Consider the following 53,459-nt stretch of genomic DNA (forward strand, 5'->3'; position numbering starts at 1 on the left):
GGTCATATCTGGAGCTGTAGATCTTGAATTTAGGTCTACTTTATATGGATGGAAAGCTAAGACATAGGCCTACAACTTTCATGTGGAGCCCAAGATTTAAAAAGGCCATTTTCAAGTCCAAATTGTAGCAACAACAAAGAAGTCCGAATCTATTCTACAGCCTGCGCATTGTTCAGTGTTAGGCACATATCTAGAGTTTTAGAAGTCCAAATGACCTCTACTTTTTTCTTAGAAAGATAAGACAATTTCCTATAACTTTCATGTTTTCAAATGGTTCCAGTTCTGATGTTATCAATGACGTTTTGGGCACACAAGAGAAGATAAGGATTGTCACCAAGTCAAGAATTGGTCACCCATTCATCAATTAGTCATCAAATCAATAGTTTTCAATTTTAGCCTATAAAAGGAGGCATTTTTCATGCATTTAGGCATCTTGGTCTCCACATCAAGATCATGCTTTTGCTTTCTCTCTTTGTATTTTTATAATTCTTAAGTTTTATTTTCATTGATATCATGTTCATGCCTTTCATTTTCTTTCATTTACTTAGTTAACTTTTATCTTATTTATGTTCTTATTTTGTTTATTTATTTTTCTTTCTTTCATTATGTTTAGTTAAGTTTATTATGTCAAGTTGAAAAGGTTACACTAATGGTGTAAGAATAAGTATAATGTAAACTCAACATGGACCTTAATATTTGATACTAACATGGACCTTACTGTTTGATACTAACATGTTTTGTATTTGTTATCTTGTTCACTCTTTAATATTTTACTTGTTAAATGACTAATCTAGATTTATGTTGTATAACACTTGGTACAACAAATGTTTGGCACTTTTATAGCCCATACTGTATGGTATAACCGACACTTGTGCTATGAAAAGAACTTGATTTGTTGTTAATGACACAATCAAAAAGTTGATGTGTTATCCCAAGTGCAGGAGTATTAAAGTAATAAATAACTCTGCAACATCAGGGTCGAACTATAGAGAAGTTAACTATATAAATTATAAATAATAATAATAATAATAAGAAGAAGAAGAACAACAACAACAACAATAACAACAACAACAACGATGATGATGGTGGTGAGGATGAGTTAAAGAGGACTTTGAGATGTAAAATTAATGTGAAGATTATACAATGATAAAAACAAATATCAAGGTTAGAGGATACATTAATAGTATTAGAGATAAGTAAGATATAAACTCTTTATTAATTATCAACATGATCATATTAATCATCTTATTTATATAACACCATACTTATAAATTTTATCAAGTATTCATGATGCTAACTTATGTTGACAACCAATCAAGTTCCTCTCATAATAACGATGTCAGCGGAAGACTATAAAGGATTAAGTATTTGATGTACCAAGTGTTATACAACACAAATCTAGATTAAGCATTTAACAAGTAAGGTATTAAGAATTAACCATTTAACAAGTAAGGTATTAAGAATTAATAAGATAAAAATGATAAGATATGTTAATAGCAAGTTGTTTAGGATATAAGTATTGAAGTCCATATTGAGTTTATATTATACTTATCCCAACACCATTAGTGAAACCTTTTCACCTTGAAATAATTAACTTAGCTAGATATTATAAAGAAGAAAAACTTAAAGAAACAATACAAGAACATAAACATGATATAAGTTAATTAAGTATAATTAAGGAAATGAAAAGGATGAACAAGAGATTAATGAAAGCAAACATTACTCAAGCACTTTGGCTGGCTGAATTGACATTGATACAATCAGAATTTGGCAAAGTATTCTTCATAAAAGTTGTTGGAAATTATCTTTTCCTTCCACTCACTAAATTTTAAATCATTTGGAGTACTACAACTCAAGATATGTCTAAAATAATGAGCAGTGCTGCTGATGGACATGATGGATAGTCCTCATGCTCTTGTCTGGATGAAATCTCATTTCTACCATCCGAATTTGAGCTGGTCCTCGATGAAAGTTGTTGAAAATTATCTTTTCCTTCCACCCATAAAAGTTCAGATCATTTGGACTTCTAGAACTCCAATTATGGGTAAAACTCTGAGTAGTGTTTGAGATGAATTGCAAGCCAGATTCAGACTTCTCTTTTGTGGCCAAACTTTGAATTTGAAAATGAAAAATTTGGGTCTTTCCATATCCATGAAAGTTGTAGGCCTATTTCTTATCTTTCCAGCCATATAAATTAATATGAAAGCTAAGAACTATAGCTCTAGATATGATCCGATGATTGAACAATATTCAAATTTGAAGTGAATCGACATCTCCTACGTAAGCTTAGCCTTTTCTCTGTCCTTTTACTCCCAATATTTAATCACAACAATCAATTTTTTTAATTGTGAGAATACCTGCATTTAAAATGAGCATTTACCATAAATTAAAGGTATATTATATTATCAAACTTGTCTTTATAAAACATGCTCTAGTTAAGGAGTTATTGATACTTTAAGTGCAAAATGATGATATAAACCTTGATAAAAATACACTTTTAAGTATCAATCACACCCCCCAACTAGCTTATTACTAGTCCCTAGTAATCAAAGCATTAAAATAGAAAAACAATTTGCAAGTTCCCCAAAGCAAGGCATTCATCATTTAACTTCCATTACTCTATCCAAGTAAACAAACTCTTATTAAATTTGTATATACCTGCTTCATATTGTTGAGACAAGATATTGATAAACTTTATTTTTTTATGTGCTCAATGCATGAAAACATAGATGATGGGGCTTTTATTAGAAGAAAACAATATTATGTTCAAATGTTTAAGGTTAACTTTCTTGGGTTGGGATTATTTTTTTTCTTTTTTTCTTTTTTTTATACATATAACGTAAAACACTATGCATCTTGAACCCATATAATGAGTTTTCGGCTAATGACTCCCAGACTAGTTTGTCTTAGGGTATTAGGTGTTGAGACACCCCTTTGAGCTTAATAACTCAAGTTGTAGATACTGATACGTAGATAGTGCAATGTTTGATTCCTTAAGCTTTTCTCTTCAACTCATGTAACAAGCGTTGAGCCAATAGCTCCCAAGTCAGTTGACTTTAGAGTATTAGGTGTTAAAACACTCCTTCGACCTTAATTGTTTAAGTTAGGGAGACAATGAAACCAAACTTATCTACGTTTTTATTTCCTTTTTTTATTTTGTATTTTTTTCTTCTTTTTTTTGCAAAATATAGAATATCCCTTTCCTTTAGTTGTTACCTTTAACAAAAGAACATAAATAATGTAATAATCCAATATGCAACCCATAATCATATGTTAAAGTGTGTGTGTGAAAATGAAGGTTTAAAAATAGTTGTTTTAATGAGTGTATAAGTAGAAGCAATAAATAATAATGCGAGAGTTTGCAAACCTTAATATTTCAAGAAGTATTATAATAGACCTTGTTAAAAATGTTTACTAGGATACGTCTCAAGAGTCACTTTAACAAAAGAACTCCTTGACTTTGCCATCATAGTAACAATAGTTTTGCAAATAGAAAACACAACTAGTAATGTTTTTTTTTTGTAAGTATTAACTACTACCCCTTCCCCCCAACCATAATAAAACATTGTCCTCAATGTTCTAAGGTAGAAAGATAGAGTATAGAAGATATCACCTGAAACAACGAACACTGACAAACTTGAAACACACTTAAACAAATATAAGAAATAACAAAACAAAATAATAAAACACAAGGTTTCACAAACGAAGGCTCAAATCCAATCTAAGCTTTTTACGACTGTCCTTAGTTGACCAAGTTATGCGACTCATAGAGGGATCAATTATAGAAGTGAAAGATTGTAGTTGGTCAATCAATTGTTCAGCAGTAGTAGCAAAAATTATAATTTGTCATGCTGAAGATGTTAGGAATTCCTGTTCCACAGCATGATCAAGAAAAGACAATAACTTATCATAATAACCATTAACATTTAACAAACCTATGGGTTTATGGTGAATGTGAAGTTGGGCCTAAAAGGAAATATAAAAAATCTCTTCCAATGTGCCCAAACCACCTGGTAAGGCAATGAAGACATCAATATGTTTAAACATTGTATTCATTCGATCAGACATTGTGGAGACTCGTAGTTCCTCTCCAATTGTGTTTCCAATAATGTTCCTTTATGCTAAAGCTTTGGGGACAACCTCCAAAACTTGACTACCTCCTAAAAATACAACTATTGACACACCCCCTATTAACCCAAGGCTACCTCCTTCATACACCAAATGAATATTTCTTGCAGCTAATACCTAACCAAGATGATTTGTTGATTCTAAAAACTCCTTTTCTTTTCTAGGACTAAATCCACCAAAAACATAAATATTTTGTATTTGATGACTTGAGGAACTTGCCATTTCTACAAACTTTGATATCTACAAAATATATGGGTTGAGTAGATATGAAGGGAAGGAAGAGAAGAGTTTATAGATGAGAAAGTGAAAATGTAATCCCCTTTATGGGTCGAGGATAGGCTTCCCATCCAATTTTCTTAAAAACTAGCAAACAGGGTCCTTTTTAGTCAGATTCCCAAGACTATATTGAGCATGTTCTTTATGGAATTGTAGCTATAAATCATAAATTGCACGATGCACATCTCCACCAGGGTGCATCTCAAGAATCAATAGAAGATTATCTAAAGACTCCTTACTCAGGCCATCCTTAATGAACTGTATTTTATCTTCACAATTTACAGATACCATTCCTAAAGAATGACATTTTGTAATATAAGTCCATCTGGCACATTTATGTCAGACTTGCAGTCGTTTTGAACGACGTTTCTTTGCAAAAGTGCTTTTACCTATTCTAGGCATGTATGAAATGAAAGAATTTGAGGACCCACCTGATAATTGGACCTTTGATTCAATTAGCCAGTGAATATCTTTAGGAATTCCATGATTCATTAACAATCTCAATCTTGCACATCTAGCATGGTAAATTTTTATAATCGCATTCTAAGGCAGAGCAGGAAAATACTTTTTTAATTTTTCAAAAGTGGTGTCCATTTTCAAATGAGAAGAGATGTAAAGAAGGGAGAAAGAGCAAAGAATTGAACAAATATATACACAGATATCAGTTATGATGGAAAATTGAAAGAACCAACTAAAGTTACGAAGTACCGTTATCCACCATTTGACCAGGGTGGAAAAAAAACTAACAAAACAAAAGTCACACCATAAGAAAACATAAAATCAATGTGAGAGAAAAAATATCAATTTTTATATAAAGGATCACCCAATTCAATAGAGTCATTTTCAATTAAAAAATTGTCAAAGTAAGCTTTCAAACGATGTCCATTTACCTTGAAAACATTACCATTCTTTGGATTCTCGATATCACATGCCCCATATGGATACACATGTTTCACAATAAAAGGACCACTCCATCTTGATCTTAGTTTTCTAGGAAATAAATGGAGTTAAGAATTACAAAGCAAGACTTTTTGACCAACATCGAATGTTTTTCTCAATATTTTCTTGTCATGAAACTCTTTGATTCTTGCTTTATGAATTCTTGAATTTTTATATGCATCATTTCTTATTTCCTTAAACTCATTTATTTGTAATTTCCACAACTGACTAACATCATCAAGATTTGAATTGAAAGCTTTAATAGCCCAATAAGCTTTATGTTCAATTTCTACAGGTAGGTGACAAGGTTTTCCATAGACTAGTCTATAAGGTGACATACCTAATGATGTTTTATAAGTAGTTTGATATGCCCTAAGTGCATCATTAAGTCTTAAAGACCAGTCTTTCCTATTAGGGTTCACCGTTTTCTCCAAGATCTTTTGATCTTCTTATTAGCAAGTTCTACTTGTCCACTTGTTTGGGGGTAATAAGGGGTGGCAACTTTATGTGTGATTTCATATTTCTTCATTAAAGACTCAAATGACTTATTGTAGAAATGTGTTCCACTATCACTTATCATGGCTCGAGGGATTCCAAATCGATTCCACCATCACTTATTTGAAACACAATCTACTGTGACTAATATGTACAAGAAACCAAATGATGGAGGAAATGGACCCATGAAATCTATACCCCAACAGTCAAAGATCTCGATGACAAGAATAGGATTTAAAGGCATCATATGACGTTTTGAAATAGATCCTAACTTTTGACAATTTTCACAAGTCTTGCAGAATACGTGTGAGTCCTTGAACATGGTGGGCTAGTAAAATTCACTTTATAAGCTTTTACAGTTGTCTTTCTTGATGAGAAATGACCCCCACATGCCTCAGAATGATAAAATTTAATGACATTAGTTACCTCATTGTCGGGAATGCATCTTTGAAATATTTGATTAGGACAATATTTGAATAAATAAGGGTCATCCCAATAAAAGTTCTTCATTTTGTTCAAGAACTTTCTTTTGTCTTGAGTACTCCAATAAGTTGGCAAATGTCCTGAAACAAAAAAATTAACAATATTAGCAAACCAAGGTATTATAGAGACAGAAAATAAGGATTCATCAAGAGAGTAATCATCGATTGGTGTAATGTTAGATCTTGAATCTGTTGTCAGTCTTGACAAATGATCCGCGACAATATCTTTGGTGCCTTTCTTATCTTTGATTGTGATATGAAATTCTTAAAGTAACAAAATCTATCGTACCAGTCTAGCCTTAGAATCCTTTTTTGAAAGAAGATATTTCAAAGCTGCATGATCACTAAAAACAACAATAGGTGAGCTGACAAGATAAGACCTAATTTTTTCACATGCAAATACTACTACAAGTAATTTTTTTTCAGTGGTGGTGTAATTCAGTTGAGTACTATTTAAAGTTTTACTTGTATAGTAAATGACACGACGAAAAGATTGATGTCTTCTTCCAAGTGCAGGAGTGTCGAAGTAATAAATAACCCGGCAAGACCGGGGTCGAACCACAGGGAGGTTAATTGTACAAATTATAAATAACAATAATACAACAACAATAATAACAACACCAACAACAATAATAATAGTAATAACAATAATAACAATAACAATAACAATAGCAATAATAATAATAATAATAGTAATACTAATAATAATAATAGTAGTAGTAATAATAATAATAATAATAATAATAATAATAATAATAATAATAATAATAAAGAAAAAGAAGGAGAAGAAGAAGATGACGATGAGAACTTTGAGATGCAATATTAATGTAACGATTAAATAATGATAATAACAAATGTCAAGGTTAGAGGATCCACTAATGGTATGTCAAACAAGTATAGTATAAACTCTTATTATTCAATTAGAAACCACACACAAAGGAGGTTCCAATCAGATTATAGATTGTTAACATGATTACATTAGTCATCTTATTCGATTAATGTTAATACTTGTAAATCTCGTCAAGCATTCATGATTATAACTTATGTTAACAACAAATCAAGTTCCTTTCATAGCTCAGGTGTCAGTTATATCATACAGTATGGGCTATGAAAGTGCTAAGCATTTGTTATACCAAGTGTTATACAACATAAATCAAGATTAGTTATTTAACAAGCAAAGTATTAAAGAGTGAACAAGATAACAAATACAAAACATGTTAGTATCAAACATTAAAGTCCATATTAAGTTTACACTATACTTATTCTTACACCATTAGTGTAACCTTTTCACCTTGACATAATAAACTTAACTAAACATAATAAAAAAAAGAGAAATAAATAAACAAAATAAGAACATAAATAACATAAAAGTTAACTAACTAAAGAAAAGGAAATGAAAGGTATGAACAAGATATTAATGAAAGCAAAACTTAAACATTAAAAATACAAAGAGAGAAAGCAAGAGCATGATCTTGATCTGGAAACCAAGATGCCTAAATGCATGGCAAATGCCTCCTTTTATAGGCCAAAACTGGGAACTATTGATTTGATGACTAATTGATGAGTGGGTGGCTAACTCTTGACTTGGTGATAATCTTTATCTTCTCTTGTCTGCCCAAAACGTCATTGATAACGTCAAAATTGGAGCCACTCAAAAACATGAAAGTTGTAGGAAATTATCTCAGATATGGCCAAAATACTGAACAGTGCTCGGGCTGGAGAACAGATTCGGGCTTCTTTGTTGTTGCTACAATTTGGACTTGAAAATGGCATTTTTAGATCTTGGGCTCCATATAAAAGTTATAGGCCTATGTCTTACCTTTCCATCCATATAAAATAGACCCAAATCTGAGATCTATAGCTCCAGATATGACCCAATTACCGAACAGTGTTTCGGTTTGGATTGCACCGACATCTCTTTTCTGATTTTGGTCATCTCTTTGCCCTTGCAATTTAAGTTCTTAAAGTCATCAATCAATCCTTTCATTTATGTGATAAGTCTGCATTTAAAATGAACATTTACCATAAATTAAAGGTATTTTATATTATTAGATATATTATTATAAACATGTTTTAGTTAAGTAGTTATTGATACTTCAAGTGCAAAATGATGATATAAAACCATGATAAAAATGCACTTTTAAGTACTAATCACACCCCCCAACCAGCTTATTACTAGTCCCTAGTAATCAGAGCGTTAAAATAGAAAAACAATTTACAAATTCCACAAAGCAAGGTATTCATCATTTAACTTCCATTAATCTATCCAGATAAACAAACTCTCATTTATATATATATCTGCTCAATACCTCTTAACAAGATATTAATAAACCTTTCTTTTGTGCTCAATGTATCAACACATAATTATGGGGCTTTTCTTGGACGAAAACAAAATTTTTGTTCTAATGTTTAAGGTTAACTTCCTTGGGTTGGGATTATTATTTTTGTCTTCTTTTTTTTTTCTTTTTTCTTTTTTAAATATATATACATATAATTTAAAAACATCATGCATCTTTAACCCATGTAACGAGCTTTCAGCTAATGACTCCCAGACCAGTTGGTCTTAGGGCATTAGGTGTTAAGACACCCCTACGAGCTTAGTAACTCGGGTTGCAGATACTGATATGTAGATAGTGCAATGTTTGATTCCCTTAAGTTTTTCTCCTCAACCCATGTAACAAGCGTTGGGCTAATAGCTCCCAAGTTAGTTGACTTTAGGGTATCAGGTGTTAAAACACCCCTTCGGGCTTAATTGCTTAGGTTAGGGAGGCTACGAAACCAAACTTATCTACATTTTTATTATTATCATTTTTTTCTTTTTTCTTTTATTTTTTTTTAATTATATACAATCCCTTTCCCTTAGTTGTTACCTTTAACAAAAGAACATAAATAATGTAATAATCCAATGTGCAACCCACAATCATATGTTAAAGTGTGTGTGTGTAAATTAAGGTTTAAGAATACATGTTAAATAAGTATATGAGCAGAATTAAGTGATAATAATGTGAGAGTTTGTAAATCTGAATATTTCAAGAAGTATTATAATAGACCTTGTTAAGAATGGTTACTAAGATACGTCTCAAGAGTCACTTTAACAAAATAACTCATTTACTCTGCCATCTTAGTAACAACAATTATGCACATGCTTTATGAAATGGAAAACTATTTTTTTTTTATCAACTACTACCCTCTCCCCCCAACCAAAACAAGACATTATCCTCAATGTTCTAAGGTAGAAAGATAGAGTATAGAAGATATCACCTGAAATAATGAATATTGACAAACCTGAAACACACTAAAACAAATATAAGAAACAACAAAGCATAATAATAAAACAAAACAGCACAAAAATTACAAATGAAGACTCAAATCTGATTTAAGCTTTTTACGACTTTCCTTAGATGACCAATTTATGCGATTCATGGAGGGATCAATTACAGGAATGAAAGATTGTAGTTAGTCAATCAATTGTTCAGCAGTAGTAGTAGAGATTATGATTTGTCGTGCAGAAGATGTTAGAAATTCCTGTTCCACAGCATGATCAAGAAAAGACAACAACTTATCATAATAAACATTAACATTTAACAAACCTATAGGTTTATAGTGAATGTGCAGTTGGGCCTAAGAGGAAATATGAAAGATCTCTTCCAATGTGCCTAGACCACCTGGTAAAGCAATGAAGGCATCAACATGGTTAAACATTGCATTCATTCGAGCTGACATTGTGGAGACCTGAAGTTCCTCTCCAATTGTTTTTCCAATGATGTCCCCTTGTGCTAAAGCTTCGGGGACGACCCCCAAAACTTGACTACCTCCTAAAAATGCAGCTATTGACACACCTCCCATTAACCCAAAACTGCCTCCCCTATACACTAAATGAATCTTTCTCTCAGCTAGCACTTGACCAAGATGATTTGCTGATTCTAAAAACTCCTTTTCTTTCCCAGGACTAGATCCACCAAAAACACAAATATTTCTTATATGATGACTTGAGGAACTTGCCATTTCTACACACTTCTGTATTTGTTGAATGTATGGGTTGAGTAGAAATGAAAAGAAGGAAGAGAGGATTTTATAGATGAGAAATTAAAAAGGCAATCATACCACCTATGTATAGGCCAGCTGGAGTCTCACACACACACTCTCTTTATTTATTTATTTATTTACTTTTAAAAAAGCATGTCTATGTACAGGTAGTTGTGATTGTGGCTCACATCTTCCCTTGGTTTTACGTCCAAGAATGACTTAAACGCCCTCTATGGGTCGGGGATAGGCTTTCCATCCAGTTTTCTTAAAAACTGGCAAACATGGTCTTTTTTAGTCAGATTCCTAAGACTAAGTCGATCATGTTCTTTATGAAATAGTGGCAATAAATCATGAATTGCATGATGCACATCTCCACTAGGATGCGTCTCAAGAGTCAATAGAAGATTATCTAAAGACTCCTTACTCAGGCCATCCTTAATGAATTGTATTTTATCTTCACGGTTTATAGATACCATTCCTAAAAAACGATATTGTGTATTACAAGTCCATCTAGCACATCGATGATAGACTTTCAGTCGTTTTGCACGACGTTTCTTTGCAAAAGTGCTTTTACCTGTTCCAGGCATGTGTGAAATGAAGGAGTTAGAGGACTCACCTGATAATCGGACCTTTGCTTCAATCAACCAGTGAATATCTTCAGGAATTCTATGATTCATTAACAATCTCAATCTTGCACATTTAGCACGGTAAATTTTTGTAATCGCATTCTGAGGCAAAGCGGGAAAATACTTTTTCAATTTTTCAAGATTAATGTCCATTTTCAAATGAGAATTGGAAGAGAGATTCAAAGAATTGCACAAATATATACACAGATATTAGTTATTGTGGGAAACTGAAAGAACCGACTTAAGTCACGGAGTACCGTTATCCGCCATTTGACCGGGTGAGAGAAACTAGCAAAAATCACTCAAAAAGAAACAAAAAATATAAAATATAAAATAAAAATCAATCTTTATATACAGGATCACCTAATTCAATAGAGTTATGTTCAACTGAAAAATTATCAAAGTAACCTTTCAGACGATGTCCATTTACCTTGAAAACATTGTCATTCTTTGGATTCTCGATGTCATAGGCCCCATATAGATACACATGTTTCACAATAAAAGGATCGCTCCATCTTGATCTTAATTTTCCAGGAAATAAATGCAGTCGAGAATTATAAAGCAAGACTTTTTTACCAACATTGAATATTTTTCTCAGTATTTTCTTGTCATGAAACTCTTTAATTCTTGTTTTATGAATTCTTGAATTTTCATATGCATCATTTCTTATTTCCTCAAGCTCATTTATTTGTAATTTTCGCAGTTGACTAGCATCATCCATATTTGAATTGAAAGCTTTAATAGCCCAATAAGCTTTATGTTCAAGTTCCACAGGCAAGTGACAAGGTTTTCCATAGACTAGTCTATAAGGTGACATACCTAATGATGTTTTATAAGCAGTTTGATAAGCCCAAAGTGCATCATTAAGTCTTAAAGACCAGTCTTTCCTATTAGGGTTCACTGTTTTCTCCAAAATATGTTTGATCTCCCTATTAGCAAGCTCTACTTGTCCACTTGTTTGAGGGTGATAAGGGGTGGCAACTTTGTGTGTGATTCCATATTTCTTCATTAAAGACTCAAATGGCTTGTTGCAGAAATGTGTTCCACCATCACTTATTATGGCTCGAGGGACTCCAAATCGACTCAAAATATTTTCTTTCAAAAACTTTATCACTGTTTTGTGATCATTGTTTCGACTTGGAATTGCCTCTATCTATTTTGAAACATAATCTACTGCGACTAATATGTATAAGAAACCAAATGATGGAGGGAATGGACCCATGAAATCTATACCCCAACAGTCAAAGATCTCAATAACAATAATAGGATTTAAAGGCATCATGTGACGTTTGGAAATAGATCCCAACTTTTGACAATTTTCACAAGACTTGCAGAATGCATGTGAGTCTTTGAACATGGTGGGCCAATAAAATCCACTTTGTAAGATTTTTGCAGTTGTCTTTCTTGACGAGAAATGACCCCCACATGCCTCAAAATGACAAAATTTAATGACACTACTTACCTCATTGTCAGGAATGCATCTTCGAAATATTTGATCAGGACAATATTTGAATAAATAAGGATCATCCCAATAAAAGTTCTTCACTTCGTTCAAGAAATTTCTTTTATCTTGGGTACTCCAATGAGCTGGCAATTGTCCTGAAACAAGAAAATTGACAATATTAGCAAACCAAGGCATTGTAGAGACAGAAAGTAAAGATTCATCAGGAAAATAGTCATCGATTGGTGTGATGTCAGTTTTCGAATCTGTTGTCAATCTTGACAAGTGATCTGCGACAACATTTTCGCTGTCTTTCTTATCTTTGATTGTGATATCAAATTCTTGAAGTAATAAAATCCACCGCACCAATCTAGCCTTAGAATCTTTCTTAGAAAGAAGATATTTCAATGCTGCATGATCACTAAAAACAATAACAGGTGAGCCAACAAGATAAGATCTGAATTTTTCACATGCAAATACTACTGCAAGTAATTCTTTTTCAATGGTGGTATAATTCATTTGAGCACTATTTAAAGTTTTACTTGCATAGTAAATTACATAAGGTTTCTTATCTTTTCTTTGTCCCAAAACAGCACCTACGGCATAATCACTAGCATCACACATTATTTCAAAAGGTAATGACCAATCGGGAGGTTGAATGATAGGAGCACAAGTAAGCAAGTTTTTAAGTTTAACAAAGGCTTCTTCACAATGTTCATTCCATTCAAAAATAGTATCCTTTGTTAGAAGGTTACTTAAAGGCTTAGATATTACACTAAAAATTTTGATGAACCTTCTATAAAAACCAGCATGTTCTAGGAATGATCTAACATCTTTAAAAGATTTTGGTGTTGGCAAGTTTGCAATTAACTCGATTTTAGATTTGTCAACCTCAATTCCTTTTGATGAAACAATGTGACCAAGTACAATGTCGTTTGTTACCATAAAATGACATTTTTCCTAATTCAGCACAAGATTCTTCTCTTCACACCTGGTCAAAACCTTTTCTAGGTTAGTCAAACAATCATCAAATGAATCGCCAAAAACAGAAAAACCATCCATGAAAATCTCAAGAAAATGTTCAACCATATCACTAAATATACTAAGCATGCATCTTTGAAATGTGGCTGGTGCATTACATAATCCAAAAGGCATCCTTCGATATGCAAAAGTACCAAATGGACATGTGAAAGTAGTCTTTTCTTGATCTTCCAATGCAATTTCAATTTGGTTGTAACCCGAATAGCCATCTAGGAAACAATAAAATTCATGACCTGCAACTCTTTCTAGGATTTGATCCATGAAAGGTAAAGGAAAATGATCTTTTATAGTCATTGAATTAAGTTTCCTATAGTCAATGCACATGCGCCAACTAATAACAGTTCTAGTGGGAATTAACTCATTGTTCTCATTTGTTATCACAGTGACTCCAGATTTCTTGGATACAACTTGGGTAGGACTTACCCATTTACTGTCAGAAATAGGATAAATGATTTCATTATCTAGAACCTTAATGACTTCATTTTTCACTACTTCTTTCATATTAGGATTTAGCCTTCGTTGCATTTCTCTAGAGGGTTTAGCATTTTCCTCTAAATAAATTCTGTGTGTACAAATCAAAGGACTAATTCCTTTTATATCAGCTATGGTCCATCCTAATGCATTTTTGTGCATTTTCAGAGTTTGTAATAACTTACCATCTTGATGTGCATTAAGTTTGGAAGAGATTATTACCGGAAAAGTTTCATTTTCTCCCAAAAATGAGTATTTGAGATTGGATGGCAAGGGCTTCAAATCAGGTTTTGGTGGTTGAACACTTGAAGGTATGGACTTAATTGATCGTGGTGGCAATTCCGCAATTTATGGCCTCCAATTACTTGTCTTTGATTCTTCCTGAAAATAAATCATTTGCAAATCATCAGATTCATCAATCTTAATTTCACTGGAAGTGGTTGGAAATTGATCATGAATTAATTTTTCAGTAAAGTCCACTTCCTGTAAATCATTATCATCTCTAGGTTGCTTGCAAATGTTGAAAATATTCATCTCCAATGTCATGTTTCCAAATGATAGCTTCATCAGTCCATTCCTACAATTAATCAATACATTAGAAGTTGCAAGAAATGGACGTCCTAAAATAACAGGAAATGAATTACATGCTTCAATAGGTTTTGTGTCCAAGACAATAAAATCCACAAGATAAATGAATTTATCGACTTGTACTAACACATCTTCAATTATTCCTCTAGGCACTTTTACAGATCTATCGGCAAGTAAAAGAGATATAGAAGTTGGTTTTCACTCACCTAGATTGAGACTCTAAAAAACTGAATATGGAAGTAAATTCACACTAGCACCAAGATTAAGTAAGGCTCTTTCAATTTTATGCTCTCCAATAAAGCAAGAAATTGTAGGACAACCAGGGTCTTTATATTTCAAAGCATTATTATTCTGAAGAATAGCACTTACTTGTTCGGCTAAAAAGGCTTTCTTTTTCACATTCAATTTCCTCTGCACAGTGTATAGATCTTTTAAAAATTTAGCATAGGAAGGAACCTGTTTAATAGCATCCAGCAAAGGTATATTGATCCTTACCTGTTTGAAAGTTTCAAAGATTTTAGAGTTATGATTGACTTTTCTTTGTTTGGTCATGGCTTGAAGAAATGGAAGTGCTGGCAGAGAATCAGTCGTTTCTTTGCAATTTTCAGATTCATCCCCTTCCTTACCCTCATAGATTGACTCATCATCTTTCTCATAAGGTTCAAGAGAGGGTTTTTCAATTACCTTACCACTGCGCAGAGGAGTGACTGATTTGACTTGATCCATATGTTGGCTTCCAGAACTACTTGCATTTGCATTGTATTGCCCCTTGGGATTTTGTTATGGTTGAGATGAAAACTTACCTTTCTCTTGGAAACTGAGAGCAGATGTTAATTTTGCAAGAGTATCTTTAAAATCTGTCATGTTTTGAGCAAGTTGGGTATTGATTGTCTCTTGCTTTTCAATGAATGCATGCAATGTTTCCTCAAGATTTCTTCTAGGAGGTGGAGCATAAGGAGGTGCATATCCATGAGAATTTTGGAAATTGTAGTGTGCTTGAAACAGTGGTTGTGAAGTTTGTGCATTGTTATTCTCACTCTTCCAACTGAAATTTGGGTGATTTCTCCAACCAGGGTTGTATGTTTGGGAGTATGGGTTGTGGTTGGGCCTTTGGAAACTGTTTAAAGCATGGGCTTGTTCATGGAGACATTCCTTAAAAGAAGGCAAGGTTGGACAATCATTGGTTGAGTGTTCATTTGTTTCACAGATTTAACACACAATGTTTTCAACAAATTTTAATTTACCACTCTTTTTCAATTCTAGTGCCTCGACTTTTCTAGCTAAAGATGCAAACTTGGCTTGAAGGTCATGATCTTCCCTAAGGTTGTACATACCTCCACTAGATGTATGAGGTTGAGTTTTACTCAGTGCCTCATAAGTATCCGCGGTGTCCCAATTTTGAGCATTTTCAGCTAACAAGTCTAAGCAAGTCTCGATACCTATCCCAACATTGGTTGAGTTTTACTCAGTGCCTCATAAGTACTCCATTGCTTCATCAGGGTCTTTATCTTCAAAAGTTCCATTGCACATCAATTCAACCATTTGCCTATCTTTAGGTGTTAACCCTTCATAGAAATATGAAACAAATCTCCATGTTTCAAAACCATGATAAGGGCAAGTACTAAGCAAGTCTCGATACCTATCCCAACATTGGTAAAATGTTTCTCCTGGTTTTTGAGTGAAAGTGGTGATTTGTCTTTTGAAAGAGTTTGTTCTATGAGATGGGAAAAACTACTTTAAAAACTGTTGTTGCATTTCATCCCAAGCACGAATGGATCCTGGTCTTAAATTTTGTAGCCATGTTTTAGCTTTATTTTTTAATGAAAAAGGAAAAAGCTTTAATCTGATGGTGTTCATGCTATAATTTAAATTCTTATATGTGTTGCAGACCTCCTCAAATTCCCTTAAATGCAAGTATGGATTTTCCAATTCTAAGCCATGAAAAGAAGGTAAAAGTTGAATAATGCCTAGTTTAAAATTAAAATGAGATGCATCGGGAGGAAAAACTATGCATGATGGTGCACTTGTTCTTATGGGATTCATGTGGTCTCTAAGTGTTCTAGCACGATTATTCTCATTATGAAGTGATTGATTATCTTCTTCGGCCATATTTTCTAAAAATGATGAGGATACCCTACAAAGTCTACCACTTGATGTACGTGACCACACTCTCATGCACGTGTAGGAATAGAATAAAAGGAAAAAGAAAACAAAAGAAGAAGAAACAAGAGAAAAGAAACAAAGTTATATACAAGAAAAGTGAAAAGAAAAAATAAAATAAATATTATAATTTATACAAAACTTACCTCCCCGGCAACGGCGCCAAAAACATGACACGACTAAAAGATTGATGTCTTCTCCCAAGTGCAGGAGTGTCGAAGTAATAAATAACCCGGCAAGACTAGGGTCGAACCACAGGGAGGTTAATTGTACAAATTATAAACGACAATAGTACAACAACAATAATAATAACAACAACAACAATAATAATAGTAATAACAATAATAACAATGACAATAACAATAATAACTATAATAATAATAATAATAATAATAATAATAATAATAGTAGTAGTAGTAGTAGTAGTAATAGTAATAGTAATAATAATAATAATAATAAAGAAAGAGAAGAAGAAGATGATGATGAGAACTTGGAGATGGAAAATTAATGTAAGGATTAAACAATAATAATAACAAATATCAAGGTTAGAGATTCCACTAATGGTATGTCAAACAAGTATAGTATAAACTCTTATTATTCAATTGGAGACCACACACAAAGGAGGTTCCAATTAGATTATAGATTGTTAACATGATTACATTAGTCATCTTATTCGATTAATGCTAGTACTTGTAAATCTCGTCAAGCATTCATGATTATAACTTATGTTAACAACAAATCAAGTTCCTTTCATAGCTCAGGCGTCGGTTATACCATACATTATGGGCTATGAAAGGGTCAAGCATTTGTTGTACCAAGTGTTATACAACATAAAGCAAGATTAGTCATTTAACAAGCAAAGTAGTAAAGAGTGAACAAGATAACAAATACAAAACAGATTAGTATCAAACATTAAAGTCCATATGAAGTTTACATTATACTTATTCTTACCCCATTAGTGTAACCTTTTCACCTTGACATAATTAACTTAGCTAGACATAATGAAAGAAGGCAAAATAAATAAACAAAATAAGAACATAAAAGTTAACTAAGTAAAGGAAAGGAAATGAAAGGCATAAACTTGATATTAATGAAAGCAAAGCATAAACATTAAAAAATACAAAGAGAGAAAGGAAGAGCATGATCTTGATCTGAACACCAAGATGCCTAAATGCATGGCAAATGCCTCCTTTTATAGGCCAAAATTAGGAACTATTGATTTGATGACTAATTGATGAGTGGGTGGCCAAATCTTGACTTGGTGACAATCCTTATCTTCTCTTGTCTGCCCAAAACGTCATTGATAACGTCAAACCTGGAGCCACTTGAAAATATGAAAGTTGTAGGCAATTGTCTCAGCTTTCTTGTGTAAAACATTCAGCTCATTTGGACTTCTAGAACTCCAGATATGGCCAAAATACTGAACAGTGCTTGAGCTGGAGGACAGATTCGGGCTTCTTTGTTGTTGCAACAATTTGGACTTGAAAATGGCCTTTTTAGATCTTGGACTCCAGATGAAAGTTGTAGGCCTATGTCTTACCTTTCCATCCATATAAAATAGACCTAAATCTGAGATCTAGAGCTCCAGATATGACCTAATTACCAAACAGTGTTCCGGTTTGGATTGCACCGACATCTCTTTTCTAATTTTGGTCATCTCTTTGCCCTTGTAATTTAAGTTCTTAAAGTCATCAATCAATCCTTTCATTTATGTGATAAGCCTGCATTTAAAATGAACATTTACCATAAATTAAAGGTATCTTATATTATTAGATATATTATTATAAAACATGCTTTAGTTAAGGAGTTATTGATACTTCAAGTGCAAAATGATGATATAAAACCATGATAAAAATGCACTTTTAAGTACTAATCACTATTGCATATTTATTTTCAAAGTATCTCTCTCTATAATATAATTTTCTTTTTTAAAAAAATTATGCTTATTTAAGCATCTAACCGTCTCTAAATCTATCAAAAAAGATTTTTTATAGGTATCAGGCACTAGTTACCATGGCCTATCATGTACCATGTACCAACTACCGGCCACCATGAAAAAAAAGAGATTAGAATGCTAAAATCAAAAGATTAATCGATTATCCAATATATATACTTTGTTCATAAACTATTTAGATTTTTTAGAACATGATTACTTTTCCATCGGTCATTAGTTTTACAAATTATAAATCACCCTCTAAACATCATGTCTCGATTCTGTCATTGATATGTTAAAGGTGCTAGGTCTCGCCCACCCACTACCTCCAACGGTGCTAAAAAATATTATTATTTGATCCTAATAAGGACATCCATATAACGCACGATTTACTCGACACCCTTCCATGTGAAGAATGATTAGTGTTTTGAATCTAACCAACAATTTTTAGCACTATTCTGACCTTGATTGTTTGATGAGGGGTCTCAAAAGTGGGTCTTTTATCAAACTAGCATGGTTTAATCAAAATATTAAGAAGTAGCATAAGGGAGAAAAATATTTGGGAAATATCATATTTTTTACTCAACCGCTATTGGAAAAACACAATTATATTAACAACCACTAATAATAATAGCGGTTATATTAAACAACCGCTAATGACAATAGCGGATGTTTACAACTGTTAACCAACTGCTATTATTAGTAATGGTTATGTCAAATAGCATAGCCCACCCTAAAATTTTACATAAAATAATGTCTAAACGACCACAATCAACGTTCAAACAAAACTACAGAGTCTAAACCACCACAACCAATGGCCAAACAAAACCATAAATTACCAAACCTCAAACCTATAATTGAAACATAAGCTATTTTAACATCATTTTTATTTGTTAATTATATTAATAAATTAATGCATTTGTTTTTTAAAGATAGTTTTTTTTTATGTACATTTTTTAAGTAGTTAATGGTTGATTTGAAATTTTAAACAACCTGTTCTCATGTTTATTTATTAATTAACGATATTAAATCATGTTTATATAAACTAAGTATGAAAATGTATAATATGTAAGATAACTTCAAAATCAACATGATAATTAGCCTATAAAAAATAACAAATAGTTACAATATTACAACATTCATAGCAGGAACAATAGTATAACCATAACACAATATAAAAAAGTTTGAAAACATATTCTGTAAAATAAAAATACTCATTTCATCAAAAATAAATTATCTCATAATTCAATATAAATACAAATTATTATTATTATATAGACCATAATAATAGCAATAAAACAATAATTAATTTCAAAAATTCAATTACAATAATTTTTACAACTGATCAATTGAATAATGTTACAATTAAAAAATAAATTATGAAAATTGAATATTAAATAAAAAGAAAATGATCTCAATTGAATAAAATCTACAATTATGATAATTTTTACAAAAACTTAATGGAAACTCTAGTCTAATTGCATCAATCAAAATTAAATTTATATCAATTCAAATAATATAATAAATATGACAACTAAACTAATAATCAATTTAAATTCTAATTTCATTAATTCAAGTATTGTTGATTCCATCAATCCCATCAATTATATTAAAAACACACAATTGCAACATTCAAAATCTAAAATAATCTAATTATCAAACACAACACAAATACTTAATTATATCAAAAAACAAAATATATCAATTTAATAATTAAACCCATTAAACTAACAGACAATGCTAATGTTTTACCTTTGTTTGTGATGTGTAGCTGGCAGTTCTACCGATTATGACGACAGAGAGGCTGGACATAAAAGCTTGGGTTGGCGATTTTCAACAAAAAATTTGTAGAAATACTCATGGAGATAAGGGGAAGATGATTCTGGTGTTTTGATGAAGGGTTGGACAATGTTTTAGGCAATCAAAGGATGTTTTCTCTTGAGTTTGTTATCTCACAATTCAATATAAACACATTGTTATTACGTAGACCATAATAATTACAATAAAACAATAATTAATTTCAAAAATTCAATTACAATAATTTTTACAACATATAATTTTTACAACTAATCAATTGAATAATGTTACAATTAAAAAATAAATTATAAAAATTCAATATTAAATAAAAAAATAATCTCAATTGAATAAAATCTACAATTATGATATTTTTAACAAAAACTTATAGCAAACTCTAGTCTAATTGCATCAATTAAAATTAAATTTATATCAATTCAAACAATATAATTAAATATGAAAACTAGCCTAATAATCAATTTAAACTCTAATTTCTCTAATTCAAGCATAATTGATTCCATAAATCCTATCAATTATATTAAAACACATAATTGCAACATTCAAAACCTAAAATTATCTAATTACCAAACACAACACAAATACTTAATTAAATCAAAAAACAAAATATATCAATTCTATAATTAAACCATCACACTAACAGATGCTAATGTTTTACCTTTGTTTATGATGTGTAGGTGGAAATTCCACCTATTATGGCAAGAGAAAGGCTAGACATAGAAGCTTTGGCTGGCGGCTCGTGATTAGTACTTAAAAGTGCATTTTTATCATGGTTTTATATCATCATTTTGCACTTGAAATATCAATAACTCCTTAACTAAAATATGTTTTATAATAATGTATCTAATAATATAAGATACCTATAATTTATGGTAAATATCTATTTTTAATGCAGGCCTATCACATAAATGAAAGGATTGATTGATGACTTGAAGAACTTAAATTGCAAGGATAAAGAGATGGCCAAACTTAGAAAAGAGATGTCGGTGCAATCCAAACCGGAACACTGTTCGGTAATTGGGTCATATCTAGAGCTATATATCTCAGATTTAGGTCCAATTTATATGGATGGAAAGGTAAGACATAGGCCTACAACTTTCATATGGAGCCCAAGATCTAAAAAGGCCATTATCAAGTCCAAATTGTAGCAACAACAAAGAAGCCCGAATCTGTCTTCCAGCCCGAGCACTGTTCGGTATTTTGGCCATATCTAGAGTTCTAGAAGTCCAAATGAGCTGAAGTTTTTACACAAGAAAGCTGAGACAATTGCCTACAACTTTCATGTTTACAACTGGCTCCAATTTTGACGTTATCAATGACGTTTTGGGCAGACAAGAGAAGATAAGGATTGTCACCAAGTCAAAAGTTGGTCACCCACTTATCAATTAGTCATCAAATCAATAGTTCCCATTTTTGGCCTATAAAAGGAGGCATTTGCCATGCATTTAGGCATCTTGATTTCCAGATCAAGATCATGCTCTTCCTTTCTCTCTTTGTATTTTTTATGCTTTGTTTTCATTAATATTAAGTTTATGCCTTTCATTTCCTTTCCTTTACTTAGTTAACTTTTATGTTCTTATTTTGTTTATCTATTTTGCTTTCTTTCATTATGTCTAGCTAAGTTAATTATGTCAAGGTGAAAAGGTTACACTAATGGTGTAAGAATAAGTATAATGTAAACTTAATATGGACTTTAATGTTTGATACTAACATGTTTTATATTTGCTATCTTGTTCACTCTTTAATACTTTGCTTGTTAAATGACTAATCTTGATTTATGTTATATAACACTTGGTACAACAAATGCTTGGCACTTTCATAGCCCATAATGTATGGTATAACCGACACCTGAGCTATGAAAGGGACATCAATCTTTTAGTCGTGTCAGCTCGCAACAAAAAAATAGTAGAAATACTCATGGAGATAAGGGAAGATGATTCTGATATTTTGGTAAAGGGTTGGACAGTGTTTTGGGTGATTGGAGGATATTTTCTCTTAAGTTTGTTATCTCACAATTCAATACAAACACAAATTACTATTACATAGACCATAATAATACCAATAAAACAATAATTAATTTCAAAAATTCAATTACAATAATTTTTACAACATATAATTTTTACAACTAATCAATTGAATAATGTTACAATTAAAAATTAAATTATGAAAATTAAATATTAAATAAAAAAATGATCTCAATTGAATAAAATCTACAATTATGATATTTTTTACAAAAACTTATAGCAAACCCTAGTCTAATTGCATCAATTAAAATTAAATTTATATCAATTCAAACAATATAATTAAATATGACAACTAACCTAATAATCAATTTAAACTCTAATTTTTCTAATTCAAGCATAATTGATTCCATAAATCCCATCAATTATATTAAAAACACATAATTACAATATTCAAAACCTAAAATTATCTAATTATCAAACACAACACAAATACCTAATTAAATCAAAAAATAAAATATATCAATTATATAATTAAACCCTCAAACTAACAAACAATGCTAATATTTTACCTTATTTTTATAATATGTAGGTGGCAATTCCACCAATTATGGCAACAGAGAGGCTAGACATAGAAGCTTAGGCTAGCAATTTACAATAAAAAATAATAGAAATACTCGATGAGATAAGAGAAAGATGATTTTAATTTTTTGGTGAAGGGTTGGATGGTATTTTGCGTAATTGAAAGATGTTTTCTCTTGAGTTTGTTATTGATTTCTAGAGTATTTTTCTTTTCATAATGGGGACCATGGAGTAAAAAAAAAGAATGTTTATAAATATACTATAAATACGGTTTAAAATTGTGATTTTATTAATAAGCTAGAATTCTAAATTATAGTTGCTGGAAACCACTATTAAAAATAATAATTACATTAAAACCATGATTTTGAATCATAATTTGTATTTAAACCATTATTCTCAATAATAACAGTTATTAAACCAACACAATTTTTAATACCAGTTCTTTACCAACTATACTATTTCAAACTTTTCAAATTGTATCATTCCCTGCTAATTTTCTTGAAGCCGTGTTGTTTAACTAAAAAACAATTCCTCAAAGTCAAGGCATCCATGGTCTTCGTGTCCTGCGGTCCAGTAGAGCTCAGCCAGGTACGTAATTATTATTATTATTATTGTTTTGGACAAATTAGCTCATGATTGAAGAGAGAGAGAGAGGGGGGCAATTAGCTCATGATTGAAGAGAGAGAGAGAGAGGGGGGCAACAGGATGCTAAATAAAGAAGGTGAAGAAAATAAAGCAGCCCTTCACCACTATAAAAGTGTGAAAATGACCCGCCCATGCAATAAATGCAGGCAGGGTGCTGTCGCAGGCTAAAAACTAGGTGGCTGGCAGTTTCCCAATACCAGGAAATCAGATTCCCCAAATTGAAAAAAAATTTCTGCATACGACCAAAATATTTGAAGACAATGATGAAGAGATTTCAGCTGGACGCCATGGCTGAATTTCGAGCGAATGAAGAACGATTACCTATCTTTTTGAGGCTTTAATCATTACAACCACTTTGGAGGTTCTTAAAAGACAAGAACCCAGGCGTTGCCTTGCTAGACATCCTAGGCTACGAGCATAGCCTTTCTTTTCTTTTTGCTTTTTCCTTAAAATTATATTGGACAACAGATGTAATTAAAAAGTTTTTTTTTTTTTTAGCAACACTCCATTTTCGTATTCCAACGACTTCCGAATCAACTGAAGGATACTAACCTGATCTGATCTTTCCATGCAAAATAATATATAAAAAGATGCAAAACGCATATCCAGCAAACCAATATTCGTTTTCCTGTTCCAAAATCCACTGCCCTCGGTTTTTCCCCAATTTTGAAATAGGAGAGAAAAAAAAAAAGAGAAGCAAAATGGAAGCATATACAGCATTACAATTCTCACGGGACAAAATTATTTACTTCGGCTTCAGACATAAGAACTAATTGGAGGCTGGGCTTGCTTTCTCACAATAAACCAACCCCCCCTGTATGCGGCACTAGCACAGACTAATTGGAGGCTGGGCTTGCTTTCTCACTGTATGCGGCACTAGCACAAAAATTCATGCCTTCAAAATCTGTTCCTCTCACATGCTTGCAGAGTTGAAAATCGAGGACCATGCATGCACACATGCAACAACCCACAATAATGCGAGCAGGAATGCTTTGTGATAAGATAGCTATTTTCACCTAGTCGTCTTTTAAGGTGCTCGAGTACTCATTCCCTTCTTTTGGCGAAGTTATGCCAGAGGAAGCACTTGATGAGGAATCACTAAACGAGCTTGATCCATTCTGAAAAATTTTTGATGCTAGAGCAGGGTTTCTCCGAGGATCTGTAGTCATGGGTTTCTGCCCCTCTGCTAGTCTTCTGATAAGATTCATAATAGTGGGAAGGAACTTTGTAGATAAAGAAAGAAGCCCAGGAAGCTGTATGCATATCGACCACGGGTTTAGAAAGCACGCTCACAAGTAATTTGAACAAGCATGAAATTTTAAAAGCTAGTATGGAAAGTTTGATGGTCTCCATTAAGATGCTAGTTTCAAGGGTTAAAGGGATTTGTTAAAAATAAGATGTGCGTGGAATAGTGACCAAAAATGAGAGTGGTTTGACACTTACAGCACCATTGCGGAATTCGCCTGAAATGTCTAACTGCACCCATAGGGCTTTAATGAGTAGAAAAAGGGCAAAGATAACACCCACGTACAAAGGATTTCTGCCACCAAAAAGAATGCCAAAGTAAATAATATCAGCAAACAAGGGATATAATCTAACACCGAAAAAATTAATTCCACAGCCATGTTACCTCAAAAGAGTCATAAACTCGTTAAATCCCAGCACAACCAAGGCAATGATTGCCCATGGGGGTGGTAACCAGTTGTTACTACGTTTGTGGGCTTCCTAAAAAACAAAGGATAAATCAATGAAGCATCCACACGAACAGTGTGTTCATTTACCCATTTATCTCAACCATAATGGCACAATAATTGAATTCCAAGAATTAGTAATGTAACATTTATGACACATAGAACACTCGACGCAGCACCATAAGTGTTTTGACTGCAAAGCAGAATGTAAAGCCATTAAATTGCTCAGTACAGTGACAATACTTTATTTCCAATTTTGGTGTTTATACAGTTATCCAAGGCCATGATATGAAGCCTGGTCGTATATTTTTTGCACTGCACCAGCCACATCCTGTAGCATGTTGCTACCTCTAAACTCTTAATATCCAGATATCACTAAATGTTCAGCATTTCATGCAACTGACCAGCTGGAACTAGGATCTCAAATTTTATTTCTTTGGACAAGCCTTGTCCCAGGCACAATTCAGTAAACATGAAGCACAGAAGTGCAAAGAGAAGAGTGCACTATTTTCTGTCTATATGTTGACAATCGTAATCTGACCACTATGTAAAAAGATAAAAATACATTTGCATACATAATGATATATGTAAGGATACTGTACCTGAGCAGAAATGGCCTGGGTGACAGCGTGCTCTGTCTCAGACTTGAATTGCCTCCACAAAGATTTGCACTGGACAGGTGTGATCAATGTCCTTGAGGATGGAATCTGCAGTAGAAAAACCAAATCCAGGTATAAAACATGCTTTATGGTGAAGAAGATGCCACTAGCGTCGGCACATGCAAATAGAGGGAGAGATCTTAAGCAATGATTAATACTCTGGTGCCAGCACGTGGTTATAATGTCCATCATGCAATTCCCAAAGAGATGCATTTGTAGATATCCAACAAATATCTTCTAAATAGGTATAGCAGACACCTTTGTGGCGCTATATATCTATGTGTGCACTAGGGGATCCACAATCACAAGTCCCACCACTATGTTCTGGAAATGCAGAATTAGGGAAATTTGTTGATCAAATTAATAGCATAAAAACAGCCAATTAGAATTGAAGACCTAATTCATGCAAACACCATCTGTAAATTGATAAAAAAAAGTTCATAGAGTAGCAAAAAAATTAAAAGAAATTTCCCAAGTTCCAAACAATTTATCCTAGAAAACTGATCTAGTATTTTGGTCTCTAAAAATTCATTTCTTGAATAATTGATTACGTACCCTTTCTATGATAGTAACAAGGATAATTAAAGAAATCTTATCATAGGCTGCACCAGGAAAAGGCTCAGGAATAAGAAAAAGCCACCTCTTCCCAAGAGCTTGATGCCAGAGGGTCAGATGTTGTGATACTTCTGTCTTTAACAGCAGCATTGTTCTTTGTATCCATCAAAGCAGATGATAGTGTAGTCTCAATATTATCAACATCATCATCCAGACGGATTGCAGCCATTACAGATAACAACTTCAAGGACTGGAAAAGTTTTAAAAATTGATTAGTTGACATCCGAAAGCAAAACAAAACTTAAGATTCAATATTTGCTGACATATGTATTCATCATACTGCAGAGCAAGCAGTTTTGGTAATTGCTCGAATGTCTTCCTTTCCAGTCCAAACCCTTGGCATTGAATCAGAGTCATGGCTAAACAATATTGAAAACCTGCATGAAAAGTTTACGTTCACACTCCAAAAGATGGATATGAAACAATAAAAATAACTTAATTGGAAAAATGCAAGGGGTTGGTACCTTTCTTTCATAAGGATCAGGACACTTCCAGCTTCTTCCCTTGCTTTTGCCTCAACTACACCTTTTGCATAATTCTCCAAACTTGTAAGTATTTTGACCTTGGATTGTTTGTCCATGTCAAAACCAGAGAGTGCATTAGAGATCCCAGCAACAGCTGATTCTGTCTCACGCTGCAGAAGTTTTTTTATGGCTGGCCATGTCTCACTAGTAGCTCCATCTAAAAGAGCTCCCACAGTTCCTAATAATGCCTCATTTAGCTTAACCTGCAGGTGGTCCAAGAATTCTTTTTAGCATGTATAAAATTTTTGGTGTGCAAGTCTGAACCATGCAACCACTGTCATCAATCATTCTCAACTTTTTTAATAATAAGTCAGCCTCTAACAAGGTTTCACAACATATAAAATCCATAATGTGTGAAACAAAGTGACAAACATGAAAATTATTGACCTGCAAAGACTACACTAACATATTTTCTTGGTCTAGAGATTCATGCTGGTTCACATGGCATATTTTTATCCCAACACAAGTATGCCATGGACTTGGTGACAGCTGCTGGTCTCCAGAATTCGCCACCCCTTGATACTCCAATGGAAATTAATCTCAAGCTATGCAAAGATGAGGGTGATTTATTATCAGACCCGGCAGCATATCGTACACTCGTGGGCAGCTTGATCTATCTTACAAACACTAGACCTGATATCTCTTATGCAGTACAACAGGTTAGTCAATTCATGGCTTCTCCGAGGCACCTCCATATGGCTGCTGTTAAAAGAATAATTCGTTATGTTCATGGCACAATTCAAAGAGGACTTTGCTATCCTGCTGGTACTTCTCTTAATCTTATTGCTTATAGTGATGCTGATTATGCCGGGTGTTCTGACACTCGGCGTTCAACTACTGGTTGGTGTATGTTCCTTGGCCCTGCACTTATTTCCTGGAAGAGCAAGAAACAAGACCGTGTTTCCAAGTCTTCTACTGAGTCTGAATACAGGGCTATGTCCCAAGCTTGTTCCGAAATCATCTGGCTCCACGGGCTCCTTGCTGAGCTTGGTTTTCAGCAGTGCGCTCCTACTCCTCTTTTTGCCGATAATACAAGTGCTATACACATTACCGCCAATCCTATCTTCCATGAGCGCACGAAGCATATTGAGGTGGACTGCCACTTCATTCGTGATGCCTTTGCAGCTCAAACTATATCACTTCCACATGTGTCCAGCAACCTTCAGGTGGCTGATGTTTTTACCAAGACTCTCACACGACAACGTCATCATTTTCTTACGACCAAATTGATGCTTATGGATAAGCCCGCATCAATTTGAGGGGGGATGTCAATAAAAAGGCTGAAGTCAAGCACACAGCTGTAAATGCTTAAATAGGAAATTTACCTTACTATATTTAGCTTCCTAGATTTCCTCTTTGTAATTACTATGTACAGCACAACAGCACTACTTTTCCTATATATAATGAAAGCCTAGTTGAAAGGTAGGGACAATTCAAACAAATCTGATATACACTTCAAACACAACTAAATTCCCTAAGCATTTCTTCATATTAGTTTTAAGATTTCCACTCTTTCCCAGCAGCTTCTCAAGAATCTTAACTTATCTTCAATTGAAGACAGTCACAGAATGAAGCTGGCACACACAGAAGCAAGAAAAGCAACTCATAGAATATTGTACCTCAAATGATGAAGTAACAGTCACAGAATGAGGCTGGCACACAAAGAAGCAAGAAAAGCAACTCCTAGAATATTGTACCTCAAATGATGAAGTAAGTTCAGAGAGTTTGGCCTCACAGACAGAAGTAATATGTGCATCTATATCACGACAAAGCTTATCCCTCACTTTAGATGTGTCCCAGTTTGCTTGTTCAATAACAGCATCTGTGATTAGAATATATCAACGAGAAGATATACTTTAGTGAACCCAGTCAGTAAAGCTAATTTTTCAACAGTTACATGGAAGAACCAAATAGCTGATCATTCCATCCTTATGCTTTTAGTCATGTGACAGTCAATTCAATATTTTTCCCCTCAAACATAAAGAGAGCTAAAGTTTATTTCTTTGGAAGATTTGTTTTCTAAGCCTTGTTTCTACATCATTCAAGCTAATAATCAAATGGCAAGAGGAGTTTGAGTCACTTAGGCTTACCTGCATGCCCTTCATCAAATTGAGCAATGTAATTCTGAGTGCAAGTTACAGCTGCCAAAGAAAACCCTTCCCCTGCATTCAAAGCTTTCTCAAATGCTTCCTTGAAATTCTCAAGAGTTCCAGACCTTAAATGACCCAACATGGATTGATGTGCTGGTTGGATAAGCTACCAAACAACAAGAAGAAAACTAATCAGATTTGTTATTTGTAAATTTGATATCAAGCTTGATATGAAAAACAGTTGAAATTGCTACAAATACTGCAGAAGACAGACATTCAAATCAGCACTAACTGAAACAAACCTCAGACCAAATTAATTAAGCGGGCAATAAGGAAGTTATTATCCATTATGTTAAGAGAACAAACAAGCTTTAATAGTTTTTAATACCATATCCTCGTTCAACTTTCACCTCTTCAGCCCACATCATTTTTTATCCATCCCTTCTTTAATCCAAGGAATTCAAGCCAATCACCATTATACACCAATGCCTTTGTAGATCTATGCATGGCCATACTATAACAGCACTCCCTCAATTTACCTCAATCAGGTGCATCACTACCTTCCTCCCAGTACACTTATAGATCATACTTCGCATTTCACACATCCAATGTTCTAACGTGCAAGCAGCTCTTAGCGCACAACATTCACTGCCATAAGGAATAACTTGACATGATATATAGGCCTTCTTGACAACTAGCTTGACTTTTTTTGAGTTGAATGATTCAATGTAATAAGAGAGCAATTGCATAAAAAGGTTCAATGTCATGCCCTAAGGACTACTCCAGTGACCTTTGGTGGTCCCTATGCAGTCACATGCATTGGCATTAAAGGTTTTCCCTCCGTGCATTCTAATATACAGCTCAAATTAACTGAGCGCTAATGTAAATTAGTTTGAATCTGGTTCCAATATAAATGTAACTATTGGGGACCATTTCCCTTAACTATAAAAGGATCATGCTATAAATTTATACTCAATCAAAAGAATACTAACTTAAATATCAACATCAACATGCATTCGGTCCCACATGGACAGGCATTGACTGTAATTCAATAATCAATATCCTAAGTTCTCAATTTTATGGCAATATCTCATTCTTCACAAATCAAAAAAACTACAATAAATTTAATAAAGAACATCTTAAATGATTGATTACTTGTAGCAATTTTTCCTCAAGCTGCTTTCGCTTTGCAGATCTTACTCCTCCATCAAAATAGATAGCTTCTGCATCATACCTAGAATTAGATAAGCCATTATTGAAGCTAACCAAATAAATAAAATTTTTAAAAGGATATTTAAGTCATAAAACAAGTACTGAATAGAAGGTTCCCAGATAATAACAGAGTAGAGAAAATTGAAGATGCAGCAAAAGATGAAGCAGAACTACCTTTGAACTTAAAATAAGTGATCCCCAGACCAAAAAACATCAGTAGCAGAGCCACTGTAAATTTCTATATAACACAATGAGAAAAAACACTTACTCAGACAAAGTAAAATTTAGAATTGCACTAAGCTTCTTTCCAAATCCAGAGACTGGATCTGATTGCACAGCCTCTTCCATTTGACACCACTCCTGCGGGAGATATAATAAACCCTATTTGGTCAGTGTCAAGGCTTAGACTTGCCACTTTGGCAAAATCTAGAGATAAGTAGAAATGAGAAAGGAAGATAGAAAAAACAGAATACAATATAACCATATACCTCATTTGCAGCAAAAATACTATATTTTTCATTGGCAATTTCTTCACAGCGTACAGTAGCAACCATGACCTGCAAGAATATGGGGATCGCAAATGCAATTAACAAAATGTGGATGTCTTAACCTAATCCCCTGCTAAGTAAATATTCACAAAACTAACTTGTGGTCAGGAATATGGAGATCATATATAATATTAACAAAACGTGGATGCACTTTAAGCCTCTGCTAAGTAAATATTCCAAAATTACCTTGTGAGCAGGAAGGTCAAGGTCCTTATTCTCCTTAATAACTTTCCAGATTTCCTGTGCACTGAAAGAGAAACCTGAAGCAGGAACTACACCCCGCCGATCTCCAGCAAGCCCACCAGGTGCAATAGAATGGAAGAATCGCTGCCTCAAAGTAGCAACCTTCATTGACAGGAAGAAGTCTATCAAATAACAAGTTATGCTAGCTAAGTTCTAGCTTGATGTTTAGATCACAAAATAGAATCTAGATGATAGGCAACTAGGAGTTTGATCCATTTAAATATTGGAGACAATGGAAGGATTTTGATACATTTAAATCTTGGGGACAATGGAAGGACTTTGAAATGGAATGGTTGAATACTAACATCCATTTAATTTGGACGCAACACTAAAGACAGTGAGGAACAAGGGGGGAAAATCAGATGCCCAGGATCCTTCTTTCTTCAAGAATAAATTTTAGAAAAGCAAGCGAACATAACAAGATGTCCAGTATTGTGATATTGCGTAAGGATCACAAGAAAAATATTTTTCCTACCTGCTCCTTGAATTGCTCTTCCTTTTCTTCATAACTAGAAAGAGCAACAACTTCAACCTGCCAATCATGTATCAGAAATATCACAAAGTCAATATCAATCTTCCACATTTCCACCTTCTAGAAAAGGACATTTCAAAATAAATTCAGACAAAAACATGACATCTCACATTAAAAAATTCACTCAATGGAGTTTCCTTGAGAGCTTCTGGTTTGGGAACAGAATCCCATATCTGCAGTTAAAAGAGGAAAAGGTTAAAGGCAATACCTTAATTCAATAAATATGAAGGGAAGCACGGTTCCATTTACTTTCTGAATGTCTTCTCTTAGCACAGGTTCTAAATTCTCCAGAGGTGTCTGTAAACAGCCAAAGATCAACACAATTGACACAAAGAAAAGCACAGTCAAGCCACAACATTAATTAGCATTAAAGAGAGAGGAACACACCCTTGTCTTGTCACGTATCACAAACATCAAAGTTGTTTTGCGAGGACTGAATAATCGCATCATGACCTGAGAGAAAACAAACCCATCAAGTTCAAAACCATGGAAACTTTAAAAAATCCATGTTGAAGGTTTGCAGACAAAACAAGTTTACCTGAAACACAGTCTTTAAAAGCAGCTTATTTGCAGCTTGCTCACGACCAATATCATGACACCACCTAAATAAATATTTCTTAGATAGGTTATGTATACAAATTACGGAAAACCAAAACATTATAAAAAAAAAAGTGAAAAGTCAGGTCCAGTGCAAGACAGAGATCTTACATGTTGATCAATACTATATCTGAGACAGCAAGGGCAAAAAGAGCACTTTGTTTCTCAAATGCTGTATCATCCTAAAAAGGAAATGAAGAACACTAGATAAGAGAAAGCAAACACCAATATACTGATCCATTTTGTGCTTCAAGGGAAGAAAAAACACTTTCAGGAAAGACCCGCTAATGTGCAATTTCTCTCAATGGTAGTCAATATATGGGATAGTTTTTGCTAATATATAACAAAAGGACAACTTTCCATCCTACCCATTTCTCTGACCCTTGATTTGAGGATTGTCACTTACATCCAATAAGGGTCTATATAAAATATTTTTACCATTGTAGTACTCAGCATTTTCAGTTCCACATTGAAAAAAATTTAATCAACCAGCTCCAAATTATATATCTGCATGAAGTCAATTACTAACCATGCCCAACAAACCATTTTGGTAGACTACTGGGGAGACGTATGTTCATAAATCATCAAAAAAATCAAAGAAGGCAGCTCAAGGATGCCTTCATGACTAAAAAGGGAGCCAAAGCAGGTTCTAGATGAGAATCACCATCATCTACAGATTGTCTGATTCAGAATTTCATAGCAATTTTTTGTTAAAGTAATTTACTAATTCTATGATGAAAGAAGTTTTGAATGTGGAGCAGAGGGATAGAGTTCAATATCTAAGAAGGTAACATAACATGACCAATTATAGAACATACCTGAGCAATACAGAATGAATTTACATTTTAAACAAGGTATAAAAGGATCACAGAGAACTAAAAAACTCACAAGACTTTATATATATATATATATATATAGAGAGAGAGAGAGAGAGAGAGAGAGATTTATGTAAAGTTATTTCAAAAACCGATAATAAAGGCACCTCTCCGCGTTCTCTTCCATCAGTTCCTTCCAAATCCATTACAAGAGTACAAGGTTCAATACCAGCACATCTAGCCAATCCAAATTCCCCTAGTGGTTTGAGACCTGAAAAGAAATGGAACCTATCAGGCTTTCTCAATTCCAAAGAGCTTTCCACGTTCAAGAAAAAAAGTGCTATAAAAGATCATCCAATTGGAGACCAATGCAAGAACGTGCCTTCCTTTAAAAGCATCCATCTCTCTAAAGTTGGTACCAAACAAATTATTCAATAGCGTACTCTTCCCTGTCCATTCCATAGAAAACAATGTCAAACTCTTCAAACAACATAGCCGTATGGCAGAAGTAAATTATCAGTATCACTTATTTCTAGCAAATATAAATTGGAAAAGGAGTGGAACTTGAATTGAACTAGAACCAGAGACAGCTTTTGTAAAACTAGATAGAACAAAGTTCAAATTCACATTAACAATACCATCTATGCCTTTCACTGTTAATTATTCCAGGTTGATCATGTTCCAAAAAGTGCAGCACAAGTCTCCAATCAAAACCTTTCCTTTACTTCTTTGCAAGACGAATCATAAGTTCTAACTTCTAGTGTAAAGCGATATGGTAAATCAAATCACAGCATGAAAATCTTATAACCAATTGAAATAAGCAACACCAACGAAGAATAAACCAAAGGTTAACATATCGTTGAAAAAGTGCATACCACTACTTTGCGGGCCCATAATGGAGACTACAGCATATGACAAGCCACGTTCCCCCAATTTCACCTCCTTGATAAAATGTTCTAATCCGGTATCATTAAATGTACCATCTCCATCAATCAGGTGAGTAGAACAACAACCATCACTCTTTTCTGGAAATCAGAAGTTACACACATTAGTTTGGAAATGAAAATTATAGACTCCAGATTACATATCTTAATTTAAATACACATGCAGGTAAAACCTTTAAAACAGGATTACTAAATAACAGCACAAGCTAGGCTCAAAAGTCCCACACCATATCAATCTGCGCAAGTTTTCTATTGTAGTTAATGATGACGACAAGCATAGCATACATGAATCTTCATACAATTCAAAACCAAGAATTCTTAAAGACATCAAGCTGAGGTTTTTTAAATAAAGGTCATTCTAAACCACCTAGTTCAAAGAATTTATCAGTCCTTGGTTCAGTCGCCAAGAAAAGGTGAGAAGACAAACAGGCAGGGGAAAAATAAAGAGTCACAATCTTGTATTGAATGGCATTTTCAGATTGAATTTCATATCAAAAACACTCATTTACGTTAGTCCTATTAACTCATGGTCCTTGTCCACAAATTAAAAAAAAAAAATCAACACTTTCAGAATCTCAAAATTATCCTCTTTTCCCACATTTTTTGTCATCAGCCAAACCATAAAATCATGATCCAAGTTCCATAGCTACCCAAAAACTCATATTATCAATCTGCAATCACAACGTCTCTTAAAACTCCAGAAACTGAATCAAATTGGATCGAATTCACCCCTTCAAAAAAATAAAAAAAAAATGCACGCTAACTAAATTCGACATATGTAACAGCAACAAGCAGAAACCGAAAAAAAAAAGATAAAAACAATAAACAGTCATAAATTGAACCGACAAAACGCATAAGAAATCAATTACAGTTGAAACCAATCAGATAGATGATGATGATGATGATAGTAGTAGTAGTAGTAATTTTAATAATTTATCAGCTATTATTAATAGGAGAAAACGTTAGGGAGATTGACGGTGTGTGATCAAATAAAAGGGATAGAGAGAGAGATTGATAGATTACTCATTTGAATTGGATCGAATGGAGAGCTCAATTTGACCTGAAACGGATGTTCAATAGAGAAAGCAGAGAGAAAAGTGAGACCTCAGAGTTTTCTTTTCCTTTTTCGAGCATTCCTCTGGTTCTGATGCGCTCTTTTGATGGTTTTCAATGAAGTGGCCTTTGACTGTCCCTTTTAATTCTTTTCCCCTTAATTTTAAATATTAAAATTAAAAAAAAAAAAACAAAACAAAACAAAAACAAGAAGATGAAAAACAAGGAGGATGTAAAGGGAATTAAAAAATTAGGCTTCGGTAAGAAGGTTAAAAATAGAAGACGAGACTGCTTCTTCTTTTTTTCTGATAACACAAATTGGATTTTTCTTAGAAGGTGAATGAAAGTGTAATAGTTGTTATTTTTAAGAATTTTTTATTTTAAAATAATATTTTTTTTATTTTAAAAAAATTATTTTTGGTATAACTACATTAAAATAATTAAAAAATACTAAAAAATTAAATTTTAATAAAAAATAGATTAAAAATCACTCTCAAATAATCTCCTTGGGGTCAGAAAACAAAATTGACATAATATATATATATATATATATATATATTATTGTTTTTTAACATATTTTTATTATGTTATATTTTTATTAAACATAATTTTTTATTTTTTTTAGAATTTGTTTATCTTATATGTGGGTTGCATTGCATGATCATGAAATTTGTATTAATGCATTTAATGACTATAAATGAAAATATATTTTAAGTGGGTATTTTTCTTAAATAAATAAATAAATAAAACTAAACAACTATTTCATAAAACTATTCATATAATTTTTTAATTGGATTCAATCCATGTTAAAAAAAAAATGATTGGCATTGAGAATATTCATCATAATAGTATAATTATTATTTTGTCATTTGAAAAAAAAATCAATAAACTTGAAATTGAAGATAATATAGTTTTTTTCCGATTGATGACTTGAAATTGAAGATAATATAGTTTTTTCCACATGATTGACGAGTCATTATAAGATTAATTGAAGATAATTTGATTTTTTTGGTTTTGTATTTTAATATTAAGATGTTTAGTAATTAAATTTTATATTTTTATTTAGTTTGTATTTGATATCATTATTTTAGGATCGTGACCAAAATAAAAATTTATATGCTAACCTTGTATTTTTTATATCTTTTTTTTTGTTAATTTTTTAATTTATTTATTATCATTATATTTTTTATTGATGTTATTTGAATTAATTTTAGCTTATTTTAGTTAAGTTAATTACTTGAGTTTCAATTATAATTATTTTTTAAAAATATTTATATTATTTAGAGATATTCAGAAATGTAATAATGATTGTTTCAAAGTGTTTTTTTAAGTGTATTAAAATAATATTTTTAATTTCTTAAAAAATATTTTTTTTCATAGCATATTAAAATAAAAAAATATAAAAAAACTATTTTAAAATAAAAAAAATAAAATTTTCATAAAATATCGTCACGAATGTAATTCTAAATATATACTTGATATCTTTCGTACCTTGAAAAAAAAATTAGCCTAGCACACGAACGTCCGTGCTATGTAACAGAAACTGGTAAAGAGAGCCAAAAAGTCTCTGGCCTTGTTCTTCCTCCTTTCTCTTTCTTCAACAATTACATAAAAATGCTCCCATTGATCTCAACAGTACCGCAAACTCTCTCCCCTCCCCTTTCCCTCCATTTCCATCCCTTCCCCTCCTCTTCCACCCGGTCCCTCTCTCTCCATATCCCTCTCAAAAATACTCTCCGCATCCGTTCTCTCGACGCCGCCCAGCCGTACGACTACGAGTCTCACCTCCGCACCCAACACCTCAAATCACAATCCCTCAAAATCGCCATTTTGGGCTTCGGAAACTTCGGTCAGTTCCTCTCCAAAACTCTCTCTCGCCAAGGCCACACTCTCCTCGCGTACTCGCGTGCCGACTACACCGATATAGCCAAAAGCCTAGGCGTTACTTTCTACAGCAACCCAGATGATCTCTTCGAGAGCCACCCAGAAGTTGTAATCCTATGCACTTCCATTCTTTCCACTGAGAAGGTTCTTCAGACTTTACCATTTCAGAGGCTCAAACGTAGTACCCTTATTGTCGATGTTTTGTCTGTTAAAGAGTTTGCTAAGAATATCTTGTTGAAATATTTGCCTGTTGAGTTTGATATCTTGTGTACACACCCCATGTTTGGACCTGAGAGTGGTAAAATTTCTTGGGTTGGTTTGCCTTTTGTTTATGATAAAGTTAGGATTGGTAATGAGGAGGATAGGATTAGTAGAGTTGAGAGATTTCTTGATGTTTTTGCCAAAGAAGGGTGCAGAATGGTTGAAATGACCTGTGCAGAGCATGATAGGTATGCGGCAGGGTCGCAGTTTGTTACTCATACTATGGGGAGAGTGTTGGAGAGGTTTGGATTGGATTCGTCGCCGATTAATACCAAAGGGTACGACACTTTATTGGATTTAGTGGAGAATACAGCCGGGGATAGTTTCGAGTTGTATTATGGATTGTTTATGTACAATAAGAATGCTATGGAGCAGTTGGAGAGATTGGATATGGCATTCGAGGCAATTAAGAAGGAGTTGTTTGGGCAATTGCATCACGTTTATAGGAAACAGTTGTTTGGGAATGCTGACGAGGGAGCGGAGGAGAGGCCTCAGGTGCAGAAATTGCTTCACAATGGTGCTCCACTTTCTGATGATGTTATGAAACAGGAAACATCTTGAATTATCAATGGATCCTCTATGGTATGAGAATTTCTGTTTTTTATTGGTTGGATGAGAAACTTTGGAGTTAATTGGTTAGAAATTGCTTAGTTAGCTTTTTGGTCTATTTATTTTGTTTTCGTAGCTCAAAAGTTGAGTGGAATGCCATGTAAATAGTATTGAGAATTTAATTTATTAATGAATTTCTTTAAAATTTTATTTGGTTTTAGAATTTTGGAATGCAGTCATTGGATAACACTTACTCTATATTTTCTGTCAAATGCATTATAATGTTTTTTTTTTATTCCCTTAAATCATCTGGTTATTGATTTGCTGCAATGGATAGTATAAATGGTAACAAAGATATGTCAAATGATAAGATTTTCAACCTGAATCTACTATTAGCAACTGAGATGCAAAGAAGTTAAACAGTGGTGATGATTAGCTACCACCATAAGGAATTGAAGAGCCCGGGATAAGAAAAAAAATAGAATGTTAACACAGAACAACCATGACATTCGAATTTTGTTGTTAGATTTAGGATTTGTTGCAAATTGGTGTAAGTACTATATTTTAGCTTGTACTATTTGTATTTCTAACTGATTTCATATAGTGGTAATGCTGCTTGCCAAATTATTGTAGTGGCATGATATTGAATATTTTCTTATAATCTCAGTGATTGAAGATTTCATCTTGCCTTGAATTATACTTTATTTTTGTATGGATGTGGCAGAAAACTTTTGTTTTGTATATGCTTATTTGGGATTTGACTATCAGAGAGTTCAGAAGCATTTCTTGTCAAGCTTCAGTTAAGATTGTAGAGTCCATGTTATATGATCCTAAACTCCTTTTTGGGGCGAGCTGCAAAGGGGAGCCATAGAATCTGGTTTTGCTATCTATTTAGTATGGACCAGAGAGCTTGCATTCAACATTCTACTCAGATTGAACACGCACTTCTCTGTTTCTTTTAAATTACTTGGTTTATTGTGCATGTTGGCCTTGGAGTACCAATAGGAGAAACCTGTGTCTTTTTTCAAGTACAATCGTTAAATGGTAGAGGCGGGAGCTTTTATCATTTCTCTCTGTGATTATGTCACTTGAACCTGACAGGTGAGGGGAACCTGTTGCATAGTATAACTAGTTAAATACTTTACTACACTGGATTTCGAAGTAGTTTCAAACAAAGCACTGTTTTTGGCGATGGTTTCAGCACTTTGTTATTAGCATGGTCCACAACGTAGTTAAACCTGTATTAATCAGCTGCCCTCTTTCAAGTTGCTTTTAGCAGCTATAACTTGATCATATTTCCATGGGGCCAAATGATGGCAAATAACAAGGAGGGAGATAACTTTAGAAAACTATCCAGATCGACAATATACATGAATTACCAATACTATCCATGACATTTAAGGCATGGTCTGTAAAGTAGACCAAAATACTGACAGCAGCTGCTTATGTAAACCAAAAGGCAGGTATGGTGATGGTACAGTGCTAAACTTTTGCCACATGAAGTGCCCCTCTTTCCTTGCTGGTAGTATTCCTAGTGTACATCAACATAGTCTTCAACTTTCTTGAATTTTTTGCCTTTCCTCATTGTTCAATCCTTTTTGTGTTCCAATTTCTTTATTTGGATAGAAATCCTCTCCTTCTCTGAGTTGGTCAAAACTCAATAACTGGGCTCTTGAACATTCTATTTGTCATTAACTGCCATCAACATAGGCACACTTATAAGATGTGGCCTTGTATTATTTCTTCCTGGGTACCCTTTGTATCACTGAAATTGCTTAATAGTTTCTGAACTGTTATGATACTGCTATTGTACTATACATTTTTTTGCTTTAACATTTATTTGGCCAAGTGAATTATGCCTCTTTTTTTTATTATTATTATTATTAAAAAGGTATCCTAAACTAAGTCCTTTCTAGGCAATGTTAAGGGTGAAGCTCCAACATCGGTGCCATTGCGCTGGTCAAGTATTTTGCCAGTCCTGCACATGAAGGCAGAGAGCATTTGGCAAACGCCACGTGTTCCTGAATCTCAGAAACACCCCTTTCAACTCGTTGTGATTGAATGATAATTACAATAAAAGTTGCATAAATGGGTTAAACAAGAAGAGAGATGCACATTTGCCTTTTTTTTAACTGATTCCACGGACAACGCATCAAATTGATGTACAGGCAATTTATGAAGCTGGCAATAGCATTTTCAAAACAAAAACTCTCTGGGGCTTGCTGCTTGCATCAATTTTCCCATATCCTATTAAGATCACGTAATAGATTAGCACCAATCATATTCATTGGATTCTCAAATATCGTACACGCATTCTTAAATATCATATATATAATAAAAATAATAAAATAAAATTATTCAAGAGTTTTTATAATATTTTTAAATAAATTTAGAGTTGTTTAGGGATTTATAATTTAAAGATCTTATCTTATTTTGTTTTGAATAATTTTTTTAAAAGTAAGATAATATTTATCCATTTATAATAAATTCAAAGTATGGTAACTAAGCTCAAATATTAAAAAGAAATCACAAATTTGACACGAAAACTAAAGTTATTATACCTAATTAAAAAAAAATAACTTAAGATAATTTTTCTAATTTAAATAATATCATAAATGTTTTCCTAGTTTAAATGATGTCATGAATGAAATTCACATCTTAGAAACACTAAGATATTTGTTGCCACCTTTAAATATCCAAAAAGCTAGGAAATTGATTGTTGAAGTTAGTTTACCTTTTAATTTTCTTATTTGTCTAGGATAATTAATTGTAGTTATAAATAATCCTTTCAAAACATTTAAACCTTTGTTGCCTTCCTTTAGCTTTCCTTTAACCTTCCTTGTAGGATTAAGAAACTGATTAGTATTTAAAAGTGTATTTTTATCAATGTTTTATATCATTATTTTGCACTTGAAGTATTAGTAACTCCTTAATTATAACATGTTTTATAATAACATGTCTAATAATATGAGATATCTTTAATTTATAGTAAATGTTCATCTTAAATGTAAGCATATTTCAAAATTTAAAGGATTTATTGATGTGATTAACTATTAAAGTGAAAGGACAAAGAAAAGACTAAGCTTAGAAAAGATATGTTGATTCAATTCAAACTAGAATATTGTTAAATCATTTGGTCATATCCAGAGCTGTAGATCTTGGATTTCAATTTAGTTTATATGGCTAGAAAGCTAAAACATGGGCCTAAAACTTTCACAAGGAGTCCAAGATTTAAAAAGGTCGTTTTCAAGTTCAAATTGTAGCAACAACAGAGAAATCGAAATCTGTCCTACAGCCTATATATTATCCAGTGTTCAGCCCATATCTTGAATTTTAAAAGTCTAAATACATCGATTTTTTTTATTGGAAAGCTGAGATAATTTCCCAAAACTTTTATGAAGACTATTTGTTCAAATTCTGATATTAACGATGATGTTTTTGGTAGGTAAGAAGATAAATATTGTGACGAAGTCAAGAGTTGGCCACCCAGTCAACAATTAGTCATCAAATCAATAGTTTCAAATTTTAGCCTATAAAAGGAGGCATTTGGCATACATTTAAGCATCTTTGTTGGCAGATTAATATCATGTTATTACTCTCTTTTTATTGTAATACTTAAGTTTTTCTTATATTAATCTCATGTTTATGCTTCTTATTTCCTTTCCTTTACTTAGTTAACTTTTATCTTATTTATGTTCTTATCTTGTTTATTTATGTTTCTCTTTTTTATTATGTTTAGTTAAGTTTATTATGTCAAGGTAACAAGGTTACACTAATGTTGTAAGAATAAGTATAGTATAAGTTCAACATGGACTTTAATATTTGATGCTAATATTTTTTGTATTTGTTATCTTGTTTATTTTTAATACTTTGCTTATTAAATGGTTAATCTAGATTTGTATTGTATAACACTTGTTACAACAAATACTTGGTGTTTTCATAGCCCAACCGTATGGTATAACCAACACTTGTGCTATGAAAAGAACTTCATTTGTTATTAACATAAAATATAATCATGAATGTCTGACAACATTTATAAGTATCAGCATTATTCGAATAAGATAACTAATGTAATCATGTTAACAATTTATAATCCGATTGGAACCTCTTTTGTATGTGGTTTCTAGTTAAGTAATTAAAAGAGATTATACTATACATGTTTGAAACACCATTAGTGGATCCTCTAACCTTGACAATTGTTTTTATCATTGTTTGATCTTCATATTAATTTTATATCTCAAAATCCTCTTTAAATCATCATCATCATCATCATCATCATTTATAAATTATAGAGTTAACCTTCCTATGGTTCAACCTTGATTTTGCGGGGTTATTTATTACTTCGACACTCCTATACTTGGGATAAGACATCAATCATTTGGTCGTGTCAAAGACATAGGCCTAAAACTATCATGAACAATCCAAGATTCAAAAAGGTTGTTTTCAAGTTCACAACAACAGAGAAGTCCGAATTTGTCCTATAGCCTAGATATTATTCAATGTTTAGCTTATATCTCGATTTCTAGAAGTCCAAATACACCTATGTTTTTTTATTGGAAAGTTGAGATAATTTTCTAAAGCTTTCTAAAGACAATCTGTTCAAATTCTGATGTTATCAATGATATTTTGTTCATATAAGAAGATAAGAATTATCACCAAGTAAAGATATGGTCACCCATTTGTTCATATAAGAAGATAAGAATTATCATCAAGTAAAGATATGGTCACCCACTCAACAATTAGTCAACAAATTAATAGTTTTAAATTTTAGCCTATACAAAGAGGCATTTGCCATGCATTTAGGCATCTTGGTTTTCAGATCAAGATCATGTTCTTGTTTTTTTTCTTTATATATTTGTATTACTTAAGTTTTTCTTTCATTAATATCTTGTTTATGCCTTTCATTTCCTTTACTATACTTATATAATCATGTTGCCCTCTTGTTTATTTATGTTTCTCTTTTTCATTATGTTTAGGTAAATTTATTTTGTAGGTAAGTTTATTATGTCAAAGTGAAAATGTTTCACTAATGGTGTCAGGATAAGTATAATATAAACTCAATATGAACTCCAATGCTTATATCCTAAACAACTTGCAATTAACATATCTTATCTTTTTATTTTACTAATTCTTAATACCTTGCTTGTTAAATGGTTAATATAGATTTATGTTATATAACACTTGGTACAACAAATGCTTGACACTTTCATAACCAACCGTTTTGTATAACCTACATCTATGCTATGAAAGGAACTTGATTTGTTGTTAACATAAATTAGCATCATGAATCCCTGAAAATATTTAAAAGTTTGGTGTTACTTAAATAAGAAAATTAATATGATCATGTTAACAATTTATAATGAGCTATTAGTGACAAATCATCTGATTGGAATCTCCTTTGTGTGTGGTTTCCAGTTGAGTAATAAAAAGAGTTTATATTATATTTATTTTTAATACCATTAGTGGATTCTTTTACATTGATATTTATTTTTATTATTGTTTAATCCTCACATTAATCTCACATCTTAAAATTCTCTATAACTTATTATTATTATTATTATAGTTAACCTCTCGGTGGTTCGACCTCGATCTTGTCAAGTTATTTATTACTTTAACACTCCTGCACTTGGGAGAAGACATCAATATTTTGGTCATGTCACATGGCCTGAATGCAAAATTTGATTTTTGGATATTAAAGAGCTCTAACAATAATTGATATTGTCTTGGTTTTGGAGCCAACTTTTTTCACCATATCTTCATATCTTCACTCTCACCAATACTTACTTTTTGCAATTCTTTTGAGATTTAGGTTATAACCCTTATTTGTTTTTTTTAGGACCATAGCTAGTCCAAAACCAATGACTTCTTACCTTTTAGACAAGTTAAGGTACACCTCCTTGAGATTAGTTTGTTTCTCCTCATAGTAACCACTCTTTTGTCTGTAAGGAATTTCATAATCAGGTATTTATTACTAATCACTGCATTAATTTCATGAAGAAAAGGTTTGCCAAAGATGATATGGTAAGAAAGGTTCATTTTAATCACCATAAAGGTCTAGTATAGTGTATAATATTTAGGGTATGTCTCTATAGTCACTATAATATCTAGAGCACCTTCCATTGACACTCATTTCCCCTCAATCCTAATAAGAGGTGTCTCCACTAGAATCAGCCTAGAGGATTCAATAACTATCTAAATCATAACATCTTTTATTATGATGTTTATAATATTTTCATCATTTATAAGCACCTTATGTACATTGAAGCTTGAGAGTATGATGGAAATAAAAATAGCGTCTTTATATGAAATAGTCACACATTCTTTATCCTCATACTTAAACATAATTGGTACATGCCAATGGTTCTGAACTCTTATAACCAACACTTATTTCTCATAAGATTTTTTGCTTTTTCTTGTAACTTCATCAATTAAATTTCCTCTCATAATGACATTAATTTCTGGAAAGACTTGTAAGAAGGCTTGGCTATTATTCCCTACTACCATATCTATTTTTTCATAAATTATTAGAGATGGTCTTTAGCCATAAGCCTCTCTATTTCTTTTTTAAAGGCAAAGCATTGTTTAATGTCATGTTTTTTATCCTTATTAAAAAGACAGTACTTCTTTTTATTTCTCTTCTTTGCATCTCCAATCATGGGTGGTGGATATTGCACATATTCCTTCCATTGTATTGCTATAAGTACCTCATCCCTAGTAGTCATTAATTATGGGTATATTGATTAGTACTTAAAAGTGTATTTTTATAAAGGTTTTATATCATCATTTTATACTTGAAGTATCAATAACTCCTTAACTAAAGCATGTTTTATAATAACAAGTTGGATACCATAAGATACCTTTAATTTATAATAAATGTTCATCCTAAATATAGACTTATCACATAAATAAAAAGATTGATTGATGAGTTGAAGTACTAAAATTGAAAGGATAAAAAGGGGGTGAAGTTTAGAAAGGAGATGTTGATTTAGTCTAAACTGGAACATTGTTTGGTAATTGGATCATAAATGGACTTGTAGAACTTGGATTTAGATCTACTTTATATGGATGGAAAGCTAAGACATAGGCCTAAAACATTTATGGGAAAGCAAGACTTAATTCTACTGTTTGGAAGTCCAAATCTTAGCAACAATGAAGAAGTTTGAATTTATCCTACAGTCCAGACACTGTTTAGTGTTCAGTCCATATCTTGAGTTCTAAAAGTTCAAATGACCTCAATTTTTTTTCCTGGAAAGCTGAGATAATTTTATAGAACTCTCATGATTTAAGTTTTTTTGAATTTTGATGTTAGTAATGACATTTTATTCAGGCAAGAAGATAAAAATTCTCACTAAGTCAAGAGTTGGCCACCCACTCAATAATTAGTCAACAAATCAATAGTTTTCAATTTTGGCCTATAAAAGGAGGCATTTACCATGCATTTAGGTATCTTGGTTTTCAGATCAAGATAATGCTCTTGCTCTCTCTTTATTGTAATGCTTAAGTTTTTCTTGTATTAATCTCTTGTTTATACTTCTCATTTTCTTTCCTTTACTTAGTTAACTTTTATCTTATTTATGTTTTTATTTTGTTTATTTATGTTTCTCTTCTTTCATTATGTTTAATTAAGTTTATTATGTCAAGGTGAAAATGTTACACTAATGCTGTAAGAATAAGTATAGTATAAACTCAATATGGACTTTAATGTTTGCTACTAACATGTTTTGTATTTGTTATCTTATTCACTTTTAATACTTTGCTTGTTAAATGGCTAATTTAGATTTGTGTTATATAACACTTGGTATAACAAATACTTGGCATTTTCATAACCCAACTGCATGGTATAATTGACACTTGTGCTATGAAAGAAACTTGATTTGTTGTTAACATAAGTTATAATCATAAATAGCTCACAATATTTACAAGTATTAGCATTTTTCGAATAAGATAACTAGTGTAATCATGTTAACAACTTATAATCCGATTAGAACCTCATTTATGTATGGTTTCCAATCGAGTAATAAAAACAATTTATACTATACTTGTTTAAAATATCATTAGTGGATCCTCTAACCTTGACATTTGTTTTTATCATTGTTTGGTCCTCACATTGATCTTCCATCTCAAAGTTCTCATTAACTTCTTCTTCTTCATCATCATTATTATTATTACTACTATTGTTGTTATTGTTATTTTATTGTTATTTATAATTTATGCAATTAACCTCCTTGTGGTTTGATCCTGATTTTGCTGGATTATTTATTACTTCGACACTCCTACACTTGGAAGAAGACATCAATCTTTTAGTCATGTCATATACTATTTATTTCGTGCTGGAATCCTGGTATTACCCTTAAAAGTTTGAGTATCTCGAGGTGGACGCCAATTATTTTGCATCGGATATACTTCTCTTTATATGTTAAAATAAGGATATTCTTGTCGTGATGCACTTATGTTTTCTACACAAATATGATTCTTCATGGTTTGCTTCACACTAAAAAGGTTTCTATTAGGTAGCACTTAGAGATGTTCCCATATGGAGTAGTTATGTATTCCGTTAATCATACTACTGGTTCTAGTTGGTTTTCCACATTTAACATCTATTTATTAAATCTTTTCAAATGGTCTCTGGTGCTTTCTCATTATGATCGAGTAATGGAGAAAAGTTCATTTGAGCACTTTTTAGTTGAAATGCTCATGCTGAAATGAGCAATCAATTTGCTGTATAAGTCTAAAAAGCTGGATATGGATCCTAGCTTAAAACTATAATACCAAGTAAATGTAGAACCCCTAAAGATGGTAGGGAGTATTTTGCATATGGCACTGGAATCATAGATAACTAACTCTAAGTTACTCTTGACATTTTGTATATGCTCTTTAAGATCAGATAAGCCATTATAGTTTCTCTAGGTTTATTTTGTTAATCACAAAGTCTCTGGAAGGCATGTGTATAACACGTTGTCATATAGTGGTGAGTCTCTTATATGACTTTATGTTTTTGCATCTTTTTTATTTATACATTGCTTTTGGGTTTTATAGTGCTAAAGTGAGACTCCGTGGGAGAGCAAGTCGATAATGAAGTTTATGATATTGTGTTTTGCCTCTAAATCTATATAGATCATATCTAGGTGACCAATCATGAGAAGGTTATTCTATGACCATGTTTTATGGAAAAACATAGATAACTTTGAGATGTTGTTGGGTAGATAGTACAACCTCTATGAGAGCTCTCATTTGTAAAGTGAGTTATTAGAGGTCAATAGGAGTTGACAAAGATTATGGGAGGTTAGTAATTCTGCCTTATATATTCTTAGTTTTATTCACCATATAAACCTTATAATTAAGCAAATGAGAAGGATTAGTACTAGAAATGAAGAAAACCTCTGTTCAAATTCCTATAGATAGCACCACTAATAAAGCTGTGAAGAAACTTCAGATAAATTTAGCTAGACCTAGGCTTTCTTGATGGATAATCCTTAGTAAGGTTACCTATAAAAAATATTTAATGGCTAAGTCAGTATATTGTTTTAAGGGTGTTGTTTTCTTATAGAGAGAAAGATAATTACGTGTAGTAAGTGAGAGAGGAAAATTTAAAAGATCATTTTCTTCTTGTTTTATCTTTATTTATATAATGAGGATTAACCTTTAAAAAATAGAAGTAGATTCTTAGGTGTTGCACTTTGTAACAGCTTTATAAGTTATATCCATGTTCTTAGGTGTCGGTGAAGTGTATAATGTTGACATGAATAATAATGAATTTTAGAGAGAGATAAAAAAACAAAAGAAAAAGGGGAGAATTGTTTAAAAGAACCAAGCTTAAGGTAAGCTCAATTAGGTTCAGTTTAACCGAGGTTAAACCAAACACAAAAAATGTTAACTTGAACATAAAATGAGTTTGATTGGATTTGGTTTGATTTGATTTAGCTGACCCATGAGCAAAGAGCCCAACCTAAAAATAGGTTCGACGTGACCTTGGTTTCACTGTGGTCAAATCAGACAAACACTTTTGAACTGAGCCCGAAATGAATGGGCTTGTAAAGAAAAAAGATTATTACAAGAAGTAAGTGAGAGAGAAAGATTCAAGAAATCATTTTCCTTTTTGCTTTACCTTTCTTTATATAAATGAGGAGTAACCTTTAAAAAATTGAAGCAGCTTCTTAGGTGTAACACCTTGTAATAACTTTATGCATTGTAGCCACGTTGTAAAGGCTAAAGGTGTTGGTATAATTTATAATATCGACATGAATAAAAATAAACGTTAGAAAAAGGCAAAAAAAAAAAGAGGATTGTTCAAAAGAATCAAGCTTAAGGTAAGCTTGATTAGGTTCAGTTTGACCGAGGTTAAACTGAACATAAAAAATGTTACCCAAACCCAAAATGAGTTCGGTTAGGTTTGGTTTGATACGATCAAACTGACCTACAAACAAAGAACCAAACCCAAAAATAGGTTCGGTTTGGGCTTGGTTTGACTTTGCCTTGATCATGGTCAAACCAGCCCAATCTCTAAAAATGAGCTTGACTTGGGCTTGAATGTGTGGTGGTCAAATCGATCCAATATCTTTAAATCAAGCCTAAAAATGGGCTTCTTTTGGGCTTGAATGTGCGGTGGTCAAACTGATCCAACATCTTTAAATCGAGCCCAAAAATAGGTCGTTGAGTTTGGTTTAACCTAGTCAAGCTGGACCTAAGAGAAGAATTTGGGTTTTGTTTTACTTTGGTTAAACCAACCCAACACCTTTAAATAGAGCTAAAAAATAAGTCTAGTTTGTTTTGGTTTAACATAACTCAAATTAAACTATGTTTGACCATGGTCAAACTAACTTAAAGCCCTTTGAAACCAAGCCCAAAAGGGGGTTTAGCTTTTCTCAATTTAACTTGTTATAATTTCCAAGCAAGCTAATATGTTTTTAATAATTTTCCATTATATTTTTATTAACCTATATCAGTAGCTAATAGAAAAATGGACGAGGTATTCTTCTATGAGTTTAGGCTGGCAGTAATTCTTATAAAGGTATACAAGTTTCAAGCAGCTAAGTAAGCATTGAAGGTTCTGGAAGAAGAAACTAAAACTATGAAGCAATAATTTTTCTAGCACATGGAAGAAAGAAAAAAACTGTTGGCTGAAATATACCAACAGTTTCAGACAAGACACTATTGTCTCCAATATGAAATCAAATAGTACATGAAAAGAGACCACCTCGTGATGGATCTTCGATTGTCAGATTTTTTAAGGTAATGTATCCTTGCAGAAAATACCTCTTGTCCGAGTACCGGAGAATTCCTGTAGTTTTGTCAAGATATGTTTCTTTCTCATTTGTTTCATCTAAAATAATTTGTCATCTAATTCAGATATTATGTATTTACTATTGAACTTGGTCTGAAATAAGGTTATCTTGGCAGAAGTTCTATGCTGAAAATCAAGTCCATGCATTGTCTGGAGAGGACACGAAACGAATAAGAAAGTTGCTGCTGATACAATGCATTCTTTCGGAGAATGAATGACAGAGCTGTCTAGAACCACGTATAACTTATTGTCTGCTTGATACTTTTTGTTGCCAAGGATTTGTAACTGTTGTGTGTAATGTTAGGTTTTCTGTGTTTGAAGATATACTTTTTTCCGAGATAGAGATTAGGTTGCTATCCCTTTTCTTTCTTTTTTATTCTTTCCTCCTGTCAAAACTATGTTGTTTTCAGAGTGATAATTATTTTCTCATTCTCTTCTTAAGGACCTTATAGTTCATCCCGTCGTATTTATAGTTTCCATCCATTGATGATCTCCTGGTGGCAATATTTGAAAAAGGTTTGCCTTTAATTTTTAACATTCTTAACAAACGGGGGTACAATCGTTTGGAATCACCGAATATACGATACAACATAATGGAAAGGGCAATAAGGAGTTGAGCAACTAAGCCTAAAAAACAAACTGGCTAACAAGTATCGGAGGGCCTCACTTCAACAAAAAAAAAGAAGAAGAAGTGATGCAGTTTTGCTTTATAAATTAATGAAGTTGATGCAATCTTTGTTACTAATATGTACTTGTAAGGGTTTTCTTTTTCCCCTCTACCCCATCAAACTCTTGAATCCAAGCTCCACGAGACCTAGATTAAAGAGAGAATTCCGTCTCACTTCTTTCTTTCGGAAGGTGGTTGGGCTTGCATTTCTTTGTCATCCTCTTCATCACTCTCTTCATCCTCCTCATCTTCTTCATCCCCATCATCATTGTCTTCATCATCATATTCATCGCTATCATCATCGTCGTCGTCATCACTTTCTCCATCACCAAAAGGCTCATCATCAGAATCATCTTCATCTTCACTCTCATCTTCTTCATCATCGTCGTCGTCGTCCTCTTCATCATCGTCATCGTCGTCATCATCTTCACTTTCAGTATCCTCAGCATCACCGCCATCCATGTTTTCAGCAGCAGCCTTTTCCAATCTATTCAGTCTGCCCAATGGGAACCTGCAATGCAGTTCCATTAACCAATCAATTACTTTTTAACCACGTCCTCCTCAATGAAGGGCATTTAATGCTGAATTCATTAAAACACATCAAAAAATTAACTTTACCTGTTATCAGTTCCTGCCAAATATGCGAGCATATTAGCATCCAACAAAGGTGATGTCTGTAATTAAAAAGGGTCAAGTAATGCATACATTTGAAAAGGAGATCATGAGATTAACCAATAATACATTAAAAAAAAAAATAGCAGGCAGCAATCCAGAAAATATTTTGAATTGTCAGCCAACATATAGCAAGAGTATGGATTAAAGAGAAAAAAAACTATCGGAAAGGTCACCAGATTATCCCAAAACAAGATTTTGTCTGCCACTAAATTATTGCATATTTTGGTGAATGGAAAGAAAATTAGCCAATGCTAATTTGTAGCCAATGACCATGAAGAATAGGGTAGCAATAATGACTCCAGCACAAGGAAAGGTGCTTCTGCTGCAAGATGGGAATTATAAAGAGATTTTATTTTTGTTAGAAATTCAGTATTTCTCTTAAAAAGTCATTTTTTCCATCAATCAAAGACTTTTCAATTATTTTCTCCATTTATCTTTGCCTTCAGTTTAACCATATGGTCTTGTTGCTCACGCAACAATTCTTCATGAGAAGATCAAATGAAAGGGATCCAAGCATCCAACTCGTCAGCTAAACAAATAGAATTGAAATTCCTGCTTGAACTGTCACGATGAACTTCACTTGAATATGGTCAAAACCCAATATACTTAAGTCTCCAAAATGTTCACCTCTTCATTTCTGGTTATTTAATACATTCATTTGCAAGAGATCGATCTCACAATCAAACCAATAATACATTTAAATTTACATGAAAAGTTAAGCAACCATGAGGAAGATAAATCAGGAAAGCACAAAAGAAGCTCCTTTCAGCTGAGAACAGGTGATTTACTAATAATAACAAAACAAAAACATGATCGAAGGATGAGTGACATGAGGCACTAGAATTTGCAATTTGCAAAGATGGATTTGTTTGGAAAGTGAGAAATGTACCTTAACGAGAAACAAAAGCCGAGAGGTTAGAGCAATGAGAGCCGTCTCAGCCATAACAGATTGCAACATGTAGCACACGCCAATCTTGACCAAATCAACACTATTGTTACCATTTAAAAGGTTTTCCATCTCCATCGATAGTTTGTTGACTTTCCTAGCAGAAATCCCAAATGGAGATAGAAGAAAAACACATGAAATTGCTACAGAGCAAGGGAGGTTTTGCCGTCTCTTTTTCAAAAGAAGGTCCAAGGTTTTGCTGGAATTTTAAAGTAGGTGAGATTGTGCCGCCGAAGGTGTTTCGCTATTAGGTGAGACACAAGTTTTGCAAAAGAAGGTGTTTCGCTATTAGGTGAGACACAGTTTTGCAAAAAAAATTTTTTTTAAATTATTTTTTTTGTTTTTTATTAAAAATAAATTTTAAAAAATAAAAAATATATTATTGTAATTTATTTCCTAACAAAAAAATACTTTAAAAAAACAATTTCTTCAATATCTTAAACACCCCTGCACTAGAGAAAATTTTATGGTGCTTAATGGTTATCTTTTATTAGTTACCTTACTTTCTAAATTCACTTATATATATACTCTACAACAATTTTTTATACCATTTTTAAGCATGAAAGTAATTTATTGCGGAACCAAACTTATTTAATAGTTTGAATTCAAAAGAAATAATTAATTACTCATTTGATTTATCTCTAAGAAAAAGATCAATACAAAAAGAAAAGAGAAAAATAAAATTTATATCTTTATGCTAAAGTTTTGGGGGCCACTCCCAAAAATTGACTACCTTCTAAAAATACAACTATTGACACATCTCACATTAACCCAAAACTACCTCCCTTATACACTAAATGAATTTTTCTCTTAGCTAGTACTTGACCAAGATGATTTGCTGATTCTAAAAACTCCTTTTCTTTCTCAAAACTAGATCTATCAAAAACACAAACATTTCTTATGTGATGACCTAAGGAACTTGTCATTTCTATACATTTCTATATTTATTGAATGTATGGGTTGAATAGAAATAAAAGAAAGGAAGAGAAGATTTTACAGATGAGAAATTAAAAAGAAAATCATACCACCTATATGTAGGCCAGCTAGAGTCTCACACATATTTTCTCTCTCTCTCTAGTTATTTATTTTTGAAAAAGCATGTGTATGTATAGATAGTTGTGATTGTGACTCACATTTTCCTTTGGTTTTACGTCCAAGAACGGTTTAAACGCCCTTTGTGGGTCAGGAATAAGCTTCTCATTTAGTTTTTTTAACAACTAGCAAACAATGTCTTTTTTAGTCAGTTTCCTAAGACTATATCAAGCATCTTTTTTATGAAAATGGGATCATAAATCATGAAATGCAAAATGTACATCTCCGCTACGATGCGACTTAAGAGTCAATAGAAGATTATCTAAAGACTCTCTATGTTTTGAAATAACTCCCACCTTTTGATAATTTTCACAGATTTTGCAGAATGCATGTGAATCCTTGAACATGGTGGACCAATAAAATCCACTTTGTCAAATTTGTGCAGTTGTTTTCTTTGATGAGAAATGACTTCCGCATGTCTCAAAATGATAAAATTTAATGACACTACTTATCTCATGGTCATGAATGCAACTTTGAAATATTTATTCAGGACAATATTTGAATAAGTAAGGGTCATCCTAATAAAAGTTTTGCACGTCGCTCAAAAACTTTCTTTTATCTTGGTTATCCGAATGAGCTAGCAAAAATTTTAAAGCAAGAAAATTAATACTTTTAGCAAACTAAAACATTGAACTAAGAGAAAGTAAAGATTTAATAAGAAAGTAATCATTGATTGGTGATTAGAACTTAAAAGTGCATTTTTATCAAGGCTTTATGTCATCATTTTTGTACTTGAAGTATTAATAACTCCTTAACTAAAGCATGTTTTATAATAATATATCTAATAATATAAGATACCTTTAATTAATGGTAAATGTTCATTTTAAATGCAGGCCTATCACATAAATAAAAGGATTGATTGATGAATTTAAGAACTGAAATTGAAAGGACAAAGAGATGGCCAAACTTAGAAAAGAGATGTCGGTGCAATCCAAAACCGGAACACTGTTCAGTAATTGGGTCATATCTGGAGCT

At 32.6% G+C, this 53,459-nt stretch overlaps 3 protein-coding genes across 3 annotated transcripts; 1 reads left to right on the top strand and 2 right to left on the bottom strand.

The window, feature by feature from the left end:
• Positions 1 to 24,077: 24,077 nt before the first annotated feature.
• Positions 24,078 to 35,251, bottom strand: LOC105113280 (protein ROOT HAIR DEFECTIVE 3-like). The gene is given in 25 exon segments (XM_011009384.1): positions 24,078 to 24,440; positions 24,491 to 24,859; positions 25,050 to 25,146; positions 25,237 to 25,331; positions 25,900 to 26,004; positions 26,597 to 26,761; positions 26,852 to 26,948; positions 27,036 to 27,298; positions 28,793 to 28,917; positions 29,186 to 29,351; positions 30,341 to 30,419; positions 30,666 to 30,757; positions 30,886 to 30,954; positions 31,132 to 31,290; positions 31,664 to 31,720; positions 31,831 to 31,893; positions 31,970 to 32,017; positions 32,108 to 32,173; positions 32,259 to 32,322; positions 32,429 to 32,499; positions 33,300 to 33,377; positions 33,379 to 33,403; positions 33,515 to 33,581; positions 34,008 to 34,157; positions 35,100 to 35,251. Coding segments are annotated over 24 exon segments (2,442 nt in total). The 5' UTR covers positions 35,104 to 35,251; the 3' UTR covers positions 24,078 to 24,440; positions 24,491 to 24,622.
• Positions 35,252 to 36,630: 1,379 nt separating this feature from the next.
• Positions 36,631 to 38,128, top strand: LOC105113282 (prephenate dehydrogenase family protein). The gene has a single exon (XM_011009386.1). The coding sequence runs from the start codon at positions 36,744 to 36,746 to the stop codon at positions 37,833 to 37,835; it is 1,092 nt and encodes a 363-aa protein (XP_011007688.1). The 5' UTR covers positions 36,631 to 36,743; the 3' UTR covers positions 37,836 to 38,128.
• An 11,493-nt stretch (positions 38,129 to 49,621) lies between these two features.
• Positions 49,622 to 51,602, bottom strand: LOC105113283 (nucleolin-like). The gene is made up of 3 exons (XM_011009387.1): positions 51,336 to 51,602; positions 50,390 to 50,445; positions 49,622 to 50,282 (listed from the first exon to the last, which is right to left on the bottom strand). The coding sequence occupies exons 1-3, from the start codon at positions 51,468 to 51,470 to the stop codon at positions 49,943 to 49,945; spliced, it is 531 nt and encodes a 176-aa protein (XP_011007689.1). The 5' UTR covers positions 51,471 to 51,602; the 3' UTR covers positions 49,622 to 49,942.
• Positions 51,603 to 53,459: the final 1,857 nt, after the last annotated feature.

The sequence above is a fragment of the Populus euphratica genome, unplaced genomic scaffold (genome assembly GCF_000495115.2).
Source record: "Populus euphratica unplaced genomic scaffold, PopEup_1.0 scaffold407.1, whole genome shotgun sequence".
Lineage (NCBI taxonomy): Eukaryota > Viridiplantae > Streptophyta > Magnoliopsida > Malpighiales > Salicaceae > Populus > Populus euphratica.

Bases quoted from the DNA above. Each gene is read 5' to 3' on its own strand.
- LOC105113282 (XM_011009386.1), top strand. From the start codon at position 36,744: ATGCTCCCATTGATCTCAACAGTACCGCAAACTCTCTCCCCTCCCCTT.
- LOC105113283 (XM_011009387.1), bottom strand. From the start codon at position 51,470: ATGGAGATGGAAAACCTTTTAAATGGTAACAATAGTGTTGATTTGGTC. The intron at 50,446-51,335 runs GTACATTTCTCA...TTTTAATTACAG, and splicing joins GGCTTTTGTTTCTCGTTAAG to ACATCACCTTTGTTGGATGC. The intron at 50,283-50,389 runs GTAAAGTTAATT...ACTGCATTGCAG, and splicing joins TTGGCAGGAACTGATAACAG to GTTCCCATTGGGCAGACTGA.